Source organism: Triticum urartu, chromosome 1A, assembly GCF_056163025.1.
Source record: "Triticum urartu cultivar PI428250 chromosome 1A, HENAU_Tu73, whole genome shotgun sequence".
Classification (NCBI taxonomy): domain Eukaryota; kingdom Viridiplantae; phylum Streptophyta; class Magnoliopsida; order Poales; family Poaceae; genus Triticum; species Triticum urartu.
Window position 1 is genome coordinate 3,293,207 of NC_141873.1, and position 72,089 is coordinate 3,365,295.

General features: G+C 44.6%; 2 protein-coding genes, 1 long non-coding RNA gene and 1 pseudogene across 3 annotated transcripts; 3 read left to right on the forward strand and 1 right to left on the reverse strand.

Moving 5' to 3' along the window:
* Window positions 1-10,100: 10,100 nt before the first annotated feature.
* On the forward strand, window positions 10,101-11,117 carry LOC147988166 (uncharacterized). The gene is made up of 2 exons (XR_015618552.1): window positions 10,101-10,488; window positions 10,914-11,117. It is a non-coding gene; the product is annotated as an uncharacterized LOC147988166 (long non-coding RNA).
* Window positions 11,118-11,407: 290 nt separating this feature from the next.
* LOC147988167 (uncharacterized) lies at window positions 11,408-16,060 on the forward strand. The gene is made up of 5 exons (XM_087534111.1): window positions 11,408-13,529; window positions 13,710-13,936; window positions 14,173-14,241; window positions 14,615-15,300; window positions 15,418-16,060. The coding sequence occupies exons 1-5, from the start codon at window positions 11,408-11,410 to the stop codon at window positions 16,058-16,060; spliced, it is 3,747 nt and encodes a 1,248-aa protein (XP_087390237.1).
* Window positions 16,061-20,379: 4,319 nt separating this feature from the next.
* Window positions 20,380-30,733, reverse strand: LOC125540839 (alcohol-forming fatty acyl-CoA reductase-like). Its single transcript, XM_048704386.1, has 10 exons — window positions 30,655-30,733; window positions 30,457-30,560; window positions 30,151-30,353; window positions 26,366-26,466; window positions 26,036-26,237; window positions 21,785-21,946; window positions 21,639-21,720; window positions 21,242-21,508; window positions 21,024-21,151; window positions 20,380-20,551 (listed from the first exon to the last, which is right to left on the reverse strand). Exons 1-10 carry the CDS (start codon window positions 30,731-30,733, stop codon window positions 20,380-20,382), a joined length of 1,500 nt encoding a protein of 499 aa, XP_048560343.1.
* Window positions 30,734-69,888: 39,155 nt separating this feature from the next.
* Window positions 69,889-72,089, forward strand: part of LOC147988168 (uncharacterized) — a 4,414-nt pseudogene continuing 2,213 nt past the window's right edge.

The following is a 72,089-nucleotide window of genomic DNA, read 5'->3' on the forward strand; positions in this document are numbered from 1 at the left end:
CAAAGATAAAGGGAAGACCTTCTTCTTGATAACATCCTCGGGCATACCTGGAAGCTTAAATAATCCACAAACTTCATCCACATAGGTTAGGTGCATATCGGGATGTAATGTTCCATCTCCTGTAAAAGGATTAGCTAGCAGTTTCTCTATCATACCTGAAGGAATTTCAAAGTAAAGATTTCAGTAGGTTGAGGAGCAACTCTTCGCTCTTCTGGTCGGGGTGAAGATATCCCGAACAAGCCCCTCAAAGGATTATTTTCCATAGGAACAAGTCACAGTAAATTTCAGCACACTATATAAATGTTTCCTTACCAAATTCCACCTAACAAAGGCGCTTCACTCCTCAGCAACGGTGCCAGAAAAGAGTCTTGATGACCCACAAGTATAGGGGATCTATCGTAGTCCTTTTGATAAGTAAGAGTGTCGAACCCAATGAGGAGCAGAAGGAAATGACAAGTGGTTCTCACTAAGGTATTCTCTGCAAGCACTGAAATTATCGGTAACAGATAGTTTTGTGATAAGATAGTTTGTAACAGATACCAAGTAACAAAAGTAACAAGGTGCAGCAAGGTGGCCCAATCCCATTTGTAGCAAAGTACAAGCCTGGGCAAACTCTTATATAAGGCAAAGTGCTCCCGAGGACACATGGGAATTATCGTCAAGCTAGTTTTCATCATGCTCATATGATTCGCGTTTGTTACTTTGATAATTTTATATGTGGGTGGACATGTGCTTGGGTACTGCCCTTCCTTGGACAAGCATCCCACTTTTGATTAACCCCCTCGCAAGCATCCGCAACTACGAAAGGAGAGTTAAAGTAAACCTAACCATAGCATGAAACATATGGATCCGAATCATCCCCTTACGAAGCAACGCATAAACCAGGGTTTAAGCTTCTGTCACTCTAGCAACCCATCATCTACTTATTACTCTCCAATGCCTTCCCCTAGGCGCAAACAATGGTGAAGTGTCATGTAGTCGATGTTCGCATAACACCACTAGAGGAGAGACAACATACATCTCAACAAAATATCGAACGAATACCAAATTCACATGACTACTTATAACAAGACTTCTCCCATGTCCTCAGGAACGAACGTAACTACTCAAAAATCATATTCATGTTCATAATCAGAGGGGTATTAATATGCATAAAGGATCTGAACATATGATCTTCCACCGAATAAACAAACTAGCATCAACTACAAGGAGTAATTAACACTACTAGCAACCCACGGGTACCAATCTGAGGTTTTGAGAAAAAGATTGGATATAAGAGATGAACTAGGGTTTGAGAGGATACGGTGCTGGTGCAGATGTTGATGGAGATTGACCCCCTCTCGATGAGAGGAACGATGGTGATGACGATGGCGACGATTTCCCCCTCCCGGAGGGATGTTTCCCCACAGAACAACTCTGTCGGAGCCCTATATTGGTTCCATCTCGAGACGGCGGCGCTTCGTCCTGAAAGCTTCCTAATGATTTTTTTCCAGGGCAAAAGACACCATATAGCAGAAGATGGGCATCGTGGGGCTTCTAGGTGGCCCACGAGGCAGGGGGCACGCCCAAGGGGTAGGGCGCGCCCTCCACCATCGTGGACGGTAGGTGGCCCCCCTTTGGTGCTTTCTTCGCCCAATATTTTTAATATATTCCTAAACTGACTTTCGTGGAGTTTCAGGACTTTTGGAGTTATGCAGAATAGGTCTCTAATATTTGCTCCTTTTCCAGCCGAGAATTCCAGCTGTCGTCATTCTCCCTCTTCATGTAAACCTTGTAAAATAAGAGAGAAAAGGCATAAGTATGGTGACATAATGTGTTGTAACAGCCCATAATGCAATAAATATTCATATAAAATCATGATGCAAAATTGACGTAGCACACATGCCCAGCGTGACCGTCATCTTCCCAGACCAATTTGTCTACTCTGACCATCGTTGGCGACATTGCCCCTGCTCTGATTGGCGACACGACTTTCATCGAGTCCTTCTTTGCTGGCCCCTCTGAGTTCTCCGACATGGCACATAACTCATGCAGGTCCCCCTCTCTGCATGCCAGGTGATGGCTGTTGGGGAACGTAGCAGAAATTCAAAATTTTCTACGCATCACCAAGATCAATCTATGGAGATACTAGCAACAAGAGAGAGGGGAGTGCATCTTCATACCCTTGAATATCGTGATGCGGAAGCATTACAAGAACGTGGTTGATGGAGTCGTACTCGCGGTGATTCAAATCGCGGAAGATCCGATCTAGCGCCGAACGGACGGCGCCTCCGCGTTCAAGACACGTGCAACCCAATGACGTCTCCCGTGCCTTGATCCAGCAAGGGGAGAGGGAGAGGTTGGGGAAGACTCCGTCCAGCAGCAGCACGACGGTGTGGTGGTGGTGGAGGAGCGTGGCACTCCAGCAGGGCTTCGCCAAGCACCACAAGAGATGAGGAGGGAGAGGGGTACGGCTGCGCCAAGAGGGAGATGTTCTCATGTGTATGGCAGCCCCAAACCCCCACTATATATAGGGGAAGGGAGGGGCTGCGCCCCCACCTAGGTTTCCACCCCTAGGGGTGGCGGCCAGCCCTAGATCCCATCTAGGGGGGGCGGCCAAGGGGGAGAGAGGGGGGCGCACCACTAGGTGGGCCTTAGGCCCATCTGAGCATAGGGTTTCCCCCTTTTCCTTCTCTCTTCGCCTTGGGCCCTGGTGGGGGGGCGCACCAGCCCACCAGGGGCTGGTCCACTCCAACACTTGGCTCACGCAGCCCTCTGGGGCTGGTGGCCCCACCTGGTGGACCCCCGGGACCCTCCCGGTGGTCCCGGTACGTTACCAATAGTACCGGAAACTTTTCCGGTGACCAAAACAGGACTTCCCATATATAAATCTTTACCTCCGGACCATTCCGGAACTCCTCGTGATGTCCGGGATCTCATCCGGAACTCCGAACAACGTATATCTATTCCCTATAACCCTAGCGTCATCGAACCTTAAGTGTGTAGACCCTACGGGTTCGGGAACCATGCAGACATGACCGAGACAACTCTCCGGCAAATAACCAACAGCGGGATCTGGATACCCATGTTGGCTCCCACATGTTCCACTATGATCTCATCAGATGAACAACGATGTCAAGGATTCAATCAATCCCGTATACAATTCCCTTTGTCTACCGGTATAGTACTTGCCCGAGATTCGATCGTCGGTATCCCGATACCTTGTTCACTCTCGTTACTGGCAAGTCTCTTTACTTGTTCCGTAACACATCATCCCGTGATCAACTCCTTGGTCACATTGTGCACATTATGATGATGTCCTACCGAGTGGGCCCAGAGATACCTCTCCGTTACACGGAGTGACAAATCCCAGTCTCGATTCGTGCCAACCCAACAGACACTTTCGGAGATACCCGTAGTGCACCTTTATAGCCACCCAGTTACGTTGTGACATTTGGCACACCCAAAGCATTCCTACGGTTTTCGGGAGTTGCACAATCTCATGGTCTAAGGAAATGATACTTGACATTAGAAAAGCTTTAGCAAACGAACTACACGATCTTGTGCTATGCGTAGGATTGGGTCTTGTCCATCACATCATTCTCCTAATGATGTGATCCCGTTATCAATGACATTCTATGTCCATTGTCAGGAAACCATAACAATCTATTGATCAACGAGCTAGTCAACTAGAGGCTCACTAGGGACATGTCGTGGTCTATGTATTCACACATGTATTACGGTTTCCAGTTAATACAATTATAGCATGAACAATAGACAATTATCATGAACAAGGAAATATAATAATAACCATTTTATTATTGCCTCTAGGGCATATTTCCAATAGTCTCCCACTTGCACTAGAGTCAATAATCTAGTTCACATCATTATGTGATTGCATTGAATCCAACACCCATGGTGTTTGATCATATCTCGCTTGTGAGAGAGGTTTATTAGTCAACGGGTCTGAACCTTTCAGATCCGTGTGTGCTTTACAAATATCTATGTCATCTCCTAGATGCAGCCACCACGCGCTATTTGGAACTATTCCAAATAACTGCTCTATTATGCGAATCCGGTCTACTTCTCAGAGTCACCCAGATTAGTGTCAAAGTTTGCATTGGCGTAACCCTTTACGACGAACTCTTTTACCACCTCCGTAATCGAGAAAATTCCTTAGTCCACTAGTTACTAAGGATAAGTTTGACCGCTGTCATGTGATCCATTCTTGGATAACTCTGTACCCCTTGACTGACTCATGGCAAGGCACACTTCAGGTGCGGTACACAACATAGATGTAGAGCCTATGTCTGAAGCATAGGGGACGACCTTCATCGATTCTCTCTCTTCTGCCGTGGTCAGGTCTTGAGTCTTACTCAATACTCACACCTTAGAACACAGCCAAGAACTCCTTCTATGCCGATCTATTTTGAACTCCTTCAAAAACTTGTCACGGTGCATACTCATTTGAAAGTACTATCAAGCGATCTTGATCTATCCTTATAGATCTTGATGCTCAATGTTCAAGCAGCTTAATCCAGGTTTTCCATTGAAAAACACTTTTCAAATAACCCTATATGCTTTCCAGAAATTCTACATCATTTCCGATCAACAATATGTCAACAACATATACTCATCAGAAATAATATAGTGCTCCCACTCACTTCTTTGGAAATACAAGTTTCTCATAAACTTTGTATAATCCCAAAATCTTTGATCATCTCATCAAAGCGTATATTCCAACTCCGAGATGCTTACTCCAGTCCTTAGAAGGATTGCTAGAGCTTTGCATACTTGTTAGCATCTTTTAGGATTGACAAAACCTTCTGGTTGTATCACATACAAACTTTCCTCAAGAAAATCGTCGAGGAAGCAATGTTTTGACATCCTATCTGCAAGATTTCATAAATAATGCAGTAACTGCTAATATAATTCCAACAGACTCTTAGCATCGCTACGAGTGAGAATGTCTCATCCTAGTCAACTCCTTGAACTTGTCGGAAAACATCTTAGCGACAAGTCGAGCTTTCTTAATGGTGACACTTACCATCATTGTCTGTCTTCCTTTTAAAATACATATGTACTCAACAGCCTTACGACCATCGAGTAGTTCTTCCAAAGTATATACTTTGTTTTCATACATGGATCCTCTCTCGGATTTTATGGCCTCGAGCCATTCGTCGGAATCCGAGCCCACCATCGCTTCTCCATAGCTCGTTCTTGTTTACTTTTTTGCCCCTATCTTCTGTCTCCGTATCCGTCTCCGTCTCCTCTGACCTTTTACCGGGCATTTGAAGATCTTTCCTGATATTCTTGCCTTCGGCCCATCCTTGGTCCTCTTCGGCATGTTCATCAATGTTCCAAGCAGACTCACAAGGATATTTTTTGTGATATGCATTTGATCAAGGCTATGAGGCGTGTCGAGTATGGGCCAGTATTCCACGTCCCAGAAAACAGATCTCGTCTTCCATATCTTTAGCAGGGGCTCCGGCGCCTTTTTCTTCGTCTTTCCCGGCGAGGGGCACTCTTCCCGGTTCTTCAATAACTCATATATTTCTGCACCGCTACGCTTACGTGGAGGACCTTGATGCTCAGCCTTACCACTGAATAGATCTCCACGCTTTCTCCATGGGTCATCCTTCTCGAGCCATCTTCGATGCCCCATGTACACGATTTTCGAAGACCCGCCATTTTTCGATAGCTGCAGAGAAGTTGTATCATCCATGCACCTCGTGCATCCGCAATATCCGTGGCACAGGATCCAGACATGCATATGGCACAGGATCCGGACGACGACGACGACGATGGTACATTTACCAACGTCGATAAGTACTTCAACGAACATGGGTACGGTGACGAATTCTTGGGGCCACCTTCTCAAGAACCCAACCCTGCAAAAGACGATCATGATCTAGCTGGTACCCCGGAGAAACCCAATTGCAACAGGCGTCGTCTGGCGTTCAGTTCTCAGGAGACGCCTCCAGCTGCCGCCTTCACCGAGCCTCAGATAGCCGAGGTGCGAAATATTATCAGCCCCAACACACTCAAGAAGGCGGTCTCTGAGCAAAACTCGATCCCATTAGAGCAGAAGAAGAAGGGACGGAAAAGAAAGAATAACAAGGGTGTGAGGCAGCCGGCACCGAGTACGATCCGTGCTCAAGAAGGGCCACCTTCACCTAAGGATATCTCGAGGAGGCTGCATGTGGCGGGTAGGCCGATGCTACTGACTAATCTGCTCAATGCTGCAACCGGTGCTATGCGGAGTCTGCATGATAGTGTTCTTTCTTTGGAGAAGCGGCGTCTCTCCGAGAATGATGTGGCATACCCGATTTTCGTGGCCAAGGTGCCAGAGGGCAAGGGCTTTGTCGATAGCACCATCAGGGATATGATCATCATGCGGTTTGATGACATCTTCACTATGTTGAACCTTCATCCAATGTTCTAAGCAGGTTCTTTAACACATGTTCTAAGCAGGTTCAAAACTCGTCTTAAACCTCAGAAAACAACAGGGGGAAAATGATTTCCCGGTCATTTCTACGGTCCCAAAATGGTGCTTGTGAAATTAGTGTCACGCATTTGCTGACCAGCAAAAAAAACACGACCAGGCCTCACCAAGTCCATACATACCGGCATTTCCCTGGCAAGGAAATCTACTTTCTCATAAATGCAATTTTTTTTACTCGGATTGTACGACGCAGAACTCTCGGCCAGTGCGGCCATCAACAGTACTTCACCTGCCATGCCTCTTCAAAACTAGTAATAGGACGTGCCGATAGCTGCGTCTTGTCTAATCAGCGTGCTGCACATGCATCAAAACACGCGCCTGCATGTTCCACTTCTTATTTCTTATGCCAAACAACTGCTGCTCCTTAGAGCAACGCCTACCTATTTTGCCCCGGGTCTGTTTGGGTTCGATGCGGACAGAAAAATCAGCCAAACGCGTCGACCCAAACAGATTGCACGTTTGTTTTTCGTCTGCCAGCTGACCTAGTCCTGGCCTAATTTTACGTCTAATTTGCGTTGGCGTGGACACAAACTGGACGCGCGCGGCAACCGCCTACTCCACTCCCTGGCCCACTAGTCGGTGGCACTTTCACCATCCTCTCCCACCCAAGAACGACAGCAAACCCTCGCCGCCGACGCCGGTCGCTGTCGCCGCCCATTTCTCAGGTGCCTCTCCCAGCAGCCGGTGCCAACACATCTCCCCCGACGTCGCCACCTCCCACGTCACCGCCACCACCGTCTCGCCGAAGCAGATCCGAAGCTTCCCGTCTCCACCTCCCCATGCCGCTGTGAGCAGGGAGCCGCCCCCGCCAACTCCTTTGGCCTGACGCCAGCAAGCTCATCGGACACCTTCAGGCCAGCAACCTGGTCTATGGGTGGCGTGCCTCCCTTCACCAGCCGGCTCCTTCGTGGACGGCCACAAGTTGTTCGACAGTTTGCCAAGGTACAAAATGAACTTAGGCGACGAGTTCATTTTTCATAATATCATTTGCGACTCTGACGATTAATTGTCCGAGGATGAGGAGGAGATCTTGGCTGCCGTGTTGGTCCATCACCACCTCAATAGCCATCACCGTTGTTCCGTGGCTCCATCTTGGGGCGCATTCCGGCGTTGGATAGCAACCGAGAGAGCGGGCCATTTCCTTCTTTGGAAGCACTACTTCAACACAGATAACCGTATGACAAATTCCGGCGGCGTTTTCGTATGGCTTTTTCAACCGTATTCGAGAGGGGGTGGTCGGATATGATGGTTATTTCGAGTGCAAGGGGGATGCCCTTGGAAAGATTGGCTTCTCATCTTATCAAAAATGCACTACAGCCCGGTGATCCTATTGATGAATACGTTCGTATGAGCGAGTCTATGTGTCAGAGTTACTGTACATGCTCTGCAAGACCGTGATTGCAGTGTTTGGCCCTGAGTACTTGAGGGAGTCCAATGTTCAAGATACAGCCTGCTTGTTGGCGATGAATGCGGTAGGGGCTTCCCAGGGATGCTTGGCAGTATGGACTGCATGCACTGGGACTGGAAGAACCACCCTTCTGCTTAGGAAGGGAAGTATAAGGCCCATGTCAGGGCTTGCACTGTAATACTTGATGATGTGGCCTCACAAGATCTCTATACCTAGCATTCTTTCTTCGACATGACAGGATCATACAATGATAACAACGTGCTTCAATGGTCGCCTGTGTTTGCAAGGCTTGTCGAAGGAAACTTTCCCCCGGTGAATGTTACCATCAACGGTCACAACTACGGCAAAGGGTACTATTTAGGTGACGGTATCGATCCCCAATGGACCGCTATTGTGAAGACAATCCCCAACCCTGTTGAGTGACGAGGAAAAGATTTGCCCAAGAACAAGAGAGTGCTAGGAAAGACATCGAGCGTTCCTTTGGTGTTTTGCAATCTCGATGGGGCATCGTTTGTTATCCTGCTAGGACTTGGAGCACGAAAAAACTATGGGAGGTGATGACTACTTGTGTGATCATGCATAATATGATCATAGAAGATGAGCGTCCGGAACATCTCTACGATCAAGGATTTCAATTTTAGGGTGAGGATGTTGTGCCTCGGCATGAAGGAGCGGCAACGTTTGGACATTTCACCCAATTTCATCAGGAAATGCGTGATTGGAAACTCACATGCAGCTAATAAATGATTTGGTTGAGTATATGTGGGCTCATGTTGGCAACCAATAGATGCATCTTTTTTTCACATGTATTTGGGACCAATTTAATTTTTATTCGTCTTGTAGAACTATCTAAATTTATTTGGTTGTGAATCCATGCTTCCTATTTTAGTTTGGTTTTGAAACTATGAAAAAATATGTTCAAAAACGGCGGCAGGCCGACTACGCATTCAAATTTTGGTCAGCGTGTTGGACACACTGCCGATCCAAATCATAAACCGAACGGACGTCGCCAATCCAAATGGACAAACAACGAATAAAAACGCCGTCCGATTGGATCAGCCGGTTGGAGTTGCTTCTATAACGTGGCATGTGTACCAAGTCGCACAATTGTCTCAACCTTGCACGCCCATGACCCCTACTACCTATTTCTCTAGGAAAGGAGCATGGGGGGCAGAGAACTGACATGTGAGGATCTCGATGATTTGTTTGACGAACACGATAAGGTCAACCCAGGCCGCCGTCCACAATAAGCCGCATCCAGAACAATCCTTTTATAGTATCTCCAACATGTTATATGTTAGTTTTTTGGCAAATGTCCATGTCGTCAACTAACAAGCTATCATACAACTCTCGAATGGCTTGTATCTAAGTTATCCAAAAGATGATGAGAAAATAAATGTGATTGCTCTTTATTTTATCTTGTAGCTTGTGCAAAGATTGTTGGTTAATCTACATATAGCTTTCTTCTCTCTGCATTTATTACATGTCACATAATCACTATGTTTTAGGTGGCAAATTTACCGACACCTATTTTACAACTGTTGGAGATGCCCTTATACAAATAACTTTATTACGTCTTTGACCATGTCTACTATGCACGTCTGCGGTTCTAGTTAGTATAATATAGTAATATTATTCAATAATCATGCATGACCAGGCGTTCTATACCTACTAATAAAAGAAAGACTCAATTACACCACAGGTGTCTGAACTTGACGAGAAAAGTCAGTTTCGTACTAAAACTTGCGGTGTAGATCTATGGTGCTCATCACGTTTGTATACATACAAGGTGTTGATGTGGCAGGCCAGCATGGCACCGGCGCCACCCGACAGTGATTGGGAGGCGAGCACGAGGGTGTGTGGCCTTTTTTTGGCAGAAAACACCTTAAAATTATGTTTTGTCATGAAAAAGCGCTTGGAATCTTTAAAAAAAACCCTCAGACATGTCTCAATGACCCTTGGGACCCACCCGTCAGGAAACAAATACAAAGAGAAATTAATACCCGCGAACTAATCGTTTAAAAATGGTCACACGCTAGCCATCACACCAACTCTTACGTGTTGTTCCCCTGAAAAAAGGGAAAAGATGACTGCCGAATGTGCTGGTTTTTGCATTATCGTCCCGAACGCCGTTTGTAGCACTGGATTAGGGTCACCAATCATAAAACATCCAGAGAGACAGGTTAGCAAACTAAAATCGTTCGGGACGTCTTCCTCTTCCTCTTCCTTATCCATTCCTCCCCGACAGCTCACCCGCACCAGTCGACTACTCCGCTCGAGAGTGATGCACCAGTCGACTACTCCTCCCAGCGCCGTCCTCCTACCTCCCTCTCCTTCCCCTTCTTTCTCTTTTTCACTCTTGTTCATCCTATCCATTTTCTTCCTGCAGACGACCCGAGCTCCCGAGTCAAGGCATCCATGGCCGCCGGCCCTATGCATCGTCGACGGACTCCCGACGCCTCCCTAACCCTTCGCCGCGCCCAGAGCTCCAGCCCTGCTCCTGGTCATCGCCTCCCGTGCCTCTTGCCGCATCTCCTGTGCGTCATCGCCGGCCCACGCCCAGCGGCGCCAAGGCCCACGGCCACGTTGGCTCCCGGTGCGTCTTCCTCCTACTCACCGCCGCCTCCCTGCTTGGGCAGGCTCGCCCTCGCCCCCAACCTTCTGCTACGCAAGCACAGTCTGGATTCCTTCTTTTTTTTATGTGCTTTTGGTTGTATGATCTTCAGTGTTCAGATAGTACTACATGGGAATTTATTGAGATAACATGGCTACTTTCATGTTAGGGAACAAAAATTAGAGTGGAAAACATATTAAGTTGCCATCATTTTCATCGCTACAGCAATTTTTATGCTGGAATTATACGCATGGTAATGTTAGTTGCCATGGCAAAAATACTTTCTAATACATAATCATCGTAATAAAAGTTGCCATAAGTTTTTATGATTTTTGGTTGTATGATTTTGTTCAATTGGTATTGGCTTATATCACATACTCGGCTGTGATGTATGTTTTTGTAAGCAGTGGCTCACAGGCGATCAGCGATGAGGCAGCGCAGAAGGCAAGCAGCGCGCGCAAGAAAGGCAAGGAGATTTGAATGAAGCGTTACATGGGCCCAGGGGTGTTGGGCTCGAGAGAGTGGGCCGGCGGGCCGAGTAATACTTGCGTTATATAAGCAAGCGTGTAAACCGTGACGGGTATGGAATTTGAAATCAAAGCATTCTGTCCTCTCGTTCTGCTCTTATCTCCTCTGCTCTGTATCTCTCTCTCCCTCGACTCCGTTTTCCCCTTGCTCCTCCTACCGCCACTCCGACTCGCCGCCGTCGAACTCCGACCGACCCTAGGTCGTGACAGTCTGGTATCAGAGCCGTCTCTCCGCTTCGCCGCGAATCGCCCGAGAAAATTTTTCCCGACTCGTGCCCAGCAAATCCGAGGCGACGGTAGCGGATCACCCTCAGGTTCGATCTGCGTAATCCCTGACCTGAGGTGGGCTGTTTCGGGGAAATTCGGCGGCCACAATGACATTCAAGCCGAACCCGCAGTCGCGCTTCATCGCGGACGAGATGGAGGCGTTTCAGGAAAGGATGTTGAAGGAATTCACGGAAATCCGCGCCGTGCAGAGAAAATTGGCCACCGTCGACGGCCTCAACACGCAACTAGCGGCCCTCGACGCCAAGCTGACCGAGCAATCAGCGCGCCTCGACCAAGTCCAGGTCAAGGTCGACCTCTCGTGCAACACGCTTGGCCAAGTGCAGCAGAGCCAGGCGCATGCGGTGCAGATGAGCAAGCAGCAGGCAGTACCAGAGGCGTCGTCACCAACTGCGTCTGAGATCTCCGACGGCATCCTGGGGGCGAGACCACAACCGGTGGGGCAACCACCACCACGTCCGCTTCAAATACCTGAGGTAGCCTCTGTTCATCTCCAACCTATACTCCCAGTGGCAGAGGAGAACACGAACAAGCGGCAATGGATGCCGAAGATGGATTTCCCCAAGTTCGATGGCACAGATGTTCGAATTTGGCTCGACAAGTGCGACGCGTTTTTCAGACTGTACAACATCCCAGAGAGCTTCAAAGTCACGTCCGCATCTCTGTATTTGTCTGATAATGCCGCCCGTTGGTACCAGGCCTTCAAACAATCGGGTGAGTTCCACACTTGGGAGCAGTTCTGTCAGGCGATACTGTTGGAGTTCGATGTTGATGTGTATCGACAGAAGATGAAGGAACTAATGCTCCTGAAACAGAGAGAAACTGTCGACGAATACAAACAGCAATTTCTGCAGCTGGTATACACGGTTAAACTGTATGAGCCGACAATTAGTGATACTTTCCTGGTTACTCGTTTTGTCATGGGTCTCAAGGAAGAGCTCAGATCAGCTGTCGAGTTTCAGATACCGAGTATGATACAGATAGCAGCTCTGTATGCGTCAGTACAGGAGGGTTTACTGCTTCAACAGAAAAATAAAAAATCTAGTTATACCCGAATGACGTACAACAAATCAGACACACGATCTGGATTGGCTACAGGAGAGCTGTGGAAAGAAAAACAGTTGAAAGAGTATCGTCGGGCAAATGGCCTGTGCTACAAATGTGAAGATAAGTTCGTGCCAGGGTACACATGTAACCAAGCAGTACTAGGGGGAGCACAGCTGAAAGCAACAGAGATGGTTGATCCACATGAGATTATTTCAGACGCAGTGTTGGATGCTCTAGTTACAACAGATACTGAAGAGTGTGCTATGATCTTAGCTACAGCCCTGTCAGGTGCAACCCATCCCAGAACAATTCAACTTCGAGCACTGGTGGGAAACAAAGTTGTATTGATCCTCGTAGACTCAGGCAGCACCCATACGTTTGTGGATCAGTCACTGTTGGACAAGGTTTCCCTTACTGCAGAGAAACTTGAACGACCTCGACCAGTGAAGGTGGCAAATGGAGAGATTATCACCTGCACTGAAATAGTTCCTCAGCTCACTTGGTGGATTCAAGGCCACAGTTTCTGTAACTCCATGCAAGTGTTACCATTAGGAGGACATGACATTATCCTAGGAATGGACTGGTTAGAACAGTGGGGGGTCATGAAATGCCATTGGGCTGACAAGTGGATTCAATTTCAATATAAAGATCAGGAGATCAAACTGCAAGGTGTGCTTCCCAAACAACAAGAACAAATAGAGGAGGTTTCTGCAGAACAACTGTTGAAGTGGGAGAAGGGCAATGAAGTGTGGGCTACAGCTTTACTGAATCGCATTGTTATGGCACCTGTCACTGATATACCTCCAGCTGTGCAGCAAGTAATAGATAGGAACAAGGAAGTGTTCCAAGAGCCAATGTCTCTTCCTCCCCACAGAGCTTTTGATCATTCCATCAATCTGCTGCCAGATACAGTACCTGTAAACTGCAGACCATATAGATATTCACCACAACAGAAGGATGAGATAGAAAGACAGGTTAAGGAAATGTTAGATGCTGGCCTAATCACTCCCAGCATGAGCCCTTTTGCTGCTCCGGTACTGTTAGTAAAAAAGAAAGATGGTACATGGAGATTCTGTGTAGATTACAGAAGGCTGAATGAGGTAACTATCAAAAACAAGTTTCCAATGCCTGTCATTGATGAGATATTGGATGAGTTGGGAGGCAGTAAGTGGTTCTCCAAGTTAGACCTGAGGGCTGGGTACCATCAAATAAGAATGAAGGAAGAAGATGAATACAAAACAACCTTCAAAACTCACCATGGACAGTTTCAGTTCAGGGTTGTCCCTTTTGGATTAGCAACTTCACCAGGGACATTTCAATGTGTAATGAACTTTATGTTTGCAGGTCCAAACAGAAAGTATGTGCTAGTGTTTATGGATGATATCCTGGTATTCAGTCTGACCCTAGAGGATCATTTGGAACATCTCCAGTCTGTATTCAACATCCTCAAGGAAAATCAACTGTTTGTGAAAGAATCAAAATGTGTGTTTGCCCAACAATCTTTGGAGTATTTGGGACACATAATTTCTGACAAGGGAGTAGCTACAGATCCTGCAAAGACTGAAGCAATGGTACAGTGGCCCACACCCACTAATGTCACTGAATTAAGAGGATTCTTAGGACTGATTGGGTATTATAGGAAGTTTGTGAGGAATTATGGGTTGCTGGCCAAACCTCACTATTCTTCTCAAAAAACAAGCATTTGAGTGGTCCACAGCAGCTCAACAAGCTTTCCAACATTTGAAGGAAGCCATGATCAACACTCCAGTTTTAGCACTGCCTAACTATGACAAAACTTTTACTGTAGAGACTGATGCCTGTAACACTGGAGTGGGTGCTGTTTTGTCTCAAGAAGGGCACCCTGTTGCATTCTATAGTAAATCTCTAGGAGTGGCAAATCAGAAGAAATCCATCTATGAGAAGGAGTTTTTGGCAATTATGATGGCAGTGGACAGATGGAGATCTTATTTGTCTAGAGCACCATTTGTGATCAAAACTGATCACCAAAGCCTGTGTCATTTGGGAGATCAGAACCTGACTTCAGATTTGCAGAGGAAAGCTATGACCAAGCTAGTGGGGCTGTAGTTCTCTATCCAATACAGAAAAGGAGTGGAAAACACTGTTGCTGATGCTCTCTCCAGAGTAGCAACTTGTTTGCTGTGCAAAACATATCCACCAGTAAACCAGTGTGGGTGCAAGAGATCCTAAATTCTTATGCTGTTGATCCTGTGGCTTGTTCCATGCTACAGAAACTAGCAGTGGATCCAGCTGCTTGTCCAGGTTTTCAGTTACAGGAGGGATTACAAAAGCAAGATCACAAGATTTGGATGGGAGCAAATGCTGGTCTCCAAACAAAGTTAATCCAGGCTTTTCAAGCAAGTCCTGTGGGAGGACACTCTGGTATTCTTCCAACATATCATAGAGTGAAGCAACTATTCAGTTGGGAAGGGATGAAAGTAGCTGTAGAAAATTTTGTCAAGCAATGTGCCATTTGCCAACAGGCCAAACATGAGTTATGCAAGAAACCAAGCCTGTTACAACCTCTGCCTGTCCCTGACAGTCCTTGGCAAGCAATCAGTATGGACTTCATTGAGGGACTACCTAAATCAGATGGTTACAGTGCTATATTAGTGGTGGTGGATAGGTTGACTAAAGTAAGCCATTTCCTCCCTCTGAAGCACCCTTTCACAGCACCATCAGTAGCCAAAGTGTTTCTCAACAATATTGTGTCAGACAGAGACAAGATCTTCACTAGTTCATTTTGGAAAGAGCTCTTTAGAGTGTGGGGGACAGAGTTGCAGATGAGTACAACATACCATCCTCAAACAGATGGACAGACTGAAAGAGTAAATCAGTGCCTAGAGATGTACCTAAGATGTGCAGTACATGACTGTCCTGCTAAGTGGGCAACCTGGCTGCCACAGGCTGAATTCTGGTACAATGCTACATATCATTCTTCTCTGGGGTGTACACCATAACAAGCTCTGTATGGCCATGCTCCTAACATAGGTCAGTTAGCAGTGCATCCTGTATCTCCACATCCAGATGTCAGGGCATGGATGGCCACCCACACTGAACACACAGTTGCCCTGAAAGATAACCTGGCAAGGGCCCAGAGAAAGTACAAGCACTTTGCTGACCAAAATCGCTCGGACAGAGTGTTCATGCCAGGGGAGATGGTGTATCTGAGACTGCAACCGTATTCTCAATCTACTGTGGTAAACAGACCCTATCACAAGCTGGCACTCAAGTACTTTGGACCTTACAAAATTGTGGGCAAGATTGGGACTGCAGCTTACAAACTGGAACTACCACAGGGAAGCCAGGTGCATCCGGTTTTTCATGTCTCTCAATTAAAGGGCCATGTGCCAGATCACACCCCGGTGTTCACCACACTACCAGTTCCGGTAGATCTGACAGTACCAGGTGTCATTCCTGAAGAAATTCTCGATCGTCGCTTGGTCAAGAAAGGGAATGCCGCGCATTTGCAAGTCCTAGTTAAATGGGCTACTGTTCCGGCTACGTCAGCAACTTGGGAAGACTATGAGGTGCTTAAGACCAGGTTTCCCAGTGCACCAGCTTGGGGACAAGCTGGTTCTTCAGGGGCGGGTACTGTAAGCAGTGGCTCACAGGCGATCGGCGATGAGGCAGCGCAGAAGGCAAGCAGCGCGCGCAAGAAAGGCAAGGAGATTTGAATGAAGCGTTACATGGGCCTAGGGGTGTTGGGCTCGAGAGAGTGGGCCGGCGGGTCGAGTAATACTTGCGTTATATAAGCAAGCGTGTAAACCGTGACGGGTATGGAATTTGAAATCAAAGCATTCTATCCTCTCGTTCTGCTCTTATCTCCTCTGCTCTGTATCTCTCTCTCTCCCTCGACTCCGTTTTCCCCTTGCTCCTCCTACCGCCACTCCGGCTCGCCGCCGTCGAACTCCGACCGACCCTAGGTCGTGACAGTTTTGCCATGGCAACTTTCTGGTTTGTTTTTCCATAGGGGGAAACAACCCATGGCAAATACTCAAGTTAGCTCGTAGCACGTCTACATTTTTCCATGGCAATTTGTTCACATATTTTTGCCATGTAAATTTCCTTTTCACATAAATCCCCAAGTTTGCTCATGGGAAATCCTTTAGGGGGAACTTTAGAACAAGCTTGGCAATTTTATGGATTCCTGATCTATAACACATGGCAATTTTTATAAAATGTGTGCATTTTCTGATCTATAACATATTTCTTAATTATTAACATGGCAAAGTTGTTGTCATTTTTTCCGGAGCACAGCATAAAGTGGGCTCTTTATTTGTCATATCAAAAAAATCTTGTCTTTTTTCATTTGTTTTCTTATACTGGGCTTTTTCTTTCTTTTTAAGTTTTTCCAGAGAAAAAAGTGAGGAGGCGTTCGGGCTGGGGGGGGGGGGGGGGGGTTGTCGTCCTACCAAACGAAATTGTTCGTGGAGTCGGTCCCTCGTACCGAACGAGAGAGTTCGGTCTGGGAAGTCCCCAGCCCGAACGTGGGCGCGTTATCGGGGTCCAAAAGAAAACTCTTACGTGTTGTTCCCATAAAAAAACACTTTACGTGATGTCCATTAGACCATCACGCACATGGGGCTTAAATGAGCTGCGCCGTGGCCCATTTTCACATTATAATTTTTTAATTAATAGATATAATTTATATTTATTATTTTAATTTTGATTGTAAAATTATACATTAATAATATTTAAAATGATATGAACATTATTTTGAATAATATTATTTCTCTTAAAGTGAATACATGAATATAGCCTAAAAATACATGAATCTTTTTTCTGAATACATTAATAATATTTATGTAATTCAACGAATGATATTATAATTCATGACTATTATTGTAAATCATTCATATTATTTTGGTTATGTAATTTTTTTAATAGTCAGGTGTATTTTTTTGAATTATGTGAACAGTATTTATGTAAGCACATTTTTTATATAATTATATTCTTTATATAATTATATTCTTTATAATTACGTGAACATTATTTTAAAAAGTTTACTTCATTTTAGTGATATTATTTATAATTTCAATATTACTAAGTAAAGGAAAATAACTTTTTTTCGGGATTATAAAGGAAAATAACTAACATGTCGGCCGTGACAGCAGCCCATTTAAGACTTATGTGCTTGCATCAAATTGTACTTGATATGTTCGCTAGCCCGGCCGGGTAGTCTCGGAGTCTTCTGTTAGAACCTGGGCGGCGCAATTTTTTGCATTTTATCTTCCTGCTTGTAATGTATCCTGACGGGTGCGGCCCAATGGACACCTTTCATCTTTTTAAGAAAAAAAAACTTCAAGCGGCCTTTTCATGATAAAAATAAAAAATTAGGAGGGTTTCCGCAACAAAAAACAGGTCCCTGCCTCCTATTCACTGATGGGTGGGCCCTGCGCCATGTTGGCGCACCACATCAGCACCCTGCACGTATACAAGTGTAGTTAGCACTGTAGATGCACGCGCAGACCAAGTTCTGTTAGTGATTCAATGTATATCACAAGTTTTAGCACCAAACTGAGTTTTCTCGCCAAGTTCAAGCACCTGTGGTGTGATTGACTCCAAAAGAAATAGGTATTCTTAGTCCGTCATGCAATTTTATGGAAAACTCCATGACTTTTCTGACATTAAACCCGCAATATATATCAAATGTTTTTAAAATACTCATATCTTCTAAACCGTAACTCCAAATTTAACATGTTATATATGAATTTTGATTAAAAAATATGTAGAATCTGAATATGATGTTAATTTACCAGTTAACAATTTGAACAAAATACCATCTATGGTGCAATCTTAATCAATAATACATTATTCGTCCTTTTTCATACTGGTAGTGATTCGGATTGGGGATTAACACATCAGCAAAATCAGGATTGGACATGAAATTGAAGATAAATTTGCTAGATACACCCAATAAATAAGGACATGCATGAAAATAAATAAAAGAAAGACCCAATAAAGATGGGATGTCCGCAATAAAAGAATAAAAGAGAAAATGCAGAGGAGATCCGATAAAGATGAGATGTTGCGCTATTCTCCTATATATAAGAAAAAGGAAAGAGAGGACATGCATGGCAAAAAGTAAAAAAGGAGGCATGCACGACAAAAATAGACATGTTTGGCAAGATATAAATAATCATGAAACAGAGACCAATACCTATGACATGTATGGCAAGAAATAATTATGAAATATGGACGCAAGTACCTGTGTCCACAGGAAACCATACAAAAAGGTTATTTTCCAGACAAAAATCTCTCTTTATGCTTAAACAAATCATATATCTTTTTAACAATTCTTCATGTATTTAAGAAATATGCTTGTGAAAAAAGTGTTCAAGAGTTACCCAAAGTTCGTGATGCTTAAATTGAAAACTTCCCTTGATGCACACATCTTCGTAGTCTGCTAATTTGTCATCGTCTGTTTTTGTCGTTTACCTTTACCGGCCCATTACAATACCCCATTTCACACATAACATCAATAAATGCATGATCACTTGCCCGTTTGTTTGTACGGATTAAATTTATATGCAAGCCGTGTTGAAATAGAATACTTGTGAAATCTTGAATTGCGCTTTTGTAGGCTAAGCCATCTTTTTTTGGGCAGTAGCAACAAATTCACAGATTATAGAGCTTTTTTTGTGGATTAAGAGCGTGTGGAATTTTTTTCTTCAGTTGCAACCCACGGAACTTTTTGGTAGTACTAATAACAGAAATAGGTATTCTGGGTCCATTATGCTATTTTATAGAAAACCCCCAAATTTTTCTGACATTAAACCCGCAGTAGATATCAAATGTTTTTTAAAATACTTATATCTTCTAAACCGTAACTCCAAATTTAACATGTTATATATGAATTTTAATTAGAAAAATATGTAGAATATGAATATGATGTTATTTTAGCCATTAATAATTAAAAAATACTATCTATGGTGTAATCTTAATCAATAATACATTATCCATCTTTCTTTCATACCGGTAATGATAGGGATTGGGGACGAACACCTCAGCAAAAATCACGATTGGACACGGAATTGAAGATAATTTTTTTAGAAACACCCAATAAATAAGGACATGCATGACAAGAAATAAAAGAAAGACACAATCAAGATGGGATGTCCGCTATAAAAGAAATAAAAGAGACTATGGAGAGGAGATCCGATAAAGATGAGATGTTGCACTATTCCCGTATATATAAGAAAAAAGAAAGAGAGGACATGCATATCAAAAAGTAAAAAAGTAGGCATCCACGACAAAAAATTTAATAAAAGATATGTTTGATAAGATATAAATAATGATGAAACAGGGACCAATAACTATGACATGTAGATGCGTCCACAGGAGAGCATACAAAAATGTTCTTTTTCAGACAAAAAAAATCTCTCTTTATGCTTAAAAAAATCATATATCTTTTTAGCAACTCTTCATGTATTTAGGAAATATGCATGTGAAAAAAAGTGTTCAAGAGTTACACTAAGTTGGTGATGCTTAAACTGAAAACCGCCCTTGATGCACACGTCCCCGTAGTGTGCGAATGTGTCATTGTCTGTTTTTGTCACTTTTATTTAGCGTCCCGTAACAATACCCCACTTCACACATAACATGAATGAATGCATGATCACTTGCACTTTTATTTGTATGGATTAAATCTATATGCAAGCCTTGTTGAAATAGAATACATGTGGAATCTTGCACTGTGCTTTTGTAGGCTAAGACAATCTTTGTTTGAGCCGTAGCTACAAATTCTCAGATTACAGATCATTTTTTGTAAATTAAGAGCATGTGGTTTTTTTTCCCGTTGCAACGCACGGGCCTTTTTGCTAGTATATAGTAATGTAGTATAAGAGATTACATAACAGATACGTACATAGACTTTTACATTGCATACCATCAACATAAAGTATATTATTCTTGACAACAATAATTTATCAAGGAACATGCATCCATTTATTGCTCTTTATGTAGAGGTCCTTTTCGCAGAGGCCTATCTTGTCTATTCACTTCGGTTCTTGTTTATGTTGGCATCATTTATAACAGCTGGTACGTGGACATGTAAGAAATACTTGTGCCAACTAATATTCTTGGGATCACAGTTAAATATGTCGTCGTCGCCATTCTCCGTCTCCAGTTCCATTCTCAGCTTTGTAAAGTTCGTGTCGTCAAAGCTTCACACGAAAGAACATGTAACACTTAATTAGCATAACCATAATTAAGTAAAGTTTGTGGAAACTAAATATTGACTCGAGTGTCTGTTTTTTGATATATTTCTTTAAATATTTACATTCAGACTCAAACTTCAATAATATATAACTATATCTTAGTGTCAATTTGAAAGTCTTAAACCATGCATCCCTATTGCCTTGTTTATTATACTCTGATAAGGCTCCATGCTACTCAAACTCTAAATTTTGGAGTGCACAAATTCAAAAAGAGAATATTTACAGTGGTGTTCTGGGTGTTAGTTATTAATTGCAGTGTTCTAGGTGATTGTTAGCTAGCCGAATGGCTTGTTGGCTAGTCGGCTATGGGGAATCAGTTCAAATATTCATATACTTATTGGAAATTTCAGATTCGAGTATATATTACAGTTTTACCAGCAGAAATTAATTAACTGCGAAACACAAGCAGAAATCTCACCGTCCTTTAAAGAATGCATACGGTGCATACAGCTTGACCAACAACTCCAAGAAATTGTATCTCTGATTGAGCTTGTTGTAATATTTTGAAAACAACCCACAGAATAACATGCTCACCGCATGCAACATCTGTTATATAAAGATAAAGATGATAAATTTCAGAAGATAATTTTATCTTCTGAACACGATATATGCATATGCATAAGAAACATTACTTACCTCCAGAGGTACCTTGTACACCAAGAACATGTATGCACGAAAGGATGCAAGTCCCTTGAACAGGTAGGGTCTTCTGTTTTTTAAGGGCTTCCCATTCTCTAGCACACGAGGATTATCGTTGAAGTAATCCTCACATGCATCCTCCATAACCAGAACAGTCAATGGATTCCGAAGTGATGAGCTTACGTGGTATATAACTTGCTGTTTATCGTTCCAGTGAACAACCATGGCGACCAGTGTTGCATTTACTACCATGTCTGCCGGTATCTATACAAGTCAAGTTTAATCAATCAAGTGCTTCACCAGTAGATTCTAGCTAGCCACAGTATAGTTTGGCTACATATACCATTGGTGGTCATTAAGTTATTAGTAAGTTATTAGCGTAGTACGTACTCACCACATCAATTATATCATCACGGTTGCCAATGAAACATGGCAATGCTTGTTCATTGTAGGCGACAATAAGAGCATCAATTGTCCTGGGAAAAATGTATCAGTTTTGCTAGCTTTCCACTGTCTAGTTTCATATAGTCTTTATCATACCTTGCTCCTTCGATCCATCCAGGGAAGGGGTCTTTGTAAGTGCTTGTTACCATGGTGGGTCGGATGATGACAACCGGAAGGTCTCCCCTTTCCTGCCCAATTAATGTCTCCCCGATTGCCTTAGTGAATGCATACACGTTTGGCCATCCAAAATGGCAAGCTCTTCCATAATTAATCAGGAGTTCAGTTAGTATCAAAAGCGAGGTGTCATGCATTACGAATTATACATGCGTCATGTGTACAGCATAGGAGTATATGGTGCAATAAATCTCTAACCACCCTTCGTTGTCTTTCTTATTTAAAAATGCTATTTTACTGATGTAAATCTTCAATGAATGTATTACGCAGTATATGTCATCATTGTCTCCTTGGTCGGTCTACCCTTTGTTCCATGAGGCATTCCCAGACTTCATCTAACCGCATGCCCTTCATATATAGCTATAGGCGTGTGTCAAGATAATTGGAGTGCAAGATATAGTTAACCGAGGTAAATCTATCTATCTACTATATAATTAAAACATAATAAAAATAAGACATTACGTTCTTCCACATAAGATAAATCATATACATCCTTGATCTGTAATACTTACCGCTAAGATTGAAAGATATTATCTTACGTGCCTAAAGTTATGTATGTTAACCTGACACGTGCAGGGTGCATGGATAAAGAAATTGAAAGAAGAGAGGAATTCCGATCAGCATGTACACAAGTGGAGAAATTTAAAAGATCAGCATTTCCACAAAAACGTGCGGATGATGAAAAATAGAATACTGCGAACATAAAACAGAAAAAAACTAGAAGTACCGTGCTATCCTGCCTGTTTCTGTTTCTGTTTCTGGCCCGAGAGCCCCCCTAGCGCCAGTTTTCCTAAGCCCGAGAGCATTCAGATTGCGCCGGCCCATTTCCAAAGTACTGTAGCTGGGGTCAAAACACGGTAGCGTCTTGAATGACTATAGCGATTTCAGGTACTGCAGCGTCACGAGTCCTTATTCTAGAGTTAGGCAGGCTACTTCAAATTTCCGTGTAAAATGCAGGTACTGTAGCGTGTCTAAAACACAAGTACTTTGACGGTTCAAAAAAAGTTCACTCGTGGGACAACGAACCATGAATTTGAAAGTTTTTGTAAATAATAAAACTTCATGCATATTAAAATTGTAAACGAATTTGGAAAAAAATCAATAATTTTGCAAAAATGTTCATGAATTTGACGAACGTTAATGAACTTGGGAAAAATTTCATGAATTTTGAAAATATTCATGGATTTAAAATTCGTTCACCACTTATTAAAAAGTTCATGGATTTGATTTTTTCTTGAAAATTGAAACAACTTCATATTTAAAAAATCATGAAATGTGTGAAAGTACACGAAAATGGAAAAATTCTTTAATTTGAGAGAAGTTCAGGAAATTGATTTTTTTTTATGAATTTTAGAAAAGCTCAAGACTTGAAAAATTCATAGTTTGAAAATATTTCGCAAAAATGAAAAAGAGTTCAATATTTTTTAAGAAGTTCTTAAGATTTTAAAGAATTGTAATTTGGAGAAAGTTTCAATGATGTTAATTTTTCCACAAACTGATAAAAGTTTCAAATTTGAAAAAAAATATTGCATTTTTTAAAAGTTAACGATTTTGATAAAAAGAAAAAAGTGATACGAAAAAAGAACAAAAAAAAACGAAAACTAAGAAACCAAAAGCAGTAGGAAAGGGAAGAAAGAAAAGAAAAAGAAGAATTGAAACCCGTAATAACCCTTGCTGAGGTAAATAAATGGGAAAACACGCTCACAGAAATCCGCATAAATGGGAAAACGCTGACTTACAAAAGTGCCTATAAGTAGCGCATAAGGCACAAAATTTTAGGAATCCCTATCTCTTAATGACACCCAATAACACAAGCAGAAGGCACAAAATTTTCTTTAAACATGTGTCTAATGTCATGAAAAAACATTATCATATGGGTGAAACTATCATTTAGAGGACAAATATAGCATTAGGGAAAAAATTGATCAACCATTTGTAATGTGTGATGGGTATGAGCTAGAGTATCATGAAAATGATGTAACATGATGTCATGCCAGCAAATATAAGAGTTGGAACTACAAATCATGTCAACTCTATGATAATCTGCTTCATGTGCCAAATAATACCACTTAATGAAAACACCATACATAGATACAATAATAAAAATATGTTGTGTCGAGACTTATACAGTTGTAATCATTTAGAAAGTTTCTATGAGCATGCCCAGATAAAAACACTATGTTAGATGTGAGGGCCATAACACATATTTCAAATGTTCGACTTTACTATGAAGGAATATTGTAAATGTAATATTGCAGTGGTTATGATGCTTGTGGGGAATGAAAGATATGTCTAGATTATATTCAATGCTGTGATTCCCTAGAAGATATTTAGGAAGTTGTACTAACGTGCTTTTATTGTCTTATCGCCATTTATAATTTTGTAGGAACACTCAAAATTTAAGACGATGTATATAATCGTATTTAAGCCGAACAAACATGCAGGTCACTAGTTGAAGAAAAAGAAGTTAGACCTACATCCAGTAATACATTTAACAAAAATGCAGAAATTTATATCTCAATAGAAATAATATAATATTTTCCAGTAATACATTAATTTCGTCATCTACAGAAGTCCATATCCATAAAATAATAATGAAAAAAAATCTATGCACTGGACACTGTGTCAAAATCTGTAACGACAAACTATGGCAATACTTGATAAATCTGTAACGCACAAATGGGTCACGTCACCCTGCTAGTTGCTTGTTACAATAGAAACATTATCAAGCTATTTACGTTGTTCATTAATTCTTTCCATATGGTTAACCTAGAAAATGTGTTTCCCCTATTTATTCTACGTTTGTGACAGCATACGTTGTTATACAAAGAATTAAGCATAGAGGACCAAATTTGATCATTTATGTTACAATTACTGTTTGGCTACAACTTTATTTTTTCAGTAAAATAACCAAAACCATGCAGTTAAAAAAATTTGTAAGCAGGGTTTAATTGAAAATATAATTGAATTCCCTTTGGTCAAGCCAGAATAGTTCTTTTAAGTTTGTAGTATAAAACTGCAACCATCAACTAACTTTATATAAATGTCATTTACAAACAAATTATTGAGCAAACTTAAATTTGCTAGGTCCTGAAACTACCAAGAGTTATAACTAGTGTGGCTTAATTAGTATATTTCACATTGGTAGTCAAACTACAGTAAATAAAGGAACCATTAATTGTTTCAACACAATCTTTTTTCGATGTAAATAAAAGTTTGTTAAGAGAAAATGCCAAAACTATGTCTCTCTTACGTCGAACTTCCTATGAAATTTATTTTTTACTCTAGTTTCATTTATTGTATAATGTTTTTGTATAGTCCAAACAAGATTGAGAACTTAGGTCCTGGTGCACCCACTTGCCTTAGAATTTTAAACTTCTTTTAGCGAACATGTCAAGTGGTCTACTCATGTATGAAGTTTCACGAAGAAATGATTTGCTTTCTGGGTGAAAAGGCAAAATTGCAACTTGAAAAAACTGCAATAGAATTTATTATATAGGATCAATTTTTATTTTTTTGCACACATGACCTCGGAAGTCATTCCTTAGTGAACTTTACACGGGAGTACAACACTAGACCATGTTCATTAGAATAAAGTTTCAGAAGTATGTGACTATTTACAAAAATAATTGTGGGTTCGCATAGAGATATGTTCCATTGGGCATTTTCCGTCAAGCTGAATTTCAATCATATTTATTTGTTAAGTAATATATTTTTATGTAAAGGTATTAGAATATGGGATAAGACATCCAAATCAATGGCTATTCTTTTCCTAGAGACACAAATTTTACGAGAATTTGTGTAAATATGTAAAAACGAACAAGTACAACCTGAATTCTAATATAGTGCGTATGGATTATTTTCTAGAAGCCAAGTAGTGTAAACTTTCCCATGCAAAAAAGAAATTGTGTAAACTTGACCAAATCAATCTAAAATTATCAACATCTACAATACCAAATTTATATAGTATGCAATATAATTCCTGGAATATCTAATTAATTATATTTGTTTGGTTTTTTAAATATAGTTATTTTGTCTATAAACTCAGTCAAAGTTTATGAAGATTGACCTTTAGAGAATCTGTATGCATTATATTATGAAATGGGGTGTGTGTTACTTCTTCTTCTTAGAATAGATACCCAACGGCCCATAACGTAACCAAATTGGGTATACCTCTCTAATCCAAGTTTTTTCATGACGGACTTTTCAGGTGGTGCTGAGCTGTCAGTCTTCTTCACAATTGCGAGATCATTTTTGACGTTCTCAACCAACTGCAACTCAGCTTCAACGTCCAAGAAGAGACCTTCTCTTAGAGTTTCACCACTTTGAAGTGCCTTCTCCAGTAACAGCCCATCTTGGGTACCGGCAACATAAGCTGATGAAGGAAAAGAAAAAATCTCTTCATTTATACTTGACAAGGCATGTACTATGTACTGCTACATGTTCCATTTTTTGACAGGGTTGATCAAATAACGTACATTTCATTATGTAGGATGTACTTACCTGTGGAAACATGAAGAAATAACTTCATATTGAGACACTTCTTGGCAAATTGGCATGCATTTCTTGCTCCTAAGGCATTACATGCCAAAGCAACATCGTACCTATACATGCAGCAACGTTAGAGGCAGCAAGTAAAAAAAGGTCTATAATATAATTGTATCAGGCAGATCCTTCTCTGCAAGACATATAGTACATGTGTTGTCCTCTGACTTTCATTTAAATATGGTGACCAATACAGAGGTATAGGTGGCTAGTGAGCAATAATGACGTGAAACGAGACAAAAGTATAGCTTAAATCCATACAACGCGACCTTCCCACATCATACATTTGTCATGATCATTAGGTCCGAGTAGATGCCAAATCAGGAGAATTCAGTTGCATTATATCGAACGAGACAAACTAATAGCATTATTGGCGGGAGGGGACCTTATTGATATAGATAACAATAAGGACGTGTGGAACAAGAGAGTGTTGATCGTGTCATCACCGTTGATAGTATGATTAGGTGTATGCTAGGGTTTCCTTCCAAGGACCCTCCATTATATCATTGTGGAGCTTGATATCGGTGCTTACGAGTTGTGCTCGGTGATTTTCTTTTTCTTCTTTAGGTTGTCATTCATGGTGGACTACTTACTCTGCAAGTGGATCTTGCACATAGTTTTAAATAGGAGGCTATGACATTCTATGTTTTGTGCTAAATTGGTGCCATAGCACGCTAAATGCTACTAATTTGAAGACCACATGTTTAGTGCGAGGTCTATCCAAATGTTACCAGCGCAATAGCGTGCTATTTACAACTACGATCTTGCGGCAACTTCTTCAAGAAGTGTGAGATGGTGCCAAATCAGGTGGTGACTAGAACTTCTCCCCCTTCTCTCTTTGTTGGTGGGCTCACAAAAGGGAGAGGAAGGGGGGTTGCACCAAGTTTGGTCTAACCTTCTTAGATCTTGCATTTCTAAGGGACTCAAGTTGGCTATGGTGCTCCTTCTTCTTCAAGTTGCAAAACAACAACCTCCACCATTGGAGTTGTGTACCATATCCAACCAGTTTCTTGGTCAAATAGATGACTTTGGTGCGCCATTGCGAGACGTAGATTTCATCATTGGCTTGGGCCTAACACCGATCGCTTTTGCTCTTCGCATGAACCTCCAGGTAGGGATACCCTCTTCTCCTTAATGCCATGATGTTTGCCGGAGACATTGGCCATGGAGTGTCTAACGTGGTTGGGATTTCCTTTAGGACTAGATTGCGGTCTAAGCAGTACCACTAGGGCCGTGTTTGCATATTAAAAATTTGTACTTTTTATGTTTTAGGTTCTTCATCGTGTTGTGGTGTAATACCAACCACCATGAGTCATATTAACTTGTTACACATGGAACTAGTCTATTTTCTCCTTGTAACAAAAAAGGTCAGAAATAAAATGTATCGAAACATATACACTAACGATAATGGAATGTGAACCAAATGGATGGTTTGAACTAGAAAACATTTTTATTTTCCAAATGAGTTTTTTTTACTAGCAAGGCAGGAGCTTAGCTGATTTCATTAGAAGAAAAAAAAATACGAAGTAGACTGGTTTATAAGGAAAAGTAGGCCACAAATTAAAAAGAGACCAAAGCCAAGACAAACAGAACGCCACCACCTAACATGATCTTGACCGGGAGCGATTGTAATCACGATCTTCAGAGACGTCTTCAAAAAGGACGAACGATGCCCGAGGACGCCGTCATCACACCGGCATTGACCCCCCCTGTCGATATATAAGCTTTCGTCCGGACTCACGCACAACCGCCCCGCCAAATATTGGGAATGGTCCAGTCTAGCCAACAACCTCCAACGCTAATCCTCTTTGACCGGCCACATCCTAGTGTGAAGAAGTAATCTCCAACAATGCCACCGAAAAAAGGAGGACATCCATGGATGCTAACTTCACCGGCAACGACCCCCGTTGAAGAACAAGGCTTTCGCCCAAAGCCTGACTCACCACCTTTGACTCTCGGGAGGAGCCAGGCCGCTGTGAACATCAACAGTGGCGAACCAAACAGAAAGGAGAAAAAGGACGCCTCGGCCTCCACGTCACCCTGGAGGGCTACATGCACCCGTGCCCGCACCACCGCCATCTAGTACGAGGCTTTGGAAACAATACCACATCAACCACGAACCAGCGAAACACATCCGCATCACCGCCCGAGGCCAACCACACCGCCAACGAATGCTTCCGCTGCGCTCACAGCTGCGACCAAAGTACGCCGAACGACGCTCACCTGCACCACCAATGCGCTGCCACAACGGCGGATCAGGGCCAGCTGCCATAGCGTTGGATCCGGGCCAGCTGCGTCCTGACCGAGCTCCACGCCCAGATCGGGCTCGCACACCCCCACGCCGCTAGCTGACCCGGGGACGTTGCATCACGGCGCTACAGCGTCGCCTAACCGGAGCAAGGAGCAAGCCAACACATGGAAGCCACAGGTGTACCAGATCTGGCCAGCCATTTCGGAGAAACACGTCAGGCCACCCATCCCACACCAGATCCACCGGAGTAGGACCACGGTGAGGTAACAACGACGCCACCGGAGTTCGCCCGCCGCTGCTTGGCGCTGCCACCGCGGGAACAACACACCCAGCAAGGAGAAGTAGAAAACGAGCCCACTCAACACTTTGGAGGAGAAAGGCTAGTTCGGCGAGATGGGTCTCCTCGGGGCTGCTCTTGCTCGGAAGGACACGGGGGTCAGCTACACGCCTCATTCCAAAACAAGCTTTTGACACAATGGATGTGTTCATTTCTGTCTTTTCTTCTTCATACTCTTAGCAATTTGCACATGTCAAAAAAGAGGCACACTGGCAATTTCAACCATCACGTTAATCTGTTTGCCGTCTGCTAAGAGGCCTCCAAATTGTGACGTACTCCCTTCATTCACCAATATAAGTTGTTCTCACTCTTTTTCCGAGTCGAATGAACATGAACATATTTTAGTGTATTTGTTCACTCCATCATGTTAATCCCTTTGCCGTCATCTAAGAGGCCTCTAAATTGTGAATTACCCTTCATTCACCAATATAAATTGTTCTAACTCTTTTTCCGAGTCGGATGTATATGAACACATTTTAATGCATTTGTTCACTCATTTCAGTCTGTATGTACTTCACATTGAAATACTCAAAACATCTTATATTTGTAAACAGAGCGAGTACTAAATATATGTAGAAACGTTCAGAGAGGAGTTTTGCTATGCTATGCCTACACACAACTCATTAGAGACATTTACGTTGTATTCTGAAAACAATTTGACACATTGTGGTACTAGGATTCTGTCACCTGTAAATTTTCATTTTGAAATATATGGTCATTGATACAAACAAAAAAGGAAAACTCTGAAAATTTTATTAAATTCCTATATATTTGCATGGCTTGCTCTTTTTGTATGAGGTCATCTATCTTTTTTTCCTCCTGATTATATGGTGAGATTGTTATTGTTGTACTATACTTTTCATTTTCTAGCAATAATTAGTTCAACTAAACATGCTCAAAGTGAGCGGGTGTACCTACACAGACGCTCAATAACCACTTTTCAAAAATTTATTGTAAAAAGTTTTGAGAAAAAAGAAGTTTATTTTAATTGTATAGATAAAAAACCCAACAAATGCAATAATATTGTTCTCATAACAAAATAAACAAGATAACTTTGCGCTTTCGGTTGTTATCTTTTCACGATATACTCCGTAGTACGTTGTTACCTGATTTGTATGCTAACACAACGCATGGGCAAGAAGTCAGGGAATTAACCTTTCATAAAAGCTAGTGGTTGCAGCGACATTGAGAATAACATCAATCTCCTCCGACAGGGCATCCACTCTTGCGTTGTCCAGCCCTAAGTGGCTAGCCATGATGTCTCCCGCGAGAGGTACTACCTTTTCTTTGATGAAGTTTTGGAAGCCAGTAATCCCGTATTTTTCTCGCAGAAGATTGAAGGGATCCTTTCCAATCACCTTTATCACAGAAGTAGAACAGGACACGGCAATATTATGGTAGACAGTTTGGCATTTCTCAGGATCTTATCGTAAGTTGACATGAGTTAATCCAATTGTTTACCTCGGATAAGACACGCTGCTCGGCAGACATAGCGTCCGGGGCGCGCACCAGCAGGTACAGCTTCTTCACAGCCGGCTGGACCCGCAGTATCTTCTCCACGAGCACTGTATGTAAGATACGAGGAGATGCTATAACTAGGGATCAATAATTCAAGAATGATGCGCATGCATGCAGGATAGAGGTAGTTGTCGTACATACATTTCCCGAGGTACCCTGTTGAGCCGGTGATGAGGATGCACTTATCTCTCAAACACTCGGCCACAGCGCTGGACTCCATTTCCGCAAAGATGGACTTGACTACTTGCTCGTGAGGAAAACTGATTGAACGAGGTACGCTTTGTAGCTTATTTATAGAGCGAAACTATTACATGTACCTTTTGTCCGACCATGGTACTACAACGAATACAGCGGTGCTGCCCTAGCTTATTTAGCGCGCAACTGTGCATTAATTAAGACAGCTGCACACTATGATTAGTACTACTTTTTGGGTAAAGCCATAACGTTATTGAATAAATAATTAATCACTACCCAAAAAAAATTAATCACTAACTAGCAGGATGACCAGCGGATACGTTAACAACATATATGTTTATATCTACGCATAAAGAAAAACAACAGATATATTGTCCAGACACCGTTCATCAGGGGACCAATAATGGCGAATGCCCTTCCACTAATAGGGAAAAGCCTATACACAAAATCTTACCAGCAGCACTTCTCAAAATACCACGCTACTGCTATTTAGCAGCAGTGCGTGATATCAAAACGCGCTGCTGAAAGGAAAATAGCAGTAGCGCGTCCACCACAAACCGCGCTACTGCTATAGTTGCCATGACCTCGCCGCCCCGCTAGTTATAGCAGTAGCGCACTATACTGAACAGCGCTACTGCTATAGAAGTTAGCAGCAGCGCGCTTCTAGGAAAACCGCTACTGCTAGGATCAGCCCACAAGTTTAGTCCCACCTTGCTCCGTGAACAGGGTGTTTACCACCTTAAATATGTTATTTCTGAAACTACCACAACCAGTTGGTCTTCACTGAACTTTATGTGTAAAATTTGTGGCCGCAATATGAGTCCTCTCCGGTTCCTACCGGAGAGGACTCATATTGACAATTCAGATTGTATACAAAAAGATCATTGATGGCTAATGTATTTTTGCATTGACGTACTTTTGTATAGTTACACTTAGCAGTAGCGGTTTATATGCAAAGCGCTACTGCCATTCAGATTAGCTATAGCGCGTTTTGGCAAACGCGCTACAACTATCCCTACCTTATCCCCACGCGCACGACCGGCCCTCACTCACACTCTCACTCTCGCCCGCGTGCCGATAACCGTCGTCGTGCGTCGCCGCCGCCGCCGCCTTCGTCCGTCCGCCGCCGAGGTACTCCCCTCCTTCCGTCCCTCCTCCCTCCTCCTCACACATCCTCCTTCCGCCTGCGATCGCCCCTCCCTCCTCCGCCGCCGCCCTCCTCCCTCCGCCTGCGGCCGCCCCTCCTCCCTCCTCTGCCGGCAGCCCTCCTCCCACCGCCCTCGACCTCGCCGCCCCTAGCTACCTCTCCGTCGCCCCCACCTCCTGCCACTAGTTAGTACTAGATTTAGTAGTAGTAGATGTTAATTTAGGGTTCATATCTAGTACTAGATGTTGCTTAGTTAGTACTAGATTTTTAGTAGTAGTAGATGTTAATTACTAGTAGTGATGGTACTAGTTAACTAGGGCAGTATGATTAATAGTAGTTGTAGTTGAACTACTTTAGTTGTAGTTGAACTAGTTTAGTAAGTAAATTAATAAACTAGTTGAACTAGTTGAATTAATAGAACTAATGTATTTTTAGTAAGATAATTAATATAACTAGTTGAACTACTTTATTTTTAGAAAGAACTAGTATTTTTCTATTTATAGTAAGTTTATATTTAGTAAGAACTATTTGAATTAATAAAACCGGTTGAACATGTCATATTTGTTGTTATTTTTTTAGTTTAAGCAATTATTCAGGATGTATTAGTGATAACTTATATGGTTTCAGGTGACCACCGTCGTCCCCGTCACCGACCCCCTCCGACATCCCCGCCGTCGTCCCAGTCACCGACCCCCTCCGGCATCGAGGTGAGACCAGCCAAATATCCTTGTATATCTTGTGTTGTTGCTCAAATAGGATATGTGGTTGCCCAAGTGGCCGTTCATGTTCAGTTTACATCTCCGAGGGGCCTATGTTTTGCCGGAGTGTTGATTAATTTCCGTTCCGGCAAATTTCAGGCGCTCGATATGTCCTTTTTTAGCAAAGGTCATGCCGGATTTTTTCGTGAATTCTGGCATGACTTGTGCTAGAATATGTACAAGTTTAATCTTTGAATTATGAACGTAGGAAACGTCGTACTCGGACGACGACAATCTCCCGGGGGAGTGTAGCTGGTGCCACGGCGATCGAGGTATGTGCGACAGGTTCATTGAGCTGGACGAAGATCGGCGCTTCAGCATTAAGCTCGAGGAGACCTTCGATTGTGAAATGGTACGCAACAACAACAAGTGTTTTTTTCGTAATTAAGCATGACTTCAACTATTTCAACGTCTAATTTTCATATTTTACAATTCGACTAGTTTATCCCATGCCATGCAAGACGCTATGTCTTGGACAGGATGGGTTTTGAAGACCATGAAAATTTCGAAACAAAGAAAATACACCTAAGGACCCATCATGATATGGATTTTGAAGTAAATCTGTCCAATGGTCAGAGCGTAACCCATTTTGGTTGCCAAAATTGGGAAGCACTTTGCAAAATATATGGTTTTTATGAGGGTATGATTGTCACCATGGATCTTGGTGATCCTGACATCGAGCAAGACAATATGGACATTTGGGTCCTTGTTGATACGCTTCCGATTGTATCGCTATGTGAGTTTCTCAAACATAGTTATTAGCTAATTTATATTGTTTATTTCAAAATAGTTGATAGCTTATTTCCATTGACAGCTTATTTTGATTCTTCAAAGACTGTGCGGAAGATGGTAGATAAAACCCACTACACCGATGGCACCGAATTAACGTATAAGGAGAAAAATCATCTGTTCGCATTTTGTACTCTTCTTGAGAATTACAATAACTATTATCGAACTCCTCCAAATTATGGTGAATACGTGCCACTAGTGCATGTGTTGAACCACGGTAACTTCTCTGGAGATACCCTGATAAGATTTTTTACTATTACGACATCCATGCATCTTTTGCATACTTCTAAAACTAGTACATCGTTGCTAACTACGAAGTTATTATTATGTTTTTCAACAGAAACTCCCGATGGATTGTGTGCCTCATCTGATGTCTCTGCATGGTCGCCTCTCAGTTCTGAACATACTGCCAGGTAATCTAGGGAGCTCACCTGTGCATATCGGATTTCTAAAACCGGTGAACACATGTTCATCAAAGAATGGAAGAAATGTATGGACATTCGCAAGGAGGTTCTTGGAAGTAACATTCAGCGAAAGGCAAGAATTGGAGACAGGCTAATCTCCATTCTCCATAATGGAGAGTCAGGGGCTATCTTGTTTTTTGCTATTTTACCTTAGAAAATGTAGTAGGTCTTAATCGAATGTAGTAGGTCCTATGAGGTACAATATGTTTATTATGTGGTAATGTGTTAGAGTTGATAATAAGGAGTACTTGTGGTTACGACTAGTGACCAATTTGCTATGTGATGTCATTGATGAAAACGATGATCTTGAGGAGATGTTATATGACAATGATGTATTATGATGATAAGTTGTTAAAGATATGATGATGATGATATTATTATATCATTGGGTGAAAGAACCGCGCCATCCACTTGAAACTAGTCCACGGTTCTTTCACCCCGTGATATAATAACTCAATATGATGTAAAAACAATCTCTAAATTCCTGTTGTATGAAAACTTGTGTAAAGGTGTATGAATAGAACATGATACAAAAAAAGAAATAAAATACTAAATAATAGTAGTAGCGCGGGAAAGAAGAAGCGCTACTACTAATTACCAGTAGCGCTGTTCTGAAGAAGCGCTACTACTAAGTCAATTTAGCAGTAGCGCGGATCTAGGCGCGCTATTGCTAAGCATGAGCTGTAGCGCCTTATCAGTAGCGCTCCTGCCCGCGCTACTGATAGGCCTAAAACCCGCGCTGCTGCTAGGCTTTTCCCTAGTAGTGTTCCCATCATCTGAGGCTGGTTGTAATGGTGAGTATCATATACTAGTATCATGCATATGATACTACTGTATGGTGCTACCTCCCTAATGCTTAGTATCATATATTAGTATCATGTAGTACTTTATTTATTGCCATGCATGACACATAGTATCATAGCATTTATTATGATACGGTATCATGATATGATACACAACTCTCTCTTTCTTCATTTAATTCTATGAAACCTCATCAAAACTGCCTAGTTGCCATGCATGATACTACCATTACAACCAACCTGATCATGGTGCAAATCAGGTGGCAGCTCACTGGTATCGTTCGGTATCCAAGCTCTCTTGGCAAAAGGCATGCCTGTTAGCGCCATACAAATCACTACTTGAGTTGAAGCGTGGTTTGTGGGAACTTGTGCAAAAAACTTTTATGTATTTGAGTTAAATTATTTTAGTTTTTATTTAGAAAACAAAATATACTAACTTCTTCCATTTCTTTGAAAGAAAAAAGTCCCTCTTTTTCAGAGAGAATTTTTTTTCTAAACTTGCCATGTGTATTTTTACTACAGGTAGCATGGCAATTTCTTTTTCTATTAAAACCATGACAACATTTTGTCTTCCAAAACATGGCATTTTTACTTTCTCACGTGGCTTTTTAATAATGAATACCATGCCATTTTTAGTAATAAGAGGATGTCAGTTTTATTGTTAAGAGCATGGTATTTTAATAGTCAATAACATGGCATTTTTATTTTTAAGAGGATGTCAGTTTAATAATAAGTAACATGAAATTTTTTGTTAATAAGAGGATATCAGTTTACTATTAAGAGCATGACATTTTTGTTATAAATCCAATGACATAGTTTTCCTGACATATAGCACATTTTTTTTGTATGGCAATACATGTCTCATTCATATCATAAAGAACAAAGTACAAGTCACGTAAAGACCGACATGACAAAACTGAAAAGATAACAGAACATCTCTGAGCTTGACACCAACGCCGGTCACCTGCCTTCGGCCCCACCACAGCAGCCACCGAAGAAAAGAATGACGAAGCACCTCCTGACCCAAGCTCGACGCGGATCCATCGCTGATATGCAGCTTTACAGACCTCCAAGGTGGCTCACCAAAAGTGAAACCCTTACTGTTGGACGAATCAGACCGGGGCAACACCCCGGACACGCCATCGAACTCCAGATCTGGTAACCCACCACGACTAAAACGCCGAAGGAGGAAACCATATTTGCCATCCACAAACCACGAGCCCAGCACATGCTCCGTCTTCCAAATGTCGTCGATGCAGACCACAATCTGCATCCGCTCCTGGACTACCTCCCAAGCTCTGCGCCGACGCTGGAGCAAACGCCGTCGCAATGGCGGAGCCTGAGGACACAGGTCCACCACGAGGATGCCGCCGCCGCCACGCCATCCTTGCTTGAACAGACTGGTTTCCAAATCCATCCGCAACCATAGGACCGATGGCCTCGTCAGGGAAGGATCCAAAGAATCTTTATTCAGCGTTGTCATCGTCGCCGCCGCAGCAAAGACGATGAACAACCTAAAAACCTAAACTACGAGAGAGTAAAAACGATCCACACGCGTGGATCTGGCAACCCCCCTCACCACCGACGACCGAGGTCGCCGGTGGAGGGGAGCCGCCGGAGAGCGGCGTTGGAAGATCGGCCTCCCCCTGGCGGCGGCTAGGGTTCGAGCCGCCAGGGACGAGAGGAAAACAGGGACCTCCTCGGCTGAAAAATATATATAGCACATATTTGATTAGTCAATCTATGATCTAGAAGAACACATATGCATAGATAACCGTTCTACATGTACCCGTCCATAGAGGGAGTACTTATTAGTTAATATAAACTAGGTTATCATTTTACATAGAATTTCCAACGATAAATCGACTTTGTGGGATAGCCAAATTGATACCACCAAGGTCACTCACATAATATTCATAATTATCACATTTCTTTAGTTCTTCTATTAGTTTATGATATAGAACAATGGGTTCTCATTTATTTTTCATTCATCCAACATGCATGAGGATGTGATTAGGTTATTTTCTACGCAGGTTTCCAGGAGTTATATACATATTTTGGTATGTATATCTTAGAATAATATATTTCAAATGTGTACAACAAATCTGCTAATTCTTTATAAGTTATCACTTTGCTGGAAGACATGGTTTCCAAAATACGTATGTGACAGGCAAATGATATTTTTATATAAATATAGAAGATATTGGTTATAGTACAATATCACTGTGTAAAATTTGAACTATAATATAGCAACTAATTCTGACATAAACATATGGAACTACTTTGGAGTACCCTCTTATAATAAACCATGGTACCTAGAATATAAACACACGGAATTGATGTATCACAAAACATAAGAAAATATCATGCAAGATGTATCAGAACTAAACTTGGAGAATAAACAATATATGCCTCTACATTCAATTTTTTTTAACAGAGATAAAATGGAGGAATACACATGCTATTCATCCCAATCTGGCCAATTTATAATATTGCACATTACTCACTAATGTATCGTGTATAAACCAAGGGTGTTCTTTTCAAAATATGTAGTCCAATGGTATTTGGCAAACACTACCACTACAAAAATAACACTTTGGTGATGTTATGTGTTTGTCATAGTAGGTCACGTTTTCTGTCATGCTTGTACATCAATGACGATTTTATGACAGAATCAAGATAGTCATACATGCGCTGTCATAAAGTATTGCATGACAATACTCAAATTATCATCACGGAAGTGGCCACTTCCATGGAGATAAATGCTGCACAATGGAAGTGCTTTCATCAAGGGTAACCGACACGTGGCATCCACCGTAATGGGTCATCGTTAAGCTATCGGGCCCGGTTTTGGATTCGATAACCCATTAACAGACATGACCAATGACAATTTTTCACATGTAAATTTCTCATTTGTCGAAGGAACCACGTGTCAGCTCCCCATTGGGGAAGATGTCAACCGTCTAACGGACAGGAGGCACACATGATACGTCAACACGTGGCACGTCCTTACAGTGGCCCATTTAGGTTAAAAAGGTTGGCCAATTTGATTTGGTCAAAAGTTAACAAGCTGACCCATCAAAAGTTTGTTAACGTCTTGTTCGCGTATAGTCCATTTACAACCCGTTATGGCCTTTTCGAATTTGACACACTAGCGTCATGTGGGAAGTCCAATAAATTCTGGCCCGTTGTCACTTTCGGCCCATGTATGGCCCATGACGTATTTCGGCCCATAAGAGGCCTTTTGTATCATTGGGTCCTTTAACAACTCATGGTGACACTAGTAGAAAATAGGGCTTTGGTTTTTGCAAGACCAGAGCTACAGTTCTTGTCGACTTACGAACCGGGATGGAGGCAATGCGCTTGAAGATGGCTGCTATGCACTTGAAGATTAGGAATATTAGAAAATATGCCATTGATAAAGAGGCTTGGTATCATTATGCTGTTGGATCAATTGTTACCTTAGTTGCGATTTTGAAGGCATTTGTTGTTGCATTTAAATGTTTTACATAGTTGTATGTTGTTTTATGAGAACTATATATGAACTTTATGTATTCATTTTTGCAGTAATAACATTTGATCACTACTGTAATTTCGTTTTAATGTGATGATGAATTTGTATTTATTTGGTCATTACTCTATTCATGATGTTCTGTAATGGTTTTTGATATACTTTATTACACGACCTGCGTAATTGAGATATACTTAATAATTCTCAATGGCAGTTCACATACGGAACTTGTATTAATTTGGTCATTACTGCGAAGTGCGTCGGTGAACAATGGACGTACGATGACCGATGCACTTCGCAGTACATTATGGGCTTGCGTAATTTTCTCAATGTGACCGAGGCAACCAAGCCGAATGGTTTTATGTACTGTCCATGTGTTCACTGTGGGTGAGGGAGTCATGGACTGGGGGGTGCTTGGGTTGTCGGTCCGTCTCTAGTGGGCCGAAGTAAGGACCATTCTGGAGTTCGGCTAGGATCTGGACCGCCCACGTGGACAAGCCTTCCAGAGACGTGGAGTTCCCTCCAAGTTGATGGTTTTTGTATCTTTCCTTCGTTATGTTCAATTACATGAAAATCCTATTCCTATCGGTGCCAATACAAACCGAAGGGTTTTAGTCTTTAGGGGCAGAGCACATCATCTCCCTACTAGCCTAGGGTTTAGCTCGCCTGATCTTGAGGTAGATCGACTCTATAACCATATTATACACATCATAGAATCAAGTAGGACGTAGGGTTTTACCTCTTCGAGAGGGCCCCAACCTGGGTAAACACCGTGTTCATCGTCCGCAGCTCGGGACCCCCTACCCGAGATCCGTCGGTTTCATCGCCGACATTGGTGGTTTCATTGAGATTTCCATTGCGGATCGCCGAATGATCGATGGCCCGCCTTTTCATCGGAGATGGCCTGAGCTCCGGAGACAACTTCATGCCCGGTCAACTCTTCGCGTTCGGCAGCATCATGCTGCATGCCGACCCGGCCGGTCATCTGGACCAGGTCACCAACTTTGCCCCAATGCACCGGATTCGATTCGACAACTTGGAATACATCGCCGACTCCCGAGGCAATATGGCCTTTGCCGGCTTCTTGGTACCCCCGGGCACCCCAACGAACTTTGATGGGCCTGCCTTGGAGGCTTCTTCCGATCCGATCTACGGATCAACCCCCGCCTCATTGGAAATCCCTTTAATCACCCGGACTCTCCTTCAATTCCGTTGACGACCACCGGACTGGTGTCCGGATATTCAGAGCTCATCCCCGCCGAACCCCTCCCCACCTTCACCACTGATGACGGGTCGAGGCTTGGAAGCCATGATCAAACCTTGGCCGAACTTACCCTCACCCCTACAACTTTGAGCCCCAACTCCGATACTAAGGCCACAGACCAGGGTTCGTCCTGGAAGCCTCGTCCCAATCCGGACACAAGTCCGGCCGCCAGGCCCGACCTCGACTCGGTCTTGGAAAACCAAAGTCTGATCTGATCTGGGATCGCCCCTCGACCGGCTGTAATAAAGACCAGCCCCGAGCGGCCGCTCCAAGCCGGCCATGTGGCTCTCTCTCCATTGAATGACGTGCTCGACCGAATTCAAGGTTTGGCCATCGAAGAGAGGTCAGCCTCTTTCAATTACCAGCATCCCTATAAGGCAAACTACAGGGAATTTTGTATCCCACTCACCACCCACTACGCCGAAGACATGGACGAGGACAGCGGAGCCACAGTCCCTCCCGTCACCAGCCGCTGGACGACCACATCCATCTATGATGTTTACATGGTGGACACCCTGAAGGACGACAATGACAAGGACGGGAAAGACAAAGCCGTTGACAAGCCACCAATGCACCACAGACAACGCCGTTGCTCCAAGGCTCGTAAAAGCCACACGAGCAATATGGAATCAGGGGACATCGACACCCTAGTTGACACAGACAACCATGGCGAACCAATCAGTGACGAGTAGCCGCAGAACGTCCACGAGGAGCCCGAAGACCCGCTCGATCTGGAGTATCTCAATGACTGTGAAGACAGCAACTACCCCCCCCCCCCCTTATGAAGAGGAAGACAGCTTGGGATACGAAGACTTCATCGTTCCCGAAGACCCGTTGGAACAAGAACGGTTCAAGCTGCAGCTGATCGCCATCGCACAAAGCCGAAGGAAACAACGAGAGACATTAAAATTCGAACTGGACACCCTCAATGAGAGGTGGAATCATGTCCTGGATGCTGAGGATGCGTATAGTCGCAAACAACAAACCAAAGACTGCCCAAAGTGAAGATTATTACCGGAGTTTGACGACGAGGCCATAAAGCCACTACCTTCAAGGTACACTTTAGTAGACCAGCCAGACTGCCCCCCTCGAGGATGGGACCAAACAGCCGACAAAGGCGAACATCCTCGTCGTAAATACAAGGAGACAGTACGTCCATCATATGATTACGACCTACGCCATGACCTAGACGCTCGGGCAGGTGTGATAAGGTCCATCTATGGGACCGGGAGCTGCGGCGAAAACGGATGTCTGATAACTTCCGGCGCAACATAGCCCGAACAAGGGGCGCTGCTCACCCTCTGTGCTTCACAAACAAAGTAATGCAATATCATGTCCTGGAGGGTTTTAAACCCGTGAACATTGAGCCCTATGACAGAACTACAGATCCAACCGTGTGGATAGAGGATTTCCTTCTCCACATTCATATGGCACGAGGAGATGACCTCCACACCATTAAGTATTTACCTCTAAAGGTCAAAGGTCCTGCCAGACACTAGTTGAGTAGCCTCCCTGAAGATTCAATCGAGTGTTGGGAGGAGCTCGAGGACGCCTTCCGAGCTAATTTCCAAGGAAATTATGTCTGCCCCGAGACGCAGATGACTTGAGTCACGTAATCCAGCAGCCCGGCGAGTCCACCCGGCAATTTTGGAAAAACTTCCTGACTAAGAATAACCAGATAGTCGATTGTCCGGACGCCGAAGCCATCGCCGCCTTTTAGCACAATATTTGGTACGAATGGCTGGCACATCAACTCAGCCAGGATAAACCAAGAATAATGTCTGCACTTACCTCCTTAGTGATCTGTGTTTGCATGGTAGAATATAGTTGGCTGGGTCGTCGAAGCACCAACCCATAGGCCCCTGGCACATATGTAGTCTGGGACAGCAATGGGAAGCCATGACGAAATAAAAACAAGTGTCGCCATAATGATGGCGAAGCTAACGACACAATAGTCAATGCTGGATTCCGTAATCCAAAGTCCGGAGCATGGAAAAATCCCTCTAAAGGCAAACCAGGTTGCTCCAAGTAAATTGAACGCAACCCTAGATCGGCCATGCCAGATCCACGGGACCGCCGAAAAACTGGCAAATCACACTAACTGTCGTCGAATTGTCACGTCAGATGTCCTAGTGTGAGGACTTAGTTGTGGAGCCATCGCAACGCGATTAGCTTAAAGGGGTTAAACCGGACAAAGGACACGTGGAGTTTATACTGGTTCGGGCCCTAGCGGGGAAGGTAAAAGCCTACGATCCAGTTGTGGTGGAATCGCTAGGGTTTCGATAACCAGGGAGCGAATACGCGTAACCTGGCTCTCGAGTTGTTGTTTCTTGTTCCTAAACCACTACCGGGTCGTCCCTTTATATACACAGGTTGACGCCCATCGGTCTACAGAACCCTGAGGCCGGTTCATAAACATGTCCGGCTCGGTATTCTTTCCTACCTTACATTACAAGTTACATGCCCATGGCAGTTTATGTCTATGGGCCCTAACCCGCCTCTGGGCTTTGGGCTTCCTTATTAAGTTTCCTTCATAAGTCGCCGTCTTCTATAAATTCATGGGCTTCAATATTAGTAACCTCTCTGAGGATAAACCGGCCCCTCCTGGGCGGTTTATACCCACCAGTTATACCCCCAACATTAGGCCCCAGGTTGATTTGAACTTGTTCATGTCAATCTTTAACACTTGTTTATTACCTTTGTGAAAACTTGTAACTCACCAGGACGTCATCTTCTGAGATCGTGATAAACCGCCATAACGTCACGGGTCATTAAGCTTATACAAATCCAAAATTATATATATATATGCATCCTCATTTTTAATGAACTCCTGAGAATCGAGGCGTCGATCCTGTCACATATCCAATTTGGAACTCCTCGATTTCCGCGCCTGCCACTTATCCATTCGCCTTATAAATAGGGATGGTGGTCTCTTTCACTCGCCCCCATGCCTCTTTGTCTTGTCTTCTACCTTGCGACGCCCTAGCACTCGAGCCCAGCCGCCGCCGCCAAGCTCCTCCTTTGCTTCACCGTCGGCCGCTGCATCAACCTGACTGGTCCAGATTCCACTCGCGCGCCTCCGCCATCAAACAGCCTTGGTAAGTTCTTCCTCTTCCTCCTCTGTAGATCTCATTAGGGTTTACGCGAATTCATGGAAACTCGTCGCTGTTCTTCACTTGTTCTTCGCTGCCGCTTGAATATTTGACGGAAACATGATATTTTCCTTGTGCGGCAATAGCCATAGTCCATTTTTCCTCATCATACCATCTCTTTTTTGGTAGAAGATCCCATCTGGACCGTGACTGTTCAAGCCCCAATATTTAGGTCTGAATATATTTTCATTTTCTGACACACGATAGATCCAAAACAGTGATATCAATCTGTGAAACCTGTTTTTCATCACTTAGCCATTTTCCATCTTTAGATATATACTTTCAATATCTGTGTAGGCGGTTTAACTTAGAAAATACTAACCCGCCAGGTATCATTAGTCCCCTCTTAAACCGCCAACTTCTTATCTCCGCAAGCTGATAATGTATATCTCCAGTTTATAACTCCTTCAGGCTTGAATACTTCCTACCCCTTTACTTTGAGTAGTTATTCGTGATTTCTTAAACCGGCACCAATCTTCCTTCAGGCCTTCTTTAACAAATGGCCAAACAATTTTATGCTTGCAACTGGGTTCCTTCTCGAGTTACGGAAGAACAACTGAACGGGTGTGTTGCAACCGGCGCTTTAGCGAAAAAGAAGTCATCCACTGGAGAATCCCCGGTCCAGAGAACCCTCCTGAACCCAAGGATGGAGAGGTGATTGTATTTACTGACCATCTGGGTCGAGGGTTTAGCCCTCCCGGATCAAAATTCTTTCGTAACGTGCTTGATAGCTTCCAAATCCGTCCTCAAGATATAGGACCGAACTCCGTGTCCAATATTTGCAATTTTCAAGTGTTTTGCGAGGCTTATCTGCAAGAAGAACCTACTGTTGAATTATTCAGAGACTTCTTTTACTTAAACCGTCGTACCGAATTTACGAACGGACCCAACACTGAACTTGGCGGAGTTTCAATTCAGAAAAGGAAAGATGTCAACTTCCCTCATGCCAAGCATCATAGCCACCCCAAAGACTGGAATCAGACTTGGTTTTATTATCAAAACACAGCTCCAACTGACGAAAATCCTTTGCCGGGTTATCGTGCTGACCGGCTTACCAATACACATCCAGTTACCCAACGACTCACTACAAAGGAACGAGCTAAGTATGCACCACAACTTTCAAAGCTCCGAGCCTTTATGGCGAATGGTTTAACTGGCGTCAACTTTGTCTACTGTTGGGTCTCTTGGAGTATCTTGCCCTTAAGCCGTCGCCCTGGTTTAATGTGCGAGTAAACAAGAAATGTCAAAGATCCTCAGCGGCATATTGATATTCAGCTAACTGACGGGGAGATTACGGAATTTGTCAAAAAGATGCTGGATGAACCGGTATCTGAGTGCAGCAAGACAGGGCTCAGTCCTTTCTGTGTTTCCAATAAACCGCCAGCTGTAAGAATTGCATCATTCTTGTCTTAATCCGACCCCTCTTGAATATTTCTTTACAACCTTTTGTCCATCTTTGCAGGGTGATGACCCGTTCTGGAAGAGGAAGCCGCAGGATAAACCGGCGAAAACACCTCGCGTTAAGACCAAAGTTACAAAGAAACCTGCAAAGAAGAAAACTGCCGAATCCCCTGGCCTAAACAATGATGAAGACCTTGATGATCCGGAGTCAGAGGTAGAACTTGACTCTCTTGGTTCTTTTTTCATACTCCTCATTGACAATGATCATTATTAGGATGATGCGGAGTCTAGCCGCGCTGGTGATGTAGAGGTAATTACTCTTTCTTCCAACTCAGATCGTGTGCCAACACCAAAAACCCGTCAAGTAGTCCGGAAAGTAAGATATTCACGCCCTCTAGCTTATTCGGATCCACACTTTCTTTTGAAGACACAACAACATGAAGCTCGCCGCACAACCCGGCATAGTGGCCAAGTGGTTACTTCCTCTGGTTTACCGAACTCTCCGGTTCGTAAACGCCGCCAAGTGGTCTCTTGTACTTCTGATACACCATGTCCCAAGGCAGGTTATTTCTGATATCCTCTTAATCCGTCAAACTCGAATTACCAGGGAACCTCCCATTCATCTTCTGGGGAATCAACAGGGACGAAGCTTCCAACCCTTAAAACGGTTCCTGGGTGAGTAAATTTTGCTAATCCGTCATATCTTTGTATTTTTGATCCTTGCACTTTTCTGATGCATACTTATTATTTTCCAGGGCCAAAGCCAGAGCCAGAAAGAAGGCCAAAGTGAACAAAACGGCTGAAGACCCCATTCGGAATGAAACGGAAAAGACTCCTGATCCGTCACACCCAGATGTTGACAATATTCCTGATGGCCCGTCGTAGCCGGATCAAGCAACTGAAGCTGAGCACATGGATATTGATCCATCGGCTCATGCTGATGATCCGCCAAACCCGGCTAAAGGTGCTGATGACGATGTTGTCATTACTGGCATTGGTTATGCCTCCCCGGCAACCCCATAGCCTTGTCCAAACACAGCGCCAAAGAGGAAAAAACTACTATTGATAAGGGCAAGTGGAAGGAAGATTTGGACACCTATGCTCACCTCAGCGCCCAAGACATTCATTCTGGGATTTTGAACCGTCTATACACAAACCGTGACTACGAAGATGGTTTAGTGAACATGATGAAGGAGCGATATGAGGTAAATCTCGTTAAACTCTTCATAAGTATTCCTTCCTTCTGATCTTTTTATAATATCAACTCCAGTAGCCCCCGAGGGCCGGTTTGGAAATACCTATTCAAACCGGGACTTCCTAAAATAATTATTCTTCAACTTTGCCACTGTAGTCCTCAAGTGCCGGTTTATCTCTTCAAGATGAACCCGGACTACTTAGAATAATAATTCAATTTCACCTGTGTAGCCCTCAAGGGTCGGTTTATCTCTGCATGATGAATCGGGACTTCATGTTGTAAGGCTCACACTTCTTGTTGAATACCTTTGGAAACCGGTTTATCATCAAAGAAAAAATCCACAACTTTATACTTGAGCAAATAGGCATTAGCCCCCAAGTGCGAAGATTAATACTTGTATTGAGCTTTGGGACTTTGCCATATTGTTGATAAGAAGAGATAGGCATTAGCCCCCAAGTGCCAAGTGTATAACTTGTTATGTGCTTGGGACTTAAAATTTGTTCTGTGAACTCATAAAATACCTCTTGCAGGCTGATCTGGACAAAAAAGAATCCCAAATCACGGACGTTGAGGAGAATATCAAGACCCAGCAAGCAGAAACTTTCAAGGCGAAAAAGGAGCTGATTGGCGCTTTAGCGGCCATGGAACAACTGAAGGAAAGCTTCAAGAATGAGCGTCTAGGCTGGGATGCAGAAAAAACAACTTTGCTGAAGAAAGCTGAAGATGCTGACGCGGCCCTTAAACCGGTGGTGGAAGAGTTAACTAGCTTGAAACAACAAATAAATGCCATGACTGCTGCTGTCTTTGGTAAGTAACTTCTTCACAACCTTCGAAATTTCATTATTCCATTATTACCGGTTTACTGATGTCTGTGAGGATGCAGGATCTCGCATCACACATCTGGGCTCCGATATGCAGAAGAAATTTAAGGCTTCCTATACACTGATAGAGTAACTATATACCGGCGCGCAACGGATTATCTGCACAACTTCTTACAATAAAACACCCCCAACTTTGATCAAGGAAACTTTAGAGAGGCTGTCGATGATGCCCGCCCGACTTGAAGAGATAAAACGATCAGCTACAAGGGCTGGTGCTCTTACCGCAATGTCCCGTGCTAAAGCGTGGATATCTGATCTTGATCCGGCTGACATAGGTAATGGCTATCCAAGCATCAAGGAGGACAGATCAGCATTTGATAATGAAGATCTTCGGGCTTTGACGAAGGAGATGCGCCCGTTGGCTAGTAAGTTGACTGAAGAGACCGATCTTTCGTTTCATCAGTCGATTTATGATGCCCACAACAAGAGGGTCAATACGCCGAGCTACGAAGCTCCCACTCTTATTCCGCCAATTCGTAAGCATACTTATGCCCCTAAAGTTGACCCCTCCAATCTTATAAGCGATGAAGCTGTGTTCAGATCCTTAACCGGGATCGATTGGGAAACCACTGACTTCCAGCCATTGGATAGAGAGGAGGAGAACGAACTGGCGCAAGATGATCCACACCATCAAGCTAGCCCACCGCTGAGGCATAAACCGGTGGCCGGTTTAACTTCTTCATTTTACAAGACTTGGTCTTTTGGGCATAAAAATGCCATGTAATAGGCTAGTTGAAAACTTCTTGGATCTGATGTGCCATCGTGCACATTGCATGACACTGTTAATCCGCCATGCTATGAAAATGCTATGTTTGCTCATGATACTTTGTTTTTTTGTAGAATCTGTTCCTGCATATAACAGATAAGTTGCGTCTTGGCGGTTTACTGCTAGACGGGTTATCATGCCCAACAACATAGTTTATAACTGATGTAGGACTGAAAATAACAATATACAACATACCTGTGATATGTGTTCACTGCTGATTTATCAAGCTAGTGTAATAAGTATATTTCCGGTTTAATACCAAGCCGGGTTAATAAACACCGGGTTACCTTTCTTTCATACTGGTGACTTATAGTCAGAAACCAGGCCGGGCTAATAAACACCGGTTTATCGCCATATATAAGACTCATGAAGCTTTATAAGCCTTACTTGATCTTCAACCATGTAATTTTTTGTGTCATAAGAGAAAAAATTGCAAAAAGACATTCGAAGCACAATCAACAGAAAAGTCCAAGGCTTTCATAGGCTGCCGAGCCAAAATATGTTCTTCAATGAAACTAGTATTAACCACTGGAAGGTACGCGCTTTCCGTGAGCCGGCACTCACACTACCACTTCGACATTTTGACCCGGATAAGTTCAGTTCTTATTTAAAGATAGACTTATCAGGAGTACGCGGGGTCAGAGTACATCAGGCATCACAGGACAAATTATCCATGTTTCAAGGAAGGCGGCTGTAACAGCCTGAGCTTCTCCATGCTATCCGTAAACCGTGCCCTCTCATGACGAAACAGCATTTTAACCTTAACAAGTTAAGGGTCTTTGCAAGAAAAAGATTGACTGTTAAGAGTTTGCCGGGTCAATCAGGATTACCTGATGGAGAAGCTTCTGGAATATAGGCAGGATGACCCAGGGTTTTAGGTGAATACACCTAGCTTCCAAGCCTGGCTTTTATAGCCTATCACTGGGGTTATAGCCACTTCTGTTCTTTAGAATCCAAAGAGCCCCCAAGCAATATTTTCAGCTGTGCTCAAGGGATACCTATGTTAGAGTTGTGCTTTTTACAACAGACTCTCGTTGGTCCCCATAACATGGGTTGCAAGCCCCCAAGTTTTTTTTTCATGTGGCCAATAAGCCGGATCAAAGGGTAATGATAACTTCACTTTATAAAGCGGAAAACCCAAGAACTCATTAAAGAGAAAAGCGACAGAGGCCCTGCTTTAGTGGCCATGCTGGTTTATTATATTGATCATAATATATACATTGTAAAAATATGTACGTCAGAAGAGCCTATGACTCAGGTGTAATAAGGCCGAAGATGAGCAATATTCCACGGCCGGTGGGTCTCCTCCTCCGATTTGCGTGAGTCTTTGTGCTCTCGAACATCGATAAGGTAGTATGAGCCGTTGTTCAGATTCCTGCTGACCACAAAGGGTCCTTCCCAAGGTGGGGATAACTTGTGCATATCGGTCTGATCCTGGATAAGCCGGAGCACTAAGTCGCCTTCTTGAAAAGCTCTGGTGTTAACCCGGTGGCTGTGATAACGCCGCAGATCTTGCTGATAAATCGTCGGACGAGCCGCCGCTATGTCCCGTTTTTCATCTAACAGGTCCAATGCATCTTGTTGTGCTTGTTCGTTGTCCTCATCAACATAAGCTGCCTCCCGAGGCGAGTCATGGCGAATATCACTGGGGAGAACTGCTTCTGCCCCGTAAACCATGAAGAAAGGTGTAAAACACGTAGATCTGTTGGGGGTGGTATTAATGCTCCACAATACAGAAGGCAACTCTTCCACCGAACAACCCGGCGTCCTTTGCAAAGGAACCATAAGCCGGGGCTTGATGCCTTTCAGGATTTCTTGATTAGCTCTCTCAGCTAGACCATTAGACTGGGGGTGAGCCACTGATGACACATCAAGCCAGATGTACTCAAGTTGACAGAACTCTTCCATAGCACCCTTGGAGAGGTTCGTGCCATTATCTATTATGATGCTGTGTGGAAAACCAAAGCGGAAAATCACCTTCTTCATGAATTGAACCGCCGTAGCTGCATCACACTTGCTGACCGGCTCCGTGTCTATCCATTTAGTGAATTTATCAACTGCCACCAAAAGGTGGGTCTTCTTATCCTTGGACCTCTTAAAATGACCTACCATATCAAGCCCGCTAGTAGCAAACGGCCAAGTGATTGGAATCGTCCTCAACTCCTGAGCCGGAACATGGGCTCGACGTGAAAACTTCTGACAACCGTCACATTTCCTGACCAAGTCCTCAGCATCAGCATGAGCCGTTAGCCAATAGAAACCATGTCTGAAAGCTTTAGCCACTAGGGATTTTGAACCGGCATGATGACCACAATCCCCTTCGTGGATTTCACGCAAAATCTCACAGCCTTCTTGAGGAGAAACACAGCGCTGAAACGCCCCCGAGACGCTGCAGTGATGTAACTTGCCGTTGACAATAGTCATGGACTTGGACTGCCGGATTATCTGCCTGGCCAAGATTTCATCCTCCGGTAACTCGCCCCTGGTCATATAGCATGAAGAACCGCCACCAATTGAGCCTCCGGGTCAGGAACAGCCAGATCCACCTCCGTCGGCAGTTTGACCGACGGGTTATGCAAAACGTCAAGAAAGACATTGGGCGGCACCGATTTACGCCGAGACCCCAGCCGGCTTAAAGCGTCTGCCGCTTCATTTTTGTGCCGATCAATGTGCTCGACCTGGTAACCCTTGAATTGACCAGCAATAACATCCACCTCATGCCGATAAGCCGCCATGAGTGGATCCTTAGAATTCCAAGTACCAGAGACTTGCTGAGCCACTAAATCGGAGTCCGCAAAGCATCATACCAGGATTAAGTTCATTTCCTTAGCCACCCGAAGACCGTGGAGCAAGGCCTCATACTCAGCTGTATTGTTAGTACAAGGAAACATCAAGCGGAGAACATAACAAAAATTGTCACCTCGAGGTGAAGTAAAAACAACTCCAGGTCCCGAGCCCTCCAATTGTCTGGACCCGTCGAAGTGAATACTCCAGTATGTGTTATCCGGTTTATCCATCGGCGCCTGCAACTCTGTCCAGTCGTTGATGAAGTCCACGAGTGCTTGGGACTTGATGGCCGTATGAGGCATATATTTTAACCCGTCAGGTCCAAGCTCAATAGCCCACTTAGCAACTCGGCCAGTTGCCTCTCCCTGTTCTGGATGATATCTCCCAAAGGAGCGGAACTGACCACAGTGATGGGATGGCCCTGAAAGTATTGCTTAAGCTTCTGGCTCGCCATAAAAACTCCATACACAAGCTTTTGCCAATGTGGATATCTCTGCTTCGACTCAATAAGCACCTCACTGATATAATAAACCGTCCGCTGACCTGGATACTCCTTACCCGCCTCCTTGCGCTCCACCACAATAGCCACGCTGACAGCCCGGGCGTTAGCAGCCACATATAACAGCAATGGTTCTTTATCAATGGGGGCAGCAAGAACAGGTGGCTCGGCTAACTGCTTCTTCAAGTCCTCCAACGCCGCATCAGCAACATCACTCCACACAAAGTTTTCTGTCTTTTTCATCATCTACTATAAAGGGATGGCCTTTTCTCCCAACCGGCTGATAAACCGGTTCAGCACCGCAATACGACCCGCCAGACGTTGCACATCGTTGATACACGCCGGTTTAGCCAGAGAAGTGATGGCCTTGATTTTCTCCGGATTAGCTTCAATGCCCCTGTTCGACACCAAAAAACCCAAGAGATTGCCTGCCGGCACATCGAAGACGCACTTGGCCAGGTTAAGCACCATTTTATAAACCCGGAGGTTATCAAAGGTCTCCTTCAAATCATCTATCAACGTCTCCTTCTTCCTGTACTTCACCACAATGTCGTCCACATAAGCATGAGCATTGCGCCCAATCTGCTTGTGAAGGCAATTCTGCACACATCGCTGATAAGTCGCCTGGGCACTCTTGAGCCCGAAAGGCATAGACACATAACAGAAGGCTCCAAAGGGAGTTATAAAATCTGTTTTCTCCTGGTCCTTAACTACCATCTTGATCTGATGATAACTAGAATAAGCATCCAAAAAACTCAAACGCTCACAACCCGCCGTAGCATCAATAATCTGATCAATACAAGGGAGAGCAAAGGGATCAGCTGGACAAGCCTTGTTCAAATCCGTGTAATCCACACACATGCGCCAAGTGCCATTCTTCTTAAGCACCAGCACCGGGTTAGCCAGCCATTCAGGATGAAAAACCTAAACGATAAACCTAGCAGCCAAAAGCCGGGCTACCTCCTCACCAATGGCCTTGCGCCTTTCTTCATTGAAGCGGCGAAGAAATAGCTTGATCGGTTTAAACTTGGGATAAATATTGAGAGTGTGCTCCGCGAGTTCCCTCGGTACACCTGACATGTTAGAAGGTTTCCATGCAAAGATGTACTAATTCTCACGGATGAACTAGATGAGCGCGCTTTCCTATTTTGGATCCAAGTTAGTACTGACGCTGAACTGCTTTGATGAATCGCCAGGAATAAAATCAACCAATTTAGTCTCATTAGCCGATTTAAACTTCAAGGCTGGATCATGCTCTGTAGTTGGCTTTTTCAAAGATGTCATATCCGCCGGATCAACATTGTCCTTATAAAATTTTAACTCCTCAGTTGCGCAAACCGAGTCGGCGTAAGCTGCATCGCCCTCTTCACACTCCAAAGCTATCTTCCGGCTCCCATGTACTGTGATGGTCCCATGGTGACCCGGCATCTTGAGCTGCAGATCAACATCACAACTCCGGGCCATGAACTTAGCATAAGTCGACTGTCCAAATAGAGCATGATAAGGGCTCTTAATTTTCACCAGTTCAAATGTTAAGGTTTCCGATCTAGAATCATAATCATCTCCAAACGCAACCTCCAGTGCTATCTTACCAACCGGATATGCCGATTTACCAGGTACCACACCATGGAAAACAATGTTTGACGGTTTAAGGTGTTTATCTGTCAGCCCCATGTGACGGAAGGTCTCATAATAGAGGATACTGATGTTGCTCCCTCCGTCCATGAGTACCTTTCTGAACTTATAACCTCCAACCTGGGGTGCCACCACCAACGCCAGGTGACCCGGATTATCGACCCGTGGCGGGTGATCCACTCGGATCCATACGATGGGCTGTTTAGACCAACGCAAATAACGTGGGACTGCCGGTTCAACAGAATTTACTGCCCTCTTGTGAAGCTTCTGGTCACGCTTGCATAAGCTAGTGATGAAGACATGATACTGCCCACTGTTCACCTGCTCCGGGTGGCTCTGATAACCCGACTGTTGCTGATTTCCCTGATTATTCTGCTGGTTGTAACCACCTTGGTTGTTTTAATTGCCTGGATTACCTTGGAATCCCAAGCCTGAACCGCCTCCACCATAACCTGGTCCATCAAAACCGGATCCTGAACCGCCACCCGGTCCCTGACCATCTTGGTAAAAATTTGAATTTTTAAACTCCTTCATGATGAAGCAATCTTTCCAGAGGTGTCCGGACGGCTTTTCCTTCGTCCCGTGTCTTGGGCAGGGCTGGTTTAATAGATCCCCAAGATTGATGCCTGACTGTCTGGTCTGTGGGGGCAGCTTACCCTTACGGTGCTGACTATTATTCTATGCATTGGTGTTAGCCACAAAATCAAAATTATTCTCAGCCTTGCGCTTACCATTGCCTCCCTTATTGCCGGATTAAGCTACTGCCCCTTGGTGTTGCTGCTCCTCTTTCCCTTCCTCGGCTTTTCATCATCAGACTCGGGCTCATTGGTACTATCAGAGTCAGCGTACTTAACCAAGGCCGCCATGAGTGTCCCCATGTCATTACAATGATGTTTAAGCCGCCCCAGGTTTAGTGTCAGGGGCTTGAAATGACAATTGCCTTCTAATGTCAAGACTGCTGAACCGACATTGATACGATCCGGCGATTGCAGAATCGCTGAAACCCGGCGCACCCAATGAGTCGTTTATTCACCTTCTTCTTGGACACAGGCGGCTAAGTCCACGATTGACATGGGCTGCTTGCATGTGTCTTTAAAGTTCTGGATAAACCAGGCCTTTAACTCGGCCCATGATCCGATGGAGTTAGCTGGGAGCCCCTTTAACCAAGTCCGAGTCGTCCCTTCCATCATCAAGGGGAAATACTTCGCACACGCAGCTTCACTAACATCCAGCAATTCCATGGCCATCTCATAACTCTCAATCCACGCCTATGGAGATAAATCGGCTGTATAGTTAGGCACCTTGCGAGGACCCTTGAAATCCTTGGGCAAACGCTCATTGCGCAAGGCCCACACTAAACACGGTGCACCAAAATTTCTAAAGGTCACACTTGGCTCCACTGAAGTTGTTGCATGAACCGGAGTGGGCTGACATGCCGCATACTGCGTAGCTAATTCGACTTCTCGACGCGCTCTGCCCTAGTCCACCACGTCCTGAGCATTAGCTCCCCCTCCTGTCGGGTTAGGCCTACGGGGCGGATTATGGTTCAGTCCACTGCTGGACACGGCCGGTTCCTCGATATGCCTGTTGTAACTCCGGCTCGGGCGAGGGGTTGAATGAATCCTGTCTCGACTATATGAATAAGCCTGCTGCTGAACCAAAGCCGTTTGAAGGAGATCTCTGGCCCGCCGTGTCTCAACTGCTGCTAGAGACTCACCCTCCATTGGAATAGCTGCCAATCGTGATGCCGCAGCGATCATGTTATCCAAAGGGGTAGAAAAGTGACCCGGTGGTGTTGACACGTACTGAGGCGGATCATGGTTCTGTCGAGGCGGGTCCGTCGTCCGCGGCTGATCCGGCGCTCTTGTCCCAGGTGCTTCGACCTAGTTTACCGCTGCTGGGTTACTTGTTCCCACTCCTGGTGTGTTAAAGAGATGCATTGCTTCATAAACCGGTGGTAGAAGAGACTGATGCCTCCTCCTCATCACGTCATTTGAGGCGTTCTGATCCAGCAAGATCCGGTAATTTTCCGACTGAATCCGCTGTGCCTGAGTATCCAAAGCGGCCCGCTCCTCAGCCATCCTGGTTTCTTCAGCCGCCATGTCCTCCTTGGCCTGAGCTATCTGATCTCGCAGTTTCGTGAACTCCGTGTTATGCTGATCTCGATTATCTGGGTTAACCTCAGTGGTCAACAATGTCGTCAAGGCGTCCAATAAACCAGACAGGACTTGAGCCGGCAGGCGCACGGGGCCTCATGCCCCGGCTGCCGACCTGGAAATCATCACCGCCGCAGCTGAGGAGTGCTGCGTGGGCTGCGTAACGGCCATGAAGATCGCAACCCCGTTTGGCGGTTCAAGGGGGTCCGGAATACTGTCGCCATCAGAATAGCCCCCGAACTGGCCATCTGGCAGTTGGCACAATGACTCGGTCTCACCGGTGGATGACTCGCCATCTGAATAGACAACCGTCTCACCGTCGGATACCGGTTCAGATTCTGCACCATTGATGAATCCTACGAAAGCACGCTTCACGGCGGGCTGAACTCGGGTGGGGCTTGCACGCTGAGCCGTCTCGATGAGGTCGGCGCAGATGTCCAGCTCGGCGCACGATTCGCCGATCTTGCCAATGAAGACATGAATTCCTCCGAAGGGGACCTAGTACCCGTACTCGATTGAGCCGGCATCCGGGCCCCAGCCCGCGTCGTCGATGTAGAGCTTGCCGCGATGACTCTTGGTCATCCAGCCCACTGCGTATCCCTTGAGTCCTTCCAAATTGCCCTCTAAGAAGTTGAAACCATCATGCGATAGCCCCACGGTGGGCGCCAACTATTATGGAATTGTCACGTCAGATGTCCTAGTGTGAGGACTTAGTCGTGGAGCCATCGCAACGAGATTAGCTTAAAGGGCTTAAACCGGACAAAGGACACGGGGAGTTTATACTGGTTCGGCCCCTTGCGGTGAAGGTAAAAGCCTACGATCTAGTTGTGGTGGAATTGCTAGGGTTTCGATAACCAGGGAGCGAATACATGTAACCTGGCTCTCGAGTTATTGTTTCTTGTCCCTAAACCGCCATCGGGTCGTCCCTTTATATACACAGTTGACGCCCGGCGGTCTACAGAATCCCGAGGCCGGTTCATAAACGTGTCCGGGTCGGTATCTATTCTTCCCTACCTTACATTACAAGTTACACGCCCATGGCGGTTTATGTCTATGGGCCCTAACCTGCCTCTGGGCTTTGGGCTTCCTTATTAAGTTTCCTTCGTAAGTTGCTGTCTTCTATAACTTCATGGGCTTCAATATTAGTAACCTCTCCGAGGATAAACCGGCCCCTCCTGGGCGGTTTACCCACTAGTTATATCCCCAACACTAACCATAACTGTTGGGTGATCAAACAAGCCGGTAAGGCCATGGCCTAACACCTGGGTAAAAGTCCCCGGAGCGAGGATGACGAAGAGCCCCGTGGGCCGAACAATGGGGGCTAAAAAACCTTTCCCTCCGATGTCAAGATGGTTAACATGATCTACACGAATCATATACCGCGGAAGGAGAGGAAGCGCGCATTACAAGATGTGTATTCTGTCGAGTCTGTAGTGCCAAAATTCAGTCCATGGTCGGCCTGCCTGTCGGTGTCAAAACCGGTGGATCTCGGGGAGGGGGTCCCGAACTGTGAGTCTAAGGCTAATGGTAACAGGAGGCGGGGGACACAATGTTTACCCAGGTTTGGGCCCTCTCTATGGAGGTAATACCCTACTTCCTGCTTCATTGATATTGATGATATGAGTATTACAAGAGTTGATCTACCCCGAGATAGTATAGGCTAAACCCTAGAAGCTAGCCTATGATTATGATTGTTCTTGTCCTACGGACTAAACCCTCCGGTTTATATAGACACCGGAGGGGGCTAGGGTTACACAGAGTCGGTTACAGAGAAGGAAATCTACATATCCGAATTGCCAAGCTTGCCATCCATGCAAAGGAGAGTCCCACCCGGACGTAGGACAGAGTCTTCAATCTTGTATCTTCATAGTCCAACAGTCCGGCATAAGCATATAGTCCGGCTGTCCGAGGACCCCCTAATCCAGGACTCCCTCAGTAGCCACTGAACCAGGCTTCAATGACGACGAGTCCGGCGCGCAGATTGTCTTCGACATTGCAAGGCGGGTTCCTTCTCAGAATACTCCAAAGAAGATTTGGAACACAAGAATCGTGTCCGGCTCTGCAAAACAAATTCCACATTCCACCTTAGAGAGCACAATATTCCACAAATCTAATCTGCTGACAACTTTTACCTGGCGTGACATCACGCCGCGGCCCGGTCATTATTCGAACCGTTTTTCTCAACCTGCTACTGCACGTCCTGCGAGGCGGTTTTATTGGCACGTCTTGTCGAAGTAGAGATCGTGTTCCCCTTATCACGAGATTCTCATCAATACGGGCATGGGTAACCCAACCATGCCGTTAGTATGACTCCTCGGTTTAGGCAAGTTCCAAACGGCCGCGTGGAGGACGCTTGACATTCATCCTCTTTATAAAGAGATCGTGACCTGTCCTTTTCTTTCCACGCTTGATCCTTCCCTTCTCCCACCTCGAGTTCCAACACCCAAGGTTTATTCTAAGCGCCTCGGACTTTCAACCATGTCCGGATCCAACCTTCAAGGCCGGTGGATGGCCTCTTCTGTCACAGAGGAGGACATCAAGAAGCTTAGGGAGGCTAGGTATCTGACCGCCGAAATCCACCACAGGCTTCCTGCTCAAGGGTAGGTTATCCATACTCCAGAACCCAACGAGAGCATCGTATTCATCTGCCACTTCCTCCGAGGGCTAGGCTTTGGTCTTCATCCCTTCGTTAGGGGGATCATGTTCTATTACGGGCAAGATTTTCATGATCTAGCTCCGGATTCCTTCCTTCACATCTCGTCGTTTATAGTCATGTGTGAGGCCTTCCTTCGCATTACCCCACACTTCGGCTTATGGCTCAAGACCTTCAATGTGAAGCTGAAGATGATCGACGGGCGACACGTGGAGTGCGGAGGTGCTATAATAAGCAAAGGTGCCGACGCCTTATGGACAAAGGGTTCCTTCCCGGAGGTGCCTGACCTATGGCAACGAGAGTGGTTTTATATCACAAGACCCCGAGGTACAAAGTGGGCCACCGCCCCGGCCTTCCGCTCTGCCCCTCTGATACGTCTCCAATGTATCTATAATTTTTGGTTGCTCCATGCTATATTATCTACTGTTTTAGGCAATATTGGGCTTTATTATCCACTTTTATATTATTTTTGGGACTAACCTATTAACCGGAGGCCCAGCCCAGATTTGCCGTTTTATGCCTATTTCAGTGTTTCGAGGAAAAGGAATATCAGACGGAGTCAAAACGGAACGAAATCAACTTGAGAAGTTATTTTTGGAAGGAAACCCACCTGATGGACTTGGACCCCACGTCAGAAGATACGGGAGGTGCTCACGAGGGTGGGGGGCACGCCCACCCCCCCGGGCGCGCCCCCTGCCTCGTGGGGCCCCCGTAGCTCCACCGACGTACTCCTTTCACCCATATATACCTACGTATCGTAAAACTTCCAGAACAGAAGATAGATCGGGAGTTCCGCCGCCGCAAGCCTCTGTAGCCACCCAAAACCTCTCGAGAGCCTGTTCCGGCGCCCTGCGGGAGGGGGAACCCATCACCGTGCCACTTGATGTATGTTTTGGTGATCAACTTGCGGGTTTCGTGACATTGGGAACCTATGGATAGGGGTTGGCACACGTTCTTGACTCTCCGATAGAAACTTTGGGGTACTCTTACTTTGTGTTGGTTGGATGAATCTGATATTGTGTGATGTATATCGTATAATCATGCCCACAGATACTTGAGGTGATAGTGGAGTATCTAGGTGACATTAGGGTTTTGGTTGATTTGTGTCTTAAGGTGTTATTCTAGTACGAACTCTTTTATAGATTGATCCAAAAGAATAACTTTGAGGTGGTTTCGTACCCTACCATAATCTCTACGTTTGTTCTCCGCTATTAGTGGCTTCGGAGTGACTCTTTGTTGCATGTTGAGGGTTTGTTATATGATCTATCTATGTTATTATTGTTGAGATAACTTGCACTAGTGAAAGTATGAACCCTAGGCCTTGTTTCCTATCAATGCAATACCATTTACGCTCACTTCTACCACTTGTTACCTTGCTGTTTTTATAATTTCAGATTACAAAAACCTATATCTACTATCTATTTTGCACTTGTATTACTATCTCTTCGCCGAACTAGTGCACCTATACAATTTACCATTGTATTGGGTGTGTTGGGGACACAAGAGACTCTTTGTTATTTGGTTGCAGGGCTGCTTGAGAGAGACCATCTTCATCCTACGCCTCCTACGGATTGATAAACCTTAGGTCATCCACTTGAGGGAAATTTGCTACTGTCCTACAAACCTGTGCACTTGCAGGCCCAACAACGTCTACAAAACAAGGTTGTGTAGTAGACATCATCCTCCGCCACAACTTGCATCATGGGTCAATGATACATCTCCAATGAATCTATAATTTATGAAGCATTCATGCTATTTTATTATCTGTTTTGAATGATTACGAGCTTTATTATACACTTTTATATTACTTTTGGGACTAACCTATTAACCGGAGGCCCAACCCATATTGCTGTTTTATTGCCTATTTCAGTGTTTCGAAGAAAAGGAATATCAAACGGAGTCCAAACGGAATGAAACCTTTGGAAAATTTATTTTTGGAACATAAACAATCCGGGGAACTTGGAGTGCAAGCCAGGGAAGCGTCGAGGAGGCCACGAGATAGGGGTGTGTGCCCACCCCCCTGGGCCCGCCCTCCACCCTCGTGGGCCCCTTGAGGCCCCCCAGATCGACTTCTTTCGCCTGTATATTTCCATATACCATAAAAACATCGGAGACGAAGATAGATTGGGAGTTCCGCCGCCGCAAGCCTCTGTAGGCACCAAAAACCTCCCGGGAGCCCGTTCCGGCACCCTGCCGGAGGGGGGGGGGATCCCTCAACGGTGGCCATCTTCATCATCTCGGCGCTCTCCATGACGAGGAGGGAGTAGTTCACCCTCGGGGCTGAGGGTATGTACCAGTAGCTATGTGTTTGATCTCTCTCTCTCTCTCGTGTTCTTGACTTCGCACGATCTTGATGTATCGCGGGCATTGCCATTATATTTGGATCTTATGATGTTTCTCCCCCTCTACTCTCTTGTGATGAATTGAGTTCTCCCTTTTAAGTTATCTTATCGGATTTAGTCTTTAAGGATTTGAGAACACTTGATGTATGTCTTGCCGTGCTTCTCTGTGGTGACAATGGGATATCACGTGATCCACTTGATGTATGTTTTGGTGATCAACTTGCGGGTTCCGCCCAGGAACCTATGCATAGGTGTTGGCACACATTTTCATCTTGACTCTCCGGTAGAAACTTTAGGGCACTCTTTGAAGTACTTTGTGTTGGTTGAATAGATGAATCTGAGATTGTGTGATGCATATCGTATAATCATGCCCACGGATACTTGAGGCGACAATGGAGTATCTAGGTGACATTAGGGTTTTGGTTGATTTGTGTCTTAAGGTGTTATTCTAGTATGAACTCTATGATAGATTGAACGGAAAGAATAACTTCGTGTTATTTTACTACGGACTCTTGAATAGATCGAGCAGAAAGGATAACTTTGAGGTGGTTTCGTACCCAACCATAATCTCTTCGTTTGTTCTCTGAAATTAGTGGCTTTGGAGTGACTCTTTGTTGCATGTTGAGGGATATTTATATGATCCAATTATGTTATTATTGTTGAGAGAACTTGCACTAGTGAAAGTATGAACCCTAGGCCTTGTTTCCTATCATTCCAATACCGTTTGTGCTCACATTTATCATTAGTTACCTTGCTGTTTTTATAATTTCAGATTACAAAAACCTATATCTACTATCTATTTTGCACTTGTATCACTATCTCTTCTCCGAACTAGTGCACCTATACAATTTACCATTATATTGGGTGTGTTGGGGACACAAGAGACTCTTGGCTATTTGGTTGCAGGGTTGCTTGAGAGAGACCATCTTCATCCTACGCCTCCTACGATTGATAAACCTTAGGTCATCCACTTGAGGGAAATTTGCTACTGTCCTACAAACCTCTGCACTTGGAGGCCCAATAACGTCTACAAGAAGAAAGTTGTGTAGTAGACATCAAGCTCTTTTCTGGCGCCGTTGCCGGGGAGGTGAGTGCTTGAAGGTATATCTTTACATATTGCAATATAATCTTTTTGTTTCTTGTTTTATCACTAGTTTAGTTTATAAACGAAAATTACAAAAAAAATGGAATTGAGTTTGCCTCATACGCTTTATATTTTTAATATCTTTCGTGAGAATGATGGAAAGGAAAATTGTGAGTGCTAGAGGAAGAATGCATTAGAATGTTTGGTAGTAGATCTTTGTATGATGAGCATGATTGCAATGTTGTTAGTATGAATTCTTTGAATACCCATGATGCTAATGATATGCAAAGCCACAAGCTTGGGGAAGCTATGTTTGATGAATATGATATTTTTCCCCCAAGTTTTGATGAGAAAATTTATTATGATGATAGCATGCCTCCTATTTATGATGGTTATATTGATGAAAGTGGGTTTGGAAGAGTGTCAACTTTAGGAAGTAGTGATCCCACTATTTTGGAGGATGTTGAATTTTATTGTGATGAATATGAAAGTGGATTTGGAAGAGTGTCAACTTTATTTAGTGATGAATCCACTATTTTGGAAGAGGTTCCAATTGATTATGAGAACAAAGTTGCTATCTATGATGATTATTGTGATGGCGTGTATGCTATTAAGAATAATGATAACCATGAAACTTGTCATCATGATTTTATTTTTCAATTGGATTATGCCTCACTAAAATACAAAAGAAACATATACCGACAATGATAATTATTTTGTTGAGTTTGCTCCCACTACTAATCATGAGAAGAATTTTGCTTATGTGCTGGTTATATTGTTGAATTTTCTATGCTTGTAGATAATGAAAAGAATGATTTAGGTGCTGGTTACATTGTTGAATTCATTCATGATGCTACTGAAAATTATATGAGGGAGGAACTTACACTACTAGGAAAAGGCTTGCTAGTGGCGCACCTATTTTGGCCATTAATGGCACACTACAGGTGCGCCACTAGCATCACGCCATTAGTAATTAATACTAATGGCGCACCTTGCTTGTCTTCCAATTGCTTCTTCACACGGCCAAGTCCCTCCTCGGCCCATTCCAGGCTCTGCTTCAGTCGAGACACTTCCGCATTATGAGGGCCCGTCTTCTCTGCAGACGCCTGTTTTCACACAAAGGGGTATACGTCATTAACAAAGGCTCCTGCAAAAACAGAGGATTTGGTCCCCTGCCCGGCTCTCTCTCTTTCGCCGGACAGTGTATCAGGGGCTACTACTTATATTATGAAGATTCCTCAAAGGTTTCTTAGGAAACATACCTCAAAGGCCTTTATAAGGCCAAGGCAGGACTCATTCAGCCCGCTCTCGGCGGACTGAATCTTTTCAACCACCGCACCGATGAGAGTCCAATGTTCATCGACGATAGACGTGTTCTTTAACACTGTCGACAAACCGCCTGGCAGCCCTGCCTCGATAGAGGTTGCCGGCGGAATAGGCAAGCCTCCCACCGTCGAAGGTGGCTGCTCGCCCGATCCTGGAGCCTTAAAAGTCTCCAGAACTGTGTCCGGCTGTGGTCCGAACCCGAGATCTCCCTCGCCGTCAACACGCTTGGGAGCCATCGCTCCGGTGTGTCCGGCTCCAGAGATATGCCCCCTGGTCCGGGTCCCGTTGGGACGACACCTCAGTGTCGCATCTGGACGTTGCGGAAGGGGCCTTTGGAGGCGTCTCGCTCGCCAAGGCGTCTGAGCTCAGCGAATCCTCCGATGAGGACTGTCCGGCACGAGACCTCGCCGGGCTGTACAAAATATGGCAACAGTTAAAGCTACTATACCCAAACAACCCCGGACGCATATGCGTGTTCGGATTTCGTATACTCATGACTTTTCCAGGGGCTGGGCCCTGCGATCCACTTCGGGCTGCTATCGGCAGCCGTGGTGGATGCCTCTGGGAGGGAACTTTTCCCCCTCTTGGGCGATTCGTCCTCCAGGGATGAGGAGGCCGTCCTTTTCCTCCCACCTCAAGAGTGAGGCTCGTCCTCCTCTGCTTCCTCCTCTTCATCTTCAGAAGAAGGATCATCGCTGGAGTCTTCGGATTTGGCGTCCGAAGCCTCGCAACGACGGAGGCCACTCCGGGTCTTTTTGGCCTTCTTGGAGGCCTCTTTCTTTGGCGCCTCGTAAGGCGCGGGACCAGCATCTTCGTTAGAAGAGGTCCGGCCGGTTCCTCCGGCAGCGGGGCTGGACAATGTAGCCTCTCCACCTTTTTTATCCATCCCTGGGGTCGTGATAAAGCATGATTAAAATGGCTCCCTCAGGACATGCCAACCAAAGAATGGATGGACAGAGCATAGCGATAACTTACCGGGCTTGCAGAATGGGATAATTGATACCCACGGTCCTCGGAGGAGCCCTGCCATAATTTGCCAGACTTAAAGAGCACCTTCTAGATATCCTTGTGGGAGGAATCATAGAGCTCCCGAAGATTCTGGTGCTCGGTTGGGTCATACTCCCACAAATTGCAGGCTCGATGCTGGCAAGTGAGAACCAGGCGAACTAGCATTACCTGGACTATGTCGACGAGCTTGGCGTCCTTTTCAACCATGCTCTGAATGCGCGTCTGGAGTAGCGACAGCTCATTGGACAAGGACCAATTTGGGCCCTTCTTGGGCCAGGACGTGAGCCGCAGTGGGGCTCCGGATCTGAACTCCGGAGCTGCAGCCCACTTTTTGCCACGTGGTTCGGTGATATAGAACCACGGCTGCTGCCACTCCTTGACAGAGTCGTTGAAGGCACCCGTCGGCCAAACGACCTTGGGCATCTTGCTCACCATAGCACCGCCGCACTCGGCGTGCTCGCCGCTCACCACAGGCCGAAGTGAGGCAAAATCCGAAGAAAAGCCTCGCACACGACGATGAACATCGAGATATTGAGGAAGGAGTTGGGGGAAACATCCTGAAAATCAATCGCATAGTTATACATGACCCCACAAACGAAGGGATGAAGGGGAAACCCGAGCCCACGGACAAAATGAGGAAGGAACATGACTCTCTCGTGAGGCTCTGGAGTGGGGATGACCTGTCCCGCCGGTGGGAGAGGGTGGCCGATCTTCTTGGCCAGATACCCGGCCTCCCGGAGCCTGTTGATATCCTTCTCCTGGACAGTAGAGGCCATGCATATACCTCCTGCTCCGGACATGTTTAGCTGTGCGAAGAAGACTTGGGCTTGGGTTCTGGAGCTCGAGGGGGCAGGAGTGGGCAAAGGAGGAAGAAGGCGTGGGTAAAGAGGAAGAGACCTTATCTCTTTATAGAGACGGTAAAGGCTTTTTGCGCCTCCCCACTTGCCTGGTGAAACCCGCTCGCTCCCCACTCGCCGTGATTAGCGGTGCGGTTAGATTACCCGTACCCGTATTGATGAAAATCCCGTGATAAGGGGACACGATCTCTGCTTTGACAAAACATGTCAAGGAAACCGCCTCGCGATATGCGCTATGGTTGGTTGTGGGAAAACGGTTTGAATAATGACCCGACCATAATGACACGTCGCGTTGTCTAAAAAGTTGTCAGCATATTGCATTTGTGAAATATCATTCTCTCTACGATGGTATGTGAATATCATTTTGTTGATCCGGACACGGTTCAACTGTTCGATAACTACTTTGGAGTATTCGGAGGAGGAACCCGCCTTGCAATGCCGAAGACAAGACCGCACGCCGGACTCATCGTCATTGAAGCCTGGTTCAGGGGCTACTGAGGGAGTCCTGGATTAGGGGGTATCTGGACAGCTGGACTATATACATCGTCCGGACTATTGAAGCGTGAAGATACAGGACTCAAGACTTCGTCTCGTGTCCGGATGGGACTCTCCTTGGCATGGAAGGCAAGCTTGGCGATCCGGATGTTGTATTTCCTTCGTTGTAACCGACTCCATGTACACCCTAGCCCTCTCCGGTGTCTATATAAACCGGAGTGGTTGGTCCTTAGAAGGCCAATCACAATTACAATCATACCATCATAGGCTAGCTTCTAGGGTTTAGCCTCTACGATCTCGCGGTAGATCTACTCTTGTACTACCCATATCCTCAATATTAATCAAGCAGGAAGTAGGGTTTTACCTCCGTCGAGAGGGCCCGAACCTGGGTAAACATTGTGTCCCTTGCTTCATGTTACCATTAGCCTAAGACGCACAGATCGGGACCCCCTACCCGAGATCCGCCGGTTTTTACACCGACACCTTTCATCATTGATAAAAATCTCACCGGAGGAGCGTACCGCCTGCGTGATGCATCAGATAATCGACTCGAGCCGAACCCATGGAACGCCGCCAGACTCCAAAGATTCTACGCCTAATGCCGAACTCTTTGTTCGTCTCCTTCCCTCTGCCTTTTTTTAATTTTTAGTTATATCCTCTCTCTTTATTTTTATGGCTCTAAGGCTTTAAGTGTGACTCGACTACACACTCGTGACGCGCTAATCCTCAAGTATGTGTGCTCATTATACCTGGGGGCTTCCTATACAGAAGCTTAATATAATTATCTTCCGGGCATCACGCCCACTGCATATGTGTCCCTTTCCTATATGTACCCTTTTCTTCACCATTATATGCATCAATATGACTTAAGTTTTGGTCAAGCTGGGTTGTCTGGCTGCTGTGTTTATGCCCTACATTCCCGTTAGTTCAGTTAGGGCATCAGGGAAGCAACTCTGCGATTATTACTGCCAGGTACTGTGGACGTGTACCTTAGACTGGGTGAAGCCGAAAGCTAGTATTCTTAAGGGAATATTCGGTCGGTGACCAAAATATGTTTTTTACCTATTACAGTACAAACCCCCAGATGTTGCATATACTGCGTTTTTGCTCGCAGTTCGGACATGCACATTAATACATGCGTACCCAGGGAAAGGAACCCTTAACGGAACTATTCTCTCTGGAAGATGTTTCTTACTATCCATGTAATATAACATAGCTAGTTGGGTACTTGTCTGTTCAAGCAATTATGACCCCTACGCCTGGTTTCCACGCGTACCCCAGTTTATATAACTGAGCGGCTATTCGGAAACACTCCGGACTGTCGGGTCTGGAGGCTAAAGCGAAAAGGTCCGCCATGACAAAAGATTTACAATCCGGCTAGGGACAAATATGTCAATTGAAATACATAGTCACTTAGACTCACATACTTCTTCTTCTATGCCATCCAATAGGATGTCTAGCCTACAATCCAGTTGGGAATACTTTGTGGCTAATCCTACCTGGTCATATACCAGACTAACGGGAATCTCATTCCCATCTGACCCTACAGGTCCGACCCGGGCCATGTGATTCGGATCGAGATTGGTATACCGTGTTTTTACCATGGCCCAAGCTTCCCTCGCACCTTATCGACAGGCAGATACCATCCGTAATCGAAAACGCCACCGCACTCCCTTGAGCAGCTGTACAAGCTCCCCCTTGCTTCCTGGCAGGAAGGAATATGGCCACAAGGCCTTGGCGACACCATGCATCACCTGCCGAACTTGTTCGTGCAGTTGCGAAAGCTCTTGCATAAGATTGCCTGAGGATCCGGGCATCTCCTCTTCGGGACGACCAGTCAGCATACCTACACACATAACTCTGTTAGCCTGTTTCTTCGCCGAACTATATAAAGGTTCGTTTCATCACATACTAAAAATGCCGCGTTGAAGCCTTCTATTATCCTTCACGGAGTCAGCTAGCTGGGTCCGAACATCTTTCAATTCTACACTCAGCCGAGTATTGGCATCCTGGAGATCATTTTTCTCCCGCCCGACCTGTGTAAGTACACCTTGCCAGCGTCTAGTTGTTGTTGAGCTCTTTGTTCATCCTCTTGTAGGATCTCCGGATTCACTCCGGGATTATCTGCGGAATCTAGTGTTAGATCTGCAACGTGTTGAACACCAAATGGAGCACGTAATTACGTTGTTTCTTGATCGAAAGAAATATTACCAGATGAGGCCTTCTTGGAATCCTCCATTTCGGCAGCTGCGGCCCTTAGCTGGGCTTGACACTTCTCCAGCTCCTGAGACAAAAGGGTATTCTTCTCTGTAAGAACCTATTCATACAATGATCCTTAAATAAGTTGTACCAACTGTTTCAAGTCTCAGGGGCTACTGATATACATAATTATGAGATTTTTCTTACCCATATATCTTTTAAATACTGGTTTGTAGCTCTAGCAAGCCCATCTTGAGCAGCTCGGATGTACACGTCTCCCAAGTTGAAGGCATTAAAAGCCTCTTCGGAAAAACTAGGGTCGCGGAGTGAGGCCCACTGACGCTGATGATTCATAGCGCTCTCCACCTGGGAATTCATTGCGGATATTCTATCCGAATCCTCTATGGGAGGACCATCCGGCGTCGTCCCTGCGTTAGCCTCTACCCTCGAGACCGGTGCCAATATCCGGCTGGTAGAGTCGTGATGGGCAGGATCCCCGGATATAGTCCGGAGGATGTTCTTTCTGCCAAGACACAACGGATATTGTTATATTTTAAAGATGACAATCACGGAGCATGTTTTAAACCATACCACTTCGATGGCGGCTCGGCCCTGTCTCTGCTCGCTTTCCTTTTTGGAAGCCTACCCGGCTTGGGCGCCCCTTGTTGGTGAGTCGCCGCGGGTTCGGCATGGCGCGCCGATGGCCTTCCCTTTATAGCATAATATATATGCGGTGGGTAAGGTGGAAAGAGTGAATCCTTTTTGGAAGATAAGTCTCCTGTTTACTTATACACGATGCTGGGAGGAGGCCGAGGTAGTTGGCAATGATGGCCACCAAGGTGCCGTCACAGCTCGCCTGGTAAAACACCCTGTCGCCAGGCTCCACAAATATGTCCGGATCCTCTTCGAGTCCGGGGTCGAGGGCCCGGTTATGGTCCTCCGGCTATGAAGACGGGTTGTGGATCTCCCTCATAGCTTTCCGCATTTCCTGTTATGGACTAGTGAGGTAAATATTTGTGATGAAAGACTGCAGTAATGAATAGAGTTGAGTTAGAGATAGCAACTCACCCAGCTAGGGGGGTTGTACATGGAAAATCCATCCCGTGGCTTAATGCGGATGAACTCCTCTTCCTCTCCTTTGTATAAATCGAACAGTATTTTTGGCAGAGTGGTGGCGGAGTCCAGACCTTCCCGACCACAGCGGGCGACATCGTCTTCTCTGTTGAAGTTCTACATGGGATGCCCTCGATACTGGAGTGGTTGCGCCCCCCGCATTATGCATATTGACATTACCTCGATTATTGTCAATCCGGATCGGGCCAGCTTTTTTATCCTGCCCATCAATTGAAGGACCTATCTTCTATCTTCCTCCTTGGGGCTCCGGGGACGCCAGCTATGGTGCTTCTTCAACAGAGCATTTGTAAACTCAGGAAGACCCATTCGGATAGGGTCAGGAAGGGAGACGCCCTCTATATAATACCACTCGGAAGGCCAATCTTCGGATGTCTTCTTCGGAGTGCTGGACAGGTATCCGGTCCCGGCGATGCGCCATATTTTGGCTCCGCCCACTTGGAATATTGATCCCTCTTGATTGCGAGGGACGAGGCAAAACAGCCTGTTTCATAGCTCGAAATGAGCTTCGCAACCCAAAAATAACTCGCAAAGGGCGACATAACTTGCGATGTGCAGGATAGAGGCAGGGGTGAAGTTGTGCAGCTGGAGGCCATAGTACTCCAGGAGCCCGCGAAGGAACGGATGGATTGGAAATCCAATGCCCCTCAACAAGTAAGGGACAAGGCACACTCACTCCCCCCTGGATGGGTTGGGAAAACTCTCCGGTTGCTCCCCACCGTCAAAGGTGGCTAATCCGGCTCGAACGGGGACAAGATATGCAGGTGGAAGAAACCCCTGGGTCTGCAACTTCACCAATTGGTCGTGGGATATGGTACACTTCTCCCAATCACCTGGCTTGGCGCTATAGGGGTGAGAGGAAGAGCTGCGGTGGCCGGCCATGATGGGATGGTTTTTTCAGGCGCACTCTGATGAATCCTCGCTTGGGGAAGATGGTGTGATTTGGATCTGATGATCCCCGTCTCTTTAATAGATGATTTATTTACATGGTCAGGGTGGCAAGTGTAAAAATGCTCCTGCTTCTCGCATTCGCTCGACACGTGGAGGCTGACTTTATTAAGGTACAGAAGCCGATGAGTGCAACATTAAATGGGAAGCCGGACACTGCTCGTTACAATAGGTACTCTGGAGAATTCGGAGAAGGAACCCGCCTTGCAATGCCGAAGACAATCTGCGCGCCGGACTCATCGTCATTGAAGCCTAGTTCGGGGGCTACTATGGGAGTCCTGGATTAAGGGGTCCTCAGACAGCCGGACTATATGCTTATGCCAGACTATTGGACTATGAAGATACAAGATAGAAGACTTCGTCCCGTGTCCGGGTGGGACGCTGCTCTGCGTGAAAGGCAAGCATGGCGATTCGGATATGTAGATTCCCTTCTCTGGAACCGACCTGATGTAAGCCTAGCCCCCTCCGGTGTCTATATAAGCCGGAGGGTTTAATCCATAGGACAGATACAATCATAATCATAGGCTAGCTTCTAGAGTTTAGCCCCTACGATCTCGTGGTAGATCAACTCTTGTAATACTCATATCATCAAGATCAATCAAGCAGGAAGTAGAGTATTACCTCCATAGAGAGGGCCCAAACCTGGGTAAACATTGTGTCCCCCAGTTACCATTAGCCTTAGACGCACAGTTCGGGACCCCCTACCCAAGATCCGCCGGTTTTGAAACCGACAGTCGTGGTACGGTGGCCAAAACCTTCGGGAGATTAGATAATGATTTTTTACCGACCAAAAGAAGTATCGTGCAAGAAAACAGAGTTCGAAGGCAGGGGGCGCGCCCTCCACCCTCGTGGATGCCTTGTTTCCTTTCCAGACAACTTCTTATTTTCCTATTTCATAAATATTCCAAAACGGAGAAAAATTGCTATTAGAACTATTTTGGAGTTGGTTTACTTACCGTACCACATACCTATTCCTTTTTAGAGTCTGAAACTTTCTAGAAAGTGTCCCTTATGTACTCCTCCAGGGTTACGGTGTCAACAACATTGGTTTGAACATTTATGGTATTACCTAAGCTATAATGTTTGATTCTTTGAACGTTCACCACCTTCGGATTTGTGCCTTCAAAGTTGTTGATTTTTATGGCACTGGAACGATAGACCTCCTTGATAATGTAAGGACCTTCCCATTTAGATAGAAGTTTTCCTGCAAAAAATCTTAAACGGGAGTTGTATAGGCAAAACATAATCACCTACATTAAACTCAAACTTTTGTATCCTTTTGTCATGCCATCTTTTAACTTTTCCTTTGAACAGTTTGGTGTTCTCATAGGCCTGGGTTCTCCACTCATTAAGTTAGCTAATGTCAAATAGTCTCTTCTCACCGGCAAGTTTGAAATAATAGTTGAGCTCTTCAATGGCCCTATATGCCTTATGTTCTAGTTCGAGAGGTAAGTGACATGCTTTTCCATAAACCATGTTATATGGAGACATACCCATAGGATTCTTATATGCAGTTCTATAGGCCCATAATGCTTCATCAAGTTTCTTGGACCAATTCTTTCTAGATCTATTAATAGTGTTTTGCAAAATTAATTTAATCTCTCTATTACTCAATTTTCTACTTAACCACTAGACAGTGGATGGTAAGGAGACACAATTCTATGATTAACATCATAATTAGCAAGAATTTTACGAAAAGCACCATGAATAAAATGTGAACCACCATCAGTCATCACTAGTAGAAAAAGGACCTAATATGAGATACATTAGTGCCGGTTTGATTTTGAGCCGGCACTAATGTGTCCATTAATGCCGGTTCCAACGGCTAGCCGGCCGTTCTCATTAGTACCGGTTCGTGGTGAACCTTTAGTACCGGTTCGTGCCACGAACCAGTACTAAAGAGGGTGGTGGCAAGGTGTTGTTAGTCTGGGGCCCCTCCAGCACCTTTAGTACCGGTTCGTGTCACGAACCGGTACTAAAGGTCGACGTACATAAACCCTTCGTCCACCCGAGCCACTCTGTTCTTCCCCTTTCCCCTCACTTCCTCTGTTCTTCCCCTCTCTTCCTCGAGCTCCTCACAAATTTTGCCCAAAAATTGTCAAGATTTGAAGGCCCCCATCCATTCAAATGATCACAAAGGTTAGCAACTTTGTCCTTTCAATGCAATGCTTTGTATAGTGATTAATTTGGGAGGAATTATATTTGCTAGTATTTGATTTATATGCAATTAGAGGTCAAAAATAACACTTAGTTTGCATATGTAGGTGTGGTTTACTTAGTGCCTTCTAAATCTCCGTCGTAACCACCGTCGATCGCCCGCACCGTCCCGTCGCCGGCACCACCTTGTGGTGAGGCTCTTGGTCATGAATGTTTTACATTACCAAATTGATGTTTGTGTGATTTGGATATATAGTTACTCGTATAATTATCTTACCCGTACGTTGTTTGTTATACATAGTGCCATGGTTTTGATATCCGTCCCCGTCGGCCCTCGTCCTTGTTATGATTCGGATATGGTATATTCTCTTTTAAAACTAGTTGTTGCATTTCGTGTTTATGACAAATTATGCCCATCAAGTTGACATAGATATTTTTATCTAGGAGGTATGTGAACCGGAAATTCCAACCGACCCTATTGTCGAGAGGTTAAATTTAGTTGAAAGAGAAAACGAGTATTTGAAAGAAAAATTGAAAAGAATTGAGGGGGAGAAGATGGAATTGGAGTTGCATGTTGCGGATGTCGTCGATGATCACAAGATCAAGATGGAGAAAATGAGGTTGAAGATTAGAAAGATTAGAAAATATGCCATTAATAGTGTGGCTTGGTATCATTATGCTGTTGGATCAATTGTTACCTTAGTTGCGATCTTCATCGCATTTGCTGTTGCATTTAAATTCTTTAGCTAGAGAGTTATTTGTATGTTGCATTTAATTAAGTGCTGTATATGAACTTTATGTATGAACTTGTATTAATTTGGTCTATTCGGTGTTGTGTAATGAAGATGAGCCGACAATGGATGTATGATGACCGATGCTCTCCCGAGTTCATTAATGGCGTGCATACTTTTCTGCGGGCCGCTGAGGCAAACAAGCGGGCGGATGGTTTTATGCCTTGTCCATGTGCTGGCTGTAAGAATGGTCACAGTTACTCTACGTCAAAAACCATTCACGTCCACCTATTTAAGTCCGGTTTCATGCCCCACTATAATGTTTGGACCAAGCACGGAGAAATAGGGGTTATGATGGAAGACAATGAAGAAGAAGAGGACGACGACGGCTATCCTGGCCATGGGTTCCCTGAATACGATGATACAACAATGGGGGAAGAAGCTGAGCTGGCAATGCGGGAAGAAGCTGAAGAAGAGGCATCAGATGAGCCCGCTGATGATCTAGGTCGGGCCATTGCCGATGCAAAGAGAAACTGCGCAAGTGATCTGGAGAGGACGAAGTTGCAGCGCATGTTAGAGGATCACAAGAAATTGTTGTACCCGAATTGCGAAGCCGACAAAAAAAAGTTGGGCACCACACTTGAATTGCTGCAATGGAAGGCAGAGAATGGTGTATCTGACAAGGGATTTGGGAAGTTGCTGGTAATGATAAAGAATATGCTTCCAAAGGACAACGAATTGCCCGAGAGTACGTATGAAGCAAAGAAGGTTGTCTGCCCTCTAGGGTTAGAGGTGCAAAAGATACATGCATGCCCTAATGACTGCATCCTCTACCGCGGTGAATACGAGGATTTGAATGCTAGCCCGGTATGCAGTGCATTGCATTATAAGATCAGTCGCGATGACCCTGGTGATGTCGAGGGCGAGCGCCCCAGGAAGAAGATTCCTGCCAAGGTGATGTGGTATGCTCCTATAATACCACGTTGAAACGTTTGTTCCAAAACAAAGAGCAAGCGAAGGTGATGTGGTGGCATGCAGAAGACCGTAAGAAAGACGGAAAGTTGAGAGTACCCGCTGATGGTTCGCAGTGGAGAAAAATCGAGAGAAAGTACTGGGAGGAGTTTGCAGGTGACCGAAGGAAGTATGGTTTGGTCTAAGCGCAGATGGCATTAATTCTTTTGGGGAGCAGAGCAGCAACCATAGCACGTGGCCTGTGACTCTATGTTTGTATAACCTTCCTCCTTG

Coding starts and splice junctions, on each gene's coding strand:
- LOC125540839 (XM_048704386.1), bottom strand. CDS start 30,733: ATGGAGTCCAGCGCTGTGGCCGAGTGTTTGAGAGATAAGTGCATCCTC. Junction 26,238..26,365: donor ATTTCTTCATGTTTCCACAG/GTAAGTACATCC, acceptor TTCCTTCATCAG/CTTATGTTGCCGGTACCCAA. Junction 20,552..21,023: donor TATGCATTCTTTAAAGGACG/GTGAGATTTCTG, acceptor TTTCGTGTGAAG/CTTTGACGACACGAACTTTA.
- LOC147988167 (XM_087534111.1), top strand. CDS start 11,408: ATGACATTCAAGCCGAACCCGCAGTCGCGCTTCATCGCGGACGAGATG. Junction 13,530..13,709: donor ATTGGATGAGTTGGGAGGCA/GTAAGTGGTTCT, acceptor TTATGTTTGCAG/GTCCAAACAGAAAGTATGTG. Junction 15,301..15,417: donor CTGCCACAGGCTGAATTCTG/GTACAATGCTAC, acceptor TCCAGATGTCAG/GGCATGGATGGCCACCCACA.